The 72,089-nt window shown below is 37.3% G+C and overlaps 1 pseudogene; it reads right to left on the bottom strand.

Annotated features, from left to right (window-relative positions):
- Positions 1–33,634: 33,634 nt before the first annotated feature.
- Positions 33,635–33,751, bottom strand: LOC121150983 (annotated as a pseudogene).
- Positions 33,752–72,089: the final 38,338 nt, after the last annotated feature.

The raw sequence follows: 72,089 nt of genomic DNA, 5'->3' as shown, positions 1-72,089 counted from the left end.
GAAGGTTAAGTATAAATTAGTCATAAAGTGAAAAGAAGAGACAGGAAATGATTAGACTGTGTGATTATTCTTACATTTATAGTGTTTTAACACTACTAGTGTTTAATTAAGAGAAGGAGCCAATTTTATTTTAAGTGATTATTCGAGACCTCAAAAATTAATGTTCTCCTTATTCTGTAATGCTCTAGTTCTGAAGCAATGTTGAAGACAACAAAGTCCTATTTGATAGTCTAGCCTTTCAGAGAACAGCTCTTCTTCCTGTCTTTGATGTACGAATGGTTTATTTAATCAATTATTAATCAAAGTGATGGCATTCTTCTTATATATTTAGGTAAAACTAAAAGATGACTTTCTGGGTCTTATTGCTTAAATAAAAGTTTAAATAGACTGCGAAAACACTTGACTTTGACATTGCGCACATTGGGATGATTTAAATTTTCGAGAGGCACAAGCCATAACTAGGCTTTTAGATGCAAAGTGGTGTGTGTGTGAGTGTGTCTGTCTGCGGGTGTGCATATGCGTGTGAGAGAGAGACAGAGAAAGAGAGAGAGATGCTATTTTCTAGTGGATAAGGAGAATGGACCAAAGTATCCAAAGTATTTTTGATAACCTTCCTTCTGATAACAATGACCAGTACAGGTAATTGGATTAGTGTTTTCTTTGTACAGGTGTTAAAGTTGACAGGAAACAGCTGAAAGATACAGCATAGTGGTGCAAGCCGGGCAGGGCAGCTGGACACTTTGTGCATGGAGAATCTTGAGCAGTTGGTAACATTTGGCAGCTTAACATAGAAAAAAAAAAATGACTGCTAGCAAAATCTCAACTGCTGCTAATTAGCAGCAATGAACTGTGGGTAGGACAGTGCGTTTTAATGTGAGATGATTTTTACAGTAACCACCACACCAAGAAAAGGGGGGTGGATGGAAAGAAACGCTCCCTAGCTGACCCTTGTGGCAATCCAAGCTGCATATAGCACCAATCCTGTGAATTACTACGCTTTCCTATACAGCAACTTGGAGTTAATTAGTAATTTAACATTCCTCTACACTATTAAATGTCTTTCTAGCATTATATTATGTTGTTTCATGAGCTTACCTTAACACTAATGGGGTTTTGTTATATTTTCTCAAAACAGTAACAGTGAAATAAAACTGAGCTAGAAAATTAATTAGTTATCTTTTACTTTTTATTTACCTGTTATTAACGATTAAGTGGTGGTATACATTTTGAAAGTGGTTTTGGAGGTTACGTTAAGATGAATATACTTCTAGAAGTATTACAAAGGTGATGTGAATAAAAATGAGTAGTGTACATTCTTCTAGCAACTATGCCATAGCTTCAATGAGTGCATATTTCAATTTCTTACTGTAACAGAGGGAAGTAATTTGTAGATGGGATAATGAGAAGAATAGAGGTAGAGAAGGAAACCCTAACTATTCTCACTAATTCTTAAAAGAATCCTTTGCACAAAATATTCATATGATTCTTGTGTTTATGTCAATCAATATTTTGAATGAGGTAATTAATCTTGCTATATAGGGAAATCATGCACATTTGTGTAGCTTTATAGTTTGTAAATGCCAGAGGATTTGCGAAATGTGATATGGAGAAATTTGGATAACATAAATTAATGTTTCAATAACCACATTCAGATAGAAGATGATTTTCTGGTTTGCAAGTCACAATAAATATGTTTTTCTGGTAATTTGAAGCAAATAAAAGCGTCAAAAACTGTGATCTTTCTGATTCCTTAAGTAGCCACCCTTCTATTTTTTACTAAATTATCCAGACAGATAAAGCAAATATTACATTCATGTACTTAAAAACCTTCTGTTAGGTGTTGGACATTGAAATTCTACTGTATTTTGTATGTTAAATGTAAAGGAAGCATTTTTATTTGGCATCTCAATGATCAATGTGAACTTGATAGTGGAACAATTTAGTAAAAGCAGCTCTTCAGAAGAAAAGATACGAGTGTGTGCATAGAAAGGAATGCATTCAGTGCAAAACACAGCCAAAAGATTTCATCTCTTGGGGTTCCTTCTAAAAGAGTGTCTGCTACCATTTAAAACTCCATCCTTTGCAGCTGGATTTGAACATTCCATAAAAAATTCATCCACGCTTTAAGAGATTTTTGCTTTTCTGTCCTCTCTATTGTTAGACAAATTGAAGTGTGCACTCGGAAGGAGAGTGGCAGTGAACTGCGAATTTATTTACTCATTCGATTCTAATATTGAGAGAATCTACTCGCTCTGTTCAAAGGGTAGAGCAACAATGCGAGTGACATCAGGTCAGCAGCACTTCATAGCTACCTGTGAGATAGAATTGTTCTCCTTCCAGATAGGAAGTGACTGAAACCTCTTTTTCTCATCAATGTCTATTATGATTGATGGCTCTATGGTCACATTGAATATGCCCTTTTTAAATAATTCACAATGTCATCACCATAGTACTAGTTTATAACTAGCCTGTTATTTTTACCTTTGTTCATTCACTATCAGAAGGTTAGATAAATTAAGTATTGCAGATTTTGGGGTGCATTATAACCAACCAATGTAGGTTTGTAGCACAACAGCAACAAAGCAATGGCTTTATTTATTTATTTATTTAATTTGCACACTGGATGTCTATTTCTCAATAAATTTGAAAAGAAAATTCTGAAAAAAAGTAGAAGCATCTGTCTCATATTTTAGCCAGAAATCATACTTCACTATCAAGTTGTCATAAGATTTTCAGCATTAAAAAACACTGATGCTGCATTAGAAAGATGGGATTTTATATTACTTGCATATCTATTTCAAAATAAAATGTTTATTTAATACCTCTATAACACATTTTACATTTCATTTTTAAAATATGTAATGTATAGATTGATAATCCAGTAGCCATAAAAGTGTGTATTTTAAAATTCAGTTTTTAACATTGAGAGTATAATATGTGAGAAATAAATTTTCAAGTAATTCTAAGATGGCTAGAAGTCATATTCTAATATTTAACTTTTGAATATGAATGCTGACCTTCAAAATTCTCTTCAAAATATCTTCAAAATGATTATTTCCCTGCACTAGTTACAAAATGTGTCACATTCATAAGGCAAATTTTGTTGTTACAAAATTTGTCTAGAGGTGAATTATACAATCAAAATATCAATCAAAGCAGTTCATATTACCGTAAATAGATCACTAGTAATTGAAAGATTTTGCTTGTGTAACTTTTCTAACATAGTACATTAGCATCAAAAAGTAAGAACATTTATATTCTTAAACTTCATGCATTTCAGTACATATTGAAATATATTATTTTGTGATTAACTGAGTGCCTTGTTAGACTTATAATCTCATAAGCTTAGTGCATTAGTTTAATTGTCTAAGCCTCCACTTTCAAATGCTGACATCCCATATGGGTGCCGGTTTATGTAGCGTCTGCCCCACTTCCCATCCAGATCCCTGCTCGTGGCCCAGGAAAGCAGTAGAGGATGGCCCAAAGCCCTGGTACCTTGTGCTTACATCGGAGACCCAGAAGAGGCTCCTGGCTTCAGATCAGCTCATCTCCCGCCAGTGTGGCCACTTGGGGAGTGACTCAGCAGATGGAAGATTGTTTTGTTTCTCCTTCTCTCAGTATATTTGATTTTCCAATAAAAACCAACACATTTTTTAAAAATTTCTTTTTATTTTCTCTCTCTGTCTCCTTATCTCTATAAATTCACCTTTCCAATAAAAATAAATAAATCTTTAAAAATAACACACTTTTATTTATTTTTATTGGAAAGGTGAATTTTACAGAGAGAAAGAGACACACAGAGAAAAAGATCTGCTTGTTTCATGCTTATGGCTGTTTAGTGGATGGACACACATGGAGCAATACAGCATAAGGTAATGTGTCAAAGACTTAATGAAGAGGGGATATGAAACTTTAAATGCACTTTGTTTTTGCTTTAGAATGGAACAAAATGTACAGAAAACTTACATAATAACGGTGGCATGATTTCATCACAAGCAGTAGACTGTACTTATTGAAAAGAACTCTTTAAAATGAACTTGAACTGTCCTTAATTCTATGTACAATTTCCATGGATTTTTACAAGAATAGCCTTCCTACAGTGTGTGGTTTTTCTAGTATTTGCCTAACTTTCAATCATTCACTGGATCAATTATCAATGATAATTGCCCCTTATATTTTAATTATGTAATAATAATTAATGATAACTAGCCAGCCTTGCATAGAAAAATTAACCATTTATAATGCCTAGTCTCAAGGAATTATATTTGACTGGGACATACAGGGGAAGTTAGGTTAGCTTCACTTAGAATATGCAGAAATACACACTGATACTTGAATTATTGAGTTGTTCAGTTGACACAGCTGGTGCCAGTAATCTCACTGTAGTGAGATTGGGAGTATAGTAAGATTAAAGTTATAAGTGCCATGGGAAAAAATCTCAGGAATGGCTTTTTCTCAATAGCAATAATAATAATAATAACTCCTTGTAACTTCTTCCATTAATATGAATTTATATTATATACTAAATCTGTAAAGATTTCACATTTCCAAGTTGACATTTGGCATGGATGTTAAAGCATTGTTTGATATGCCTGCATTTCACACCAGGATGCCTGTTACAAGTCCTAGCTTCCCTTTCTCTGACCCAGCTTTCTGGTAATGTGTATCTTAAAAGGCAGCAGCTGATTTCAGTATTTGAGTCCCTGAATTTATGGGAGATTTGGCTTGAGGTCTAGGTTTTGGCTTAACCAGGCACAGACCTGTCTATTTCAAGCATTTTGGGAGTGAGCCATCATGTGGATGAAACCCCTCATTCTCTCTCCATCACCTCTGCCTTAAAATAGAATGAAAACAGCTTTGATTTTTTAGAGACCTCACATTTCCAAGATGACTCATGGAATATTAATTTAGCATGATTGAAAATGACATCAATGTCTTATTTAATGTTTATATTTTTCTCTAATAGAAATATGCCTCTCACACATTAATAATAACTTTACTTTTTTCTTGTGAAGGAAGCAAAAAACATGAAATTTGAAAAGTACTTTATGCTCTACTTACGTCCCACAGAACAATCAAAGATGTTATTCCAATTGTCAGGACATGTGCAGAGTAATTGAATTAAATTGGTTTATGAAAGCCTTCCCAATAAAACCTCCAATTAACACTTAAAAAAAAAAACAAATTGTCTCATCATACTGTAATCTACTTTTCTTAAACTTTAAAACTGAGAGCAAATGAGGTATGGTAAAATTAGAATTCAAATGTTGTAAGTTAATATCTACTTTTAACTAACATTGGATGTCCAGTCCTCTAAAAATGAATATCTCCAAAATATTTCTGTTACCCTTATTTCCTGGCAAGTTAACTACAAGTCTCACTTCATCTGTTGAGCACCACGTTGCCTTGAGATGCTCATCCAGACGTGACAATTCTCTTTAGGCAGTTGCTTCTATTCTATCAAGTCTTGAAATGATCACCCATGTTTCAGCAACAAGCTCTATAAAATCCTAATGTTATTCAAGTTTCTTGCTGAGTGCCACATTCATTCCTACTGCTTCTTCGGTAAAGCTGCCCCCTATTGTTGAATGTACTGTTATCTCAAAAAGTAAAAGATGATTTTTAAAAAATTATGAATATAGTTATCTGAAAGGGAGGGCTGAAGAGACAGAAAGACACACAGATGATAACCAAATAGCTTGCTTCATTGAAAATGTTAGTGGCTCAGTTTCCCAAATGTTTACACTAACAGAGACAAGGTCAGGCCAAAGCCTAGAAACAAGAAAACTCAGTTGAGGTTCCCAACTTGGGTGGCAGAGACTCAGTCACTGGAGCTGTTACTTGCCACTTTCCAGAGACAGACTGCCAGGAAGCCAGAATGGAGAATGGAGCCGGGACTTGAATCAGGCACTCTGATACACAATAGGAGCATCTGAACTGGCACATTAAATGCTGTGCACAAAATCTTCACCACAGGTGATTTTTCTACACTTAAGATGTTATGCCCTTTCAGGAGAATTCCTAAGTAGCATTGATTGAACTGCAAAGTTACAGGGATAAAGCTCTCACTTTTCTTACAAAACTCTGCAATGTAACTGGTCATATCTTAATCAGATAATATGAACATTATATCATAGATGTATTATTTCCTCTTGAAACTCTAGGAAACTAAGTCAAATCATACTTAGTTTTGGGTCAATATGCTTCTATTAAACTCAAGTTAAGATTTTACAGACTCTGGGCCTGGCGTGGTGGCCCAGCAGCTTAAGTCCTTGCCTTGAAAACACCAGGATCCCATAAGGGCTTTGGTTCTAATCCTGGCAGCTCCACTTCCCAATCAGCTCCCTACTTGTGGTCTGGGAAAGCAGTCAAGGATGATCCAAAGCCTTGGGACCCTGGACCCGCAAGGGAGACCTAGAGGAGGTTCCTGGCTCCTGGGTTTGAATCAGTGCAGCACCAGCCATTGCAGTCACTTGAGGATGGAAGATCTTCTCTGTCTCTCCTCCTCTCTGTATATCTGACTTTGCAATAAAAGTAAATAAATGTTAAAAAAAAAAAGTATCTTACAGGCTGAAAAACTGCAATGATAACAAAAAGATAATACTTTTAAACAAAAAAAAATTGATGACTGAGTACCATTGACAATTCATTAAAATTTGTTTAAAGTAACAAGAGTAGAAGGTGAGTACTTGCGTACACATTCTGAAAGTTATTTATTCAGATAGCGCGAGTTACTGTTTAGTGACTTACAGATGGAAACCTATTAGTGAGATATTTAGCTATTAAATGACATTTATTTGCCAGAATTTCAGGTTTCTTATACAAAATCTTGTGTCCTCTTGAGTTATTTTTACTATCCGAAAGAAACAAGGAGAAAGTCATTACTCATTTTATCCTTCCTCCTTCTGCTTTTAATGGACAGTGCACATATTTTTTTTTTGCTTTTATCTAAGGTAGAAAAGATTTTAAGACAAAATGCTTGGAATATCTCAAGCACTACTATTAACTCAAATAGACAACAACAACAACAACCAAAAAAAAAAGCCAAAAATATAAACAACAAAAAAGAAAACGAACTTGATTGTCAATGTTTTTGTTAGCCTTTTCTGATCAAAATGCAAGAAGCTTTGACCTAAGGACTGAATAGGACTATCGAGGAGTTTTCTGGATGTGACTGAAATATGAGAATCCTACATTGATCATACATATGTTTTAAGGGATTGATCTTCCTCCAAAACAAACTAGAAATAAATTACCATTATCCATACAGAATACATTATGAGCAAGATTGGTTTTCTAAAATCCATGTTAGGTGGGATTGCAGTTTCTGAATGGAAGTCTTTACTTTATGAAAATTATAATTATTTTGATTTTTGTCCACAATCAGCTTGAAATGTTGCAAAACTCTGCAGGTGCTCGCTGTTATAACAAAACCACGGGAACAGATGGTGCAAGGTACCAGGCCAGCTCAAGGGATTAAATGTGAGGCTTTTGAAATTTAAAATTAAAGCTGGGTGATCTTGGGAAAACCTGCCTGCCAAATATGCTTACTTAAAAAAATAAAAATAAAAATAAAGTTATCCAAATTCTCTTGACAAGCTTATTTACATTCAAATAAATTGGAAATATTAAGTAGTTACAAAGTACTCTTGGCAGGGCACAGCTCACCTGACCAAATTAGAATATGAAATGCTCACTTCCATTATGGTGCTAACGGCTTTGCATGCAGTGACTCCCCTCTTGTGTTCAGTCCCCTACAAGAGCCAATTTCTTTGGGCAAGGTGGCGCATTTCTAGATGCTAAAATAAAGTTATCCTGTATGCTGACTCTTCTGAAAGAACAGAGGGAAGTGTTTCGGTGTTGTTACTGGTGATGAATTCAGACAATTTACATCAATTGTTATAGGTAAAGGAAACAGAAAAAGTGTTGAAAGTTATCATGGTTAATGGGATTTGGTTAACTAAATTCATGTTAAACTATAGTAAAAGACATTTGAAGCATAAGTTGCATTGGGTTTTGTATTCCTATTGTATTCTTTATATGAAAAAGTCATCTTTCCAACTATGTTTTAACAACTAATGTGCTACATAATGCTTAAAGCACATTAACTTTAATGTAGCGATCCTAATACCTTCAAGGTAGATCTTACTATCTGCATTTATGGTTACAGAAATAGACTATTTTTCATAGTCTAACATGAAGACAAAACTGAATATGTCTGGCTGCAAGAGTATTATCATGTTTAAAGATTTATGTATCTGGGAGGCAGACTCAGAGGTGGAAGCTCAGAGAGAGAATATCATTATTCTGCCACGGCTTATTCTCCAAATTCCTGCAAAAGCCAGGACTGGGCCCAGGTAAAACCAAGACCAAGAACTTCATCCAGTATATACAATTACAAGAATGAGATTAGATCTATATATCTCACTAAACACAAAAATCAACTCAAGACGGACTTAAGACCTAATTTAAGACCTGAGACTATAAAATTGCTGGAAGAAAATGTGGGTGAAACACTCCAAGAAATCAATGTAGGAGATGATTTCTTTAAAAAGTCCCACATAGCACAGGCAACTAAAGCAAAATTAAACAATTGGGACTCAGTAGGTTTTACACAGCAAAGGAAATGATAAATAAAATGAAGATACCTCCACCAGAATGTTAAAAAAAATGCAAATATCTACTTTAAAAAAGATGAATAGATTTAATAAATCAGCAGCTTAGAAGCCCAACAATGAAAAATCAAGTTTGGAAATCAGCAAAAGGCTTAAATAGATAGTTTTCAAAAGAACAAATACAAATGGCCTACAAATATATGAAAATATGTTCAGCAGCACTAGCCATCAAGGAAATGCAAATCAAACCACAATGAGCTAACACCAGAACCTTGGCAGGATGGGTAAAATCCAAAATACAGAGAGTAACAAATGTTGGAGAGGGAAGAAAGGGAACACTTAGCACGCTGCTGGTGGGATGTAAATCAGCAGCTAGTGTGAAAAAGAATTGAGAACAAACTAGCCATAGACTTGCCCTAAGATCCAGCAGTTCAGGACTGGGAATGCACCAAAAGAGTTGAGTGCAATGAATCAGAGTTACCTGCACCTCTGTGTTGCTAACAGCACTGTTTACAGTAGCCAGAATCTGGAATCAATCAAGGTGTTAATTGACCAAGGAATGGATAAGGAAATTGTGGTATGTGTACACAAAGGAATGCTATAACCATAGAAAAAAGAATTAAATTCTACTATTTGAAGCAAAATGGCCTCAACTAGAGGAAATCATGTTGAGTGATAAGCCACAGAAAGAAAAATACCAAGTATTCCCCCTGTTGGTGAGAGAATGTGAAAAACAAGTAAAAAGAAAATAAGTCTGTGTTCATCAGGATACAGTAAATATAGTTTTGCACGAGTTTGTTTTATATCTTTGTCAAACCAATGCTACATTGTTAAAGTTTTAATGATCTTAAATTACTTTAAAAATTGTATATGAAATGAATACTTTTGTATTGTTATTGTTGGTAGTTTTTGTATTCCAACTAAAATGCTGTCTTTTTACTTTTTACTTGTTGAACTTCTTAACTAATTAAGTATTAAATCTTTTTTTCTGTAATGAAAACTTAAGATATGTTATCTCAAAAACTAAAATGAAAAAAATGGGATAAGAAAGGAGTGTGGAAGTGTGGAAAGCGGGAGAAAATAAAGGAGGTAGAGAATATTATTATGCTGCTAGAATTGTATCTCCAAACCACATGGAATCTGTCTAAAAAAAGACTAATAAAAATTAAAATAAAGAAACAAAAGTAATTTGATTGAAGTTTATCACATGCATGAGAGGGACCAGGTAATTTCACTGCTTTTCCATGTGCATTAGCAGGAAACTAGATAGGAAGAAAAGTAGCTGATATTTAAGCCTGCACTTAAATAAGAAATGCTAGAAGGAGCCGTTTAACCTCTTGTGCTACTACTGTTTTCAAAGTTTCTACAAGGCCAGTTTGTGAAAAACATTTGTAATGATCATCTGATTCAATCTCATGAATAATGTCCTATTCATATGTGATACTAGTTATCTTAAGGAGGAAAACAGAAATTCTAGAGGGCCTGACAATTGCGGCATATTACATAATCATGAGATCACGGAATCAGGGAGAATATACACTGAGTATAATTTGATTTGATTTGATTTGATTTAGTTATGTAACCTATAATAGAAAGGTATTTGGAAATGTTACCTTACACAGCTATTTCATTAAAAAAAAATTAATAGCTTAATTACCTTGTTTCTTCTTCTCTGGGATATGTTATTCATGATGATGAAGAATTCTTTATAAAATCTTTGGCAGATTTTCAGGCCTATAAGGAAGTGAGTCAAAAACTTGAGTTTTTGGAGAGTATTATTCTGGGCATGTATGACATAGGGTTAATAAACCATTGACTCTAACTTTAGGCACATCATAATCTATGTTTAATTTTTCAGAGGACATATTAAATTTTTTTTATATTTGAGATCTTAAAAAATACTTATTTTATTTGTTTGAAACACAGAATGACAGAAAAAAATGAAGAGACAAAGAAAAACTAGATCTTTTCATGCACTGGTTCCCTCCTATAATGATCACAAGGATAGGTCTTGACCAGGCTGAAGGCTGGAGAACAGAACTTCATGCAAGTCTTCCACACAGTGGTCAAGAGCCAAATAACTGAGACATTTTCCACTGTTCTCCCAGAAATATTAGTTGAGATCATTAGTGGAACAGCCAGGATGTGAATATTTGATTTCATACAACATCCTAAACTTGTGTTGGGTATATGCTTTTATAGCTAATGGTAAATATGAAGAAACAGCTAATGTGAAATTCTAAGCTTTTGAAATTCTAGTGGAAAGAAATGATAAGAAGACACTACATAGGACAAACTTGAGGTTGGAGATTTTTGTGGTCATCAATCTATCTTGGATGTGAAAAGACAGGTGCAATTATTTAGCTAAGTGATGTTAACAGAGCCACCAGAGTGGTGAACTGATTCTGACCATAAGGAGTTTTCAAAAAGCTCCTGGAAATGCGTATTATAAAAAAAAAAAAAAGCATTTCAAAATGTTCGCACAAAAATAAATTTAACTTATTATTTTACTTTTCCACAATTAAAAAATATCTCCATACATTTCTCTTAAACACTCAGTACTGTATTTCTAAAGTTAAACCTTTAATTATATAAAAATGATTAGATGTATCTAGAAAAAATATCTGTTCGATCATTATATATTATTTCATTTTAAATTCCTGTGTTTTTCTTTGCTGCTGCCTTCTCTGATTCATTTCCAGTGAAAACAGCAATTCTTGGTCATGAAGAACAATCTTTACTAAAAGACTAATGCTCTCGCACGAAATACTAGTTGTTGGTTGGGCAGAGAATTAATTATAAAGGAAACTCACATTGTGTCATTTTTAGATTTTTTTGTAAGGGTTTGTTTATTAGAGTAAGATATGAATTCCTTGTAATTATTAGTAGTAAAGTTTTCTATTGTTCTGGGTATCAATAACGATTCTTAATTAATACTGACATGTAAAAACATGCAATCAAAATATTGCATTTTTCAACACCTGCTCAGTTTTGTGTGCATATTTCTTTTGCCTCTGATACACATACAGAAATGTTTCAAGTATTTCTGAAAATTGTGGCCGTACCATCAAGTGTGATACATAGTGATTCTTTTTACATTATGTGGTTTACCATACATTTAAAAATGACAATAGCAATGGAAAAAATTCTTACAACACAAAAAAAGAACATTACAAATCTATCACTTTCAATATTCCTAAAGAAATATTTTTGCCATTGACAGATCAAATATAAAATTTTCAATTTATGAATCAGAATTTTAACAACTTCAATTCTTCACAGATCTGTTTTTTTCAATAGGTATTCTTTTTAAAATTTTGTTATTTTATTATTTTATTTTATTTTATTTTATTTTTTATTTTTTTTTTCTATTTTTTTTTAAAAGATTTATTTTTATTATTTTTTCATTGGAAAGGCGGATATACAGAGAGGAGAGACAGAGAGGAAGATCTTCCGTCCGATGATTCACTCCCCAAGTGAGCGCAACGGGCCGATACTATGCCCATCCGAAGCCAGGAGCCTCTTCCGGGTCTCCCACGCGGGTGCAGGGTCCCAAAGCTTTGGGCCGTCCTCGACTGCTTTCCCGGGCCACAGGCAGGGAGCTGGAAGGGAAGCGGGGCTGCCGGGATTAGAACCGGCGCCCATATGGGATCCCGGGCGTGCAAGGCGAGGACCTTTAACCACTTGCGCCACCGCAGGGCCCTATTTTATTATTTTATGATGAAGTTCCATAGACTCTGGGACCTCCCTTTCTGCCCAAAATCTCACCCTCATTGATTTCCTCCATATTATTACACTAGTATAGTCCTGCGCAAACAGTCCCAAGCCCATCATTCTGCTATTTAAGTGTATCCTGAATTTGCACGCATGACAATGGCAGAGAGTCCAGCTTCCTATTGTCAAGATATATTTAACAGTTTTGTTGGGAGTCCGTAGATCTCATAAGAAGAAATCACTCAGATCTTTATTCATTGCAAGTCCACAGAGCAGCATTTGAAGAGCACTTAGAGAAGACACTGAATGTGGACAAAGCAAAAATTGGGAAAATGTTGCTTCAGGAATCCTCATATCAGCCATTCTGTTGTGTGTTTTTAAAATGATGCATTTACAGGCTTTCTGCATGGTAATAAAAAAGCACAGCTAATTATAGCTATTTAAACACATTAAGCACAAAGAAGATGATGACCTTTGCCCAACATGAGAGCTAAGCCTGAGACCACAACAATTCAAGCCTAAACTGACCACAACAACTTTCAAAACTAATGCATCTTGCACATTAAGTACTACTGGGCTAGGTTTTTTCCCCTTTGCTAATACGCTAGGTAACCTATTAATCATGATTTTATTATTCATATGTAAAAAATGCCCACCAAACAGTTTAATCATTTATTTAGAAATTTGATTTACTGCCTTGTTTTCCTTTTCTAAGAGTTTATGTTTATTGACTAAGTATCTTATACTGAAAAGACTATGGGAGGCCTGGTAAATTTATTGTAAAATTGAACTTCAAGACCTTGGAAAGAGATGTGTCTGAGCTCATATAAGCCAGCAGGTGAAATGATGCCACCAGGTGCCAAAGGCCTAAGAGGACCTGACAGTGGCAGAGAAGCAGGTTGATGAGGCTTTGTGCCACTGAAAGCCAATTTGATTATGATAATTGACTGACTCTCTTTTCTTTCTCCATTCACATACCTGACCTAGCATGACTTTGTAAAGGTTTTACAGACTTTAATTAGGGTTATGGCTATGGGGATGGAACAGAACAAGCTACCAGGATCAGACCAAACCTTTTTGCTTTGTATGTTAGACATTTGATTAGTATGCCTTATTTGGCAGGCACAGGCTGGCAAGCTGAACTGATTTAAATTAACAAGAAGGGATAAAAGTGGGTTCAGGATGCAATCTAAATTACAAAAAAAGGAAGAAGAAATTCATAGCAAAGGCCTTTGTTTGTCTTTTTGTGCTATGTCACTGGAGCACATATGGCCCTGTAACAAAGCCAGTATTTATTCGGGCCACTACTTAGAAATGAAATGAGCTGAAATTAAAGTGTCAGGGATCGACACATGACAATAAGGTGTCAATGATAAATGCATGATGTTTAGAATATGCCTTCTTTAAAACTTCATCCTTTAGGAGGATTTTCTACTTATACAAAGAATTTCTTACCGAAGATCCTTTATTTTTTTTACAAAGAAGGTGACTTCACTAAAGTATATACTGAAAAAACATCCCATTAATACTATAACCAGGTAAAATATTATCCAGCATGGGAACATCATAGTGCATCAAAATTATAGGTTCTAGCATTTTGATACATGATAATGATTTTGGTGTGAAAGGATATATTACTCTATGAAAGGAAATATATTACTTTGATTGCATCCAAACTTTAAGGTGTTGCTTATTTTAAATTATCCATCTTATTTCATTTTAGAAAGAGTTTGGTTCAGTTGCATCCATTTTGTTTTTGCAATATCTTAGGATCTTAAAATATCACCATGCTTTGAAATGTAAATCCGCACTTATTGATGGGAAAGGAATGGATTATGTGTTCTCTATGGTACAAAACTCTAATATTCAAACTATATGATTATAATCTAAATAATTATTTCTAGTGGAGATATTTGGATTTATTCACAATCATTGAGGCATATTAATGTAAAGTTTTCAGGGAATTTACTAAATATCCCAATCTAGATAAGGAAATACTTGTTAAATCATTTGTCTCATGCCCAAAGTTAATCAAGAAATACACATTCTATTACAAAAAAAGAAAAGTGGAAATAAAGCACACATCCCTACCCAAAAAGTTACATAGAATATACAGCTTGATACAGCATAGTAGCAAAAACTAAGAAAAATAAGTTACATTTCAAAAGTGAATTATTTTTTCCTGCAATTAAATCTAGAACAAACAACCATTTAGCTCACAGAGTATAAGAAATTATTTCCAAATTTTCTTGGATTCATGAATATGACATATAACTCAGCTTATTTTTTTGCTAGGCAACTAAATATTCATTTTGAAATAAGCTAGGATTAAGAGTTAAAGAATGCCTATAAACATTTATGTTTTGATGTAGTGGCTATTTGTTATTACAGAATTTGTATTCTTCATAGCATGTTCCATAAGTTTGTGGTACTAGTAAAGAATAGTCATCATTATAAAAATTATTAGAATTAGGTAATAGTGATGAACCTTATAATATTTAGTCATTCCATTATAATATGTAGTCACTACATTATAATATGTAGTCATTCCATCCTCAAGCCAGCCTGAACATCCAGACCACATCCATGAATCTCAAGATACAGTGCTATAAATATATTATGGTTGTTCATTTATTATACATTAAATATATGCATTATCCAAGCATTTCAAACTGAAATAAAAGGAATTTATTTTTTTTGAAAAATTGGAAAATAAAACTTTCTTCTGAAAATAATTACACAATAATCAAGCGAACAAGAAACAGAAACAGATATTCTTTCTTAATTAAACCAGATCACTACAACTCAAAATTGCAAATTTTGTAGAACTGCTGGCAAATAAAAGCAACATCAGAGACAGGTGAAGGTGTTGACAGAGGAAGCTTGTTATTGCTAATCACAGTGTCTGAGCCCAGCAAGGGCTCAGAAGCATTTTCAGAAGCATTATGACAGCAAAGCATGTTTAGAGAGAAACCCATCATAGTGGAGATTACAACTGATGCTATGCATGGCTATGCAGAGATAAAAGAAGAAACTTGTGTATTATGGGAAAAGTCCCATTGTATTGGCACATGTATCTTATCCCATGCACTTAAGAACTTTCTGTAAATAACTTGAGAAGGCATTCATCAAAATTTGAGAAACAGGAAAAAAAAGGAAGAAAATAAATGTGCACAGGGTTTGTAAAATAATAAAATAAATAATAAATAAAAAATGAATGAGCATAGGGTTTACAGAGTGGAAAAAAAAATAGGCGTAAGAATAATGGATGAATGAACCCAACAGGTTTGTTGAGCCCAAAAATATCATTATCAGTTCAGTCAGTAAATACAGACCTAGTGAATCTCTGTCCTTGAAAAACAGAAATCTAAGCAGAGGTATAAAAGTCTGACAAAGGCACATCTTAAAATGAAAGATACTCTTAAACACTTAGAAATCAGGAAAAATGTCAAAAACAAATTAAAGTATAATGTAATAGGCCTATGATAAAATAAATTCAAAGCAGATTTTGATTTCTCAAAATAGAAAAGCACAAATTAAAAAAAAAGATAATGCAGAAAATAGAAGTGAAAAATTAATTGGAATAAATTGCAAATTAAGATTTTAAATGATTACAGAAAATGACCATCAGATATGTGTCAGAAAAATTTGTTAACTCATACTATGTATTGATGAGAATGAGAAACAGAAACAGAAAATTACAAATGCTTTCAGGAAATCTAGAAAATCTACATCCATGAATTTAAGTGACAAAAGAAGGATAAAACAGAATGAGAGTTATCAGTTGACTCACTCGCAATGATTCAAGGGTGTGACCAGAACAGGCCAAAGCCAGGAGCCGAGAACAACATCTCTATATCCCACGTAGGCGAATGAGATCCTTGAACCCAGCCATTTTGTACCAATTTCCCAGGTGCACTAGCAGGGAATAGGATACAGGTGGAGGAGTCAGCATGGAGGTACTCAAATGGAACTTCCATACAGGATCTTAAATCAGCAGCTTAATCTGTTGCATTGTAGAAGAATCCACCAAACAGTAATTTTAAATATCTAGAAAATCTAAACATTAGCTTACACATTATAAGTCTGTGATCAATAAAAAAAAAAGCTTAACAAATTACTTCTTAATCACTTATTTTAATGTCAATTTCACAATAAAAAAACTTAAGTCTGAAGTAAAGCTAGAGAAATTAATCTAAAATAAACCTTGAATGAGAAGAAAATAATTAATGTTAGAAAAAAAAATAATTAGCAGCATTATAACTCTAACAGAACCAGGTGTTTTGGCACAGCAACTGAAGTTCCCACTTGTGATCCCAGCATTTCCACTCCAAGTTCCTAGAATTTAGTCTCCCTGTTCCATGTTCCGTCCAACTTCCTGTTAATGCACACCCTGGACCAAGCACTTGGGTCTATTCTAACTATTTGGAAGACAGTTGGAGTTCCTGGCTCTTGAACTCTACTCAGATGCTGTAATAGGGAGTGAAGCAGTAAATGGATGAAATTTTCCTTCCTCCCTTTGTCTCTCTTTATGTGACACTCTGCCTTCCAAATAAACTAAAATAATCTAAAAATAAATAAACTTTTCTTTCAATAAGACCAAATAGAGTAAAAATATTTGGCCAATCTAAAAATAAACAGAGAAGAGACACAATGATAGAGAATATAAATACAAACAAGTAATATTCAAGTATGAGATCAAAAGATTAAAAAAATTATATAGACAACTAACAATATCAGAAATATATAATCAGATGTTATAGTCAAAGTGCTATAAACAAATGAATGGAAAGCCAACAAAAAAAGGCACTAAAAACCTTTAAAAGTAAAAATTAATATGAAACAAACAAGAAAAATGTTCATGTTGTCATGAGTGAAATCACATTGTTAAAACTGTCATGTATACACAAAAGAATATATAAATAGCTTACTTGTACATATTTGTTTGAAAAACAAAAGCATAACAATAATAATTCAGTAATACAACCACTACCTCAAAATATACCTCAGAGTGTTCCACATTTTATCCAAAAATAAAATTTATGATTATCATAAGAAGATATTCTACTGGTCCAGTGCAATTGCTTAATGGCTAAATCATCACCTTGCAAATGCCAGGATCTTTTATGACACCAGTTCACATCCCAGATGCTCTAATTCCCTTCCTGCTCCCTGCTTCTGGCCTGGGAAAGCAGTAGAGGATATGGTCCAAAGTCTTGGAAACCTGGAAGAAGTTCTGGCTCCAGGCTCAAGTCTCCTGCTTTCAGAGTGGTTCAGTTCCAGTCATTGAGCTATTTGGGATGTGAACCAATGGATGAAAGATGTTTCTCTCATGCCCGGCACCATAGCATAGTGGCAAAATTAACCTTGCATCCACTGAGATCCCATTTGGGCACCGGTTCTCATCCGGGCTGCTTTACTTCCCATCCAGCTTCCTGTTTGTGGCCTTAGAAAGTAGTAGATTATGACCCAAAACCTTGGGAGCCTGAACCTGTGTGTGAGACCTGGAAGAAGTTCCTGTTTCAGTTCTGGTCATTGCAACCATTTGGGAAGTGAACCAGTAGATGCAAGATCCTTCGCTCTGTCTCTCCTCTCTGTATATCTGCCTGTCTTTTCAATAAAAAGAAATAAAATACATATTTTTAAGAAAATCTGTTCTGCTCTCAATCTGATCTGCCTTCTCAATAAAAATAAATAAGTTTTTATATAAAAAGAGGATATTCTACAAGTTAAATATAGTTTCTAATGATAAAAATCTTCTGTTAAATTCTAAAGACAATGAATAAAATGGAGAACCATAAACACATAAATAAGATATTCTGCATGGAAAGATAAGCTCTAAATAAATTAACTGCAGCTTAAGTATTTAAATACTACTGATACATGAAAGTCCATAACATTGACTAAAGACGCATTACCCATAGAACTACCTGTGCATACACAGGCTATTGATTTTTATTTGATTTTATATGTTGCAACTTTTCCAGACTCTCATATAAGTTTCTTAGTAGAGTGTTTTTCCCTACACAGAGCAAAATGTCATCTGCAAGCAGAAGTAACTTGACTTCTGAACTGTGAAAACTTCAGAGCTGTAAGAATAACAGTGGTGAAAATGGGCATCCTTGTTTGGTTCTAGACATTACTGGAAATGCCTCCAACTTTTCATCATTATATGATGGTGGCTAAGCGTTAATTATATTTTGCCTTGACATTGTTCAGGAACAAAGCTTCTACATCCAGTTTGCTTAAGGTTTTTATTTTGAAAGGATACTGTATTTCAACGAATGCTTTGCCTACATCTATTGAGATACTCAGATGATTTTGTTCGGGTTATTAATGTGATGCATCAGCTTTATTGATAACAGTACAATTTTGTGATTCTTCCATTTCTTTGAGTGGTAAACTCTACTAAGCACAAAATAAACTTGCTTATGTAATGACATTGTAGCACCTACAAGCAATTAAGAGATTATGTTTTAACATATATCTCCTATATGTATGCTTAGCTCAACTACTCCATTCTTCTGACATCCTAAGTTATCAGGATAAATAAATGAAAATGTGCATCTATACTTTCTAATGTGTGAAATGTTGGTTATAAAACTGTCATCAAGTTGAAAAAATTTAGTTTTTGCTTTTTCTGTAAACATACATGTTTTTACCCAAGCCCCAGTAAAAAAAATCTGTGATAACGTAAGCATGTATTTAAATATATTAGCAGTCTCTATATCTTACTTGAATCTATTGGAGTTAACACATTTTCTAAACCTTCATTATTCATCCAACATGGAGTAGTTAACATTTAAGTTTTAACAATGATGTCTAGGTTGCTTGTAGATGTTTTATTCAATAATAACAATTGGATTGTGTATAATCCTATGAAAAGATACTGTAATTAATTGGCAAATTGCTATGGCATTGGTAAGTATCTTAAACCTTAATTATTTCTTTTACTTTCTGCTTCAGATCATCAGTTGGGAAAGGCTGGTACACATACTGCAATAATAAAAAAAGAGAGAGAGCATTAAGTTGAAGAACCAAAATGCTAATACTAAAGCATGTTTATTTTACAGATATGCAAAATCTAAGTTTTCTTGTCCTTTGTAAAGTTTTTAAATTAATGGCTTGGACCAAAAAAAGGCTTAATTTATGGCAAAGAAATCTCAAATGCAAGGAACTTATTCTTTTAGCTCTAGAGAAATGTAGTGCATTTATCAGCTTTGAGTGGATATCATTGTGTTCATAACAGAGTGGAGGCACCATGCAATTTTGCTTCTGAAATTGGTTTATATAGATGACTGGTTGCTGTGAAGTGTGTGTCAGAGTTCCATGCAGCTGTTATGAAGTAGTACAATTGTCATCGCTTCTTACATGGTTGTTGAGAAGAGCTTGAGAGCCCAGCTCAGTCAGCTGTTGAATAGATAACCCAACACAGTTAACGTGGCATACATTGTAAAGAATTACATGCCTGCTACAATGAGCTTTGGGCCTCTGGTCTAGATAATAATCCTGGTGGGTGTACCACGTGTAGTGGCTGTCTGATCACTCAGATATAACTGACGAAACATAAAGAAAAATGTCAGTCGGCGGAAAGAAAAATGCAGCTGCAAGTTTGTTTAAGGTTCATGTAAATGGATGTGTGTATTTTTTAACCCTAAGTCTCCCAAGAACATGACTGCTGTACTCAAAGTCTAACAATAAATGCAAGAACTGGAGATGATAACCTATTTAGGGCTCACTTTAAATACAGCAGCACGCATGAAAACACCCCCATTGTCTTTGCTTTGATTACAGAGAACTAGATTTTTGTTTCTAGAAAATTAGGCTTATTTCAAAATTAGCTTATATACATAATGTGAAACAGTGCTTGAAATATAATTATTGAAAGATTTTGTACATTAACGGCATTTTATTTGAGTAGCAAAAGCTATAGGAATAGAAATGTTGATCATTAATAATACAATGAACCTCTAAAAGGGAAAAAGAGTTGCCTCTGCTTGCGGAGATGAAAGATGAAAACCACGCACATCTTAGGATTTCTAACTTAAAGGTGAAGGTGTTTATTTTTTCCCCCTTCCTTCCCTAGCATGTGCTTCTGGTTGATTCTCATACTCTATATGGCATTTCCCAAACACGGCCTGAAACTAGGACTTCTCTGATTCCTACACTCAATGCTTACATTTAGAACAGGTTTATGATTTCTTGACTGGTTGTTTCTGGAGCCCACATTGGAGATGCAGGAGGTTGAACCACCACGTGTGATGCCATCAGTCCAAACAGGAGTGTGTTCAAGCTGTGGCTACTCTGCTTCTCATCAACAGATCCCAGGTACTATGCCCTATTCATAGCAAGTATTTTGTTTCCTGTCACCCACGTGGGAAAATCAGATGAAGTTTCAATCTCCTGGCTTCAGCTTGGCCCCGTTCCTGTATTAGAAACCATCTGGAGAGCAAACCAGCAGATTGACAGTTTCTATTTCTCCCTTTCTCTGTCAGCCTCTCTTTTTAATAGATAAAACGAATCCCTTAATAAACATCATTTCTCTCTTTACCTGTTGTAAAGAAAAGTGCATTTGTTAGAAATATAACTTTTGTTTATAAAAAATAATGAAAATAATTCATTTTAAGTGATCAGCTTAATAATATAATAGAAAATCATATTCATAACTAGAACTAATTTTGGTATTACTATTTGTAATTGGATTTTACAAATATTTACTTAGCACTCACCTTCAAAAGTATTTAATTAGGGATATTTAAATGTTAATAGCATATTCTGGAAAAAATAAAGTCCTTTTAGTAGTTTCCCAAATTCTCACATTATTGAAGTTGGCAAGAGTTTTGTCTAGTTTTTAATTCACTGCTTACAAAAAAGAATCACATTTAAATTCACCTTACTTTATTTTAGATAATAACAGGAATAGATCCAACTGTGTGAAAAAAAACTTTTTTCAACAAAATATCATCTACCAGTCAAAACATTCTTGCTTTGTATCTTTTAGTTTTATTATTTATGTTTCTGGGATTTTTCTTCTGATGGACAGATTTTGCCAATCACTGTTTCATGAAAGACAAGCCAGACACCAACTGCACCAGTACCCCAATAGAAGATTTCAGAGTTAACTACAATTAGTTGCATTAAATGAAGAACTTCCTATGCATATGAAATCATTTTTTTTCTTGCTCTCACATTTAAAACACATTGTAAACTTGCAAAAAAATATTTACAGATTTTTGAAACTATGTTTTATCTGATGATCATTTTTGGAAAATTAATGTTTTGTCATTAAAGTTATCTAAAAATGATCAAATCATGTACAATTATAGTCAAATATATATTTTCCCATATATTTTCCCTTAATATTTTTCTCTCAAGCACTATCCTTGTTTATTCTTGAAAGACCCCATAAAACAAAAAGGAAAGTGGATACGTGCAATTAAAAATAGCATTATTCTCTGTTACTTTTTCAATGATACAGTGCAAAATTTTTGAAATAACATGTTTAAACATTTTATATTGACATGAAGTGGGCATTAGGCATGTTTAACACAGCCCCTTTTCCATTCTTGCTACGGAGAAGTCAATCTGTTTCCCAAATCTTTGAGTCTAGGCTGGATTTGTACATAGCTTTGACTAATGGAATGAGAAACGGTGACTGCATGTGTCTCCGAACCTAAGCATTTGAAATCACTAAAGTTTCTGTATTTCAACTCATGTGTCTTTGGGAATCCTACCTAAATAACAAAACTGTGTTGAAACTATATTTTAAGAGTTTTCATTTGAAAGAGTGACAGAGAGGCCAAGATAGAGAGATCTTTCATCTGCTTGTCCACTCTCCAAGTAACTACAGCAACTGGAGTTAACCCAGACCAGTGTCAAGGGTCTGCAACCCCATTAACATGACCCCCAAAGATACAGAGTCCCAGAATCTCTGGTCATCTTTCATTGTCCTTCCAGGTACATCAATATGGAAGTGTGTTGTTACTGGATTTGCCAATATTCAAGCCAGTGCTCATACAATGTTCCTGGCATTGAAGGCAGCAGCTTAATTTAGAAAAATGTGTTGCTTGGTCCAGGTCCCTGGGCCAGCTGGATGGCTGGGGCCAGGTCCATGAGCCCCAGTAGTAGGGGTTCAGGTGGTGCCAGGGTAGCTTGGCCCGGGTCCTTATGCCCAACTTTATGGCATGCTGGATCCATGAGCCCTGGTGGCTGTGGTCCAGTGGAGCCTGGGTCCTTAGGCTTGCCTGCGTTGTGCCAGTTCTGTGAGTTACTGGGACTCAGGGGCCTGGCATTGCCCAGATCTTCTGGCCAAGGTCCTTGTGCCCATTTGTGAGAACTGGCCCTCCTCAGTGGAAATGACAGAGTAGTGGAAGGCTGGTCCAGAACACATGTAGGCTATGGCATCCCATTGAGGTTGCAGAGGAATCCGCATGACCAGAGGAAGGTTGGCAGAATAAATTGAACAACTACCCCAGCCAAATAATGACAGCAAATATCTGGGTGAATGGAGACTCTAAATTGACTATGTTAACCAGTGGATATTGAAAGGCTTCGTCCATCCTTGGATCAGAGAAATCGACAACATTTCAGAACTTGGAGCAGCGACTACATTGGGACTCTAGCTTGATATTAGGTGGCCATTCCTCATCCCTGGGTATTGGGGCGATTAGCAGGCTCGGTATGATTTATCCATTTATCCAATCCCATTCCTTCAGAAAAGAAGCAACAGAAAATTTGGAAATAATGGTTACATGTCCTCTTTCCTAACCTTTGATCCTTCCTATCGTTTTAAACTATGTTAGCATTATCTTAAATTAAAATAATAATAATAAAATATACTTTAAAAACACACAAATTTTCTGTCTGGGTTGTTGATGTAATTGTAGAACTTGCTAATTTTGAATCTTTAATAATTTTTCAATTCAGGAATATAAAATCTTAAATAATTTTTCAATTCTGGAATATAAAATCTTTTGTATAGCACAGGCAAAATATACCAGTTTCTGAGGGAGAAATCTAGAAAACTGTGTGGTCAGCCTAGTTTTATACTATTGAAGCTGTTGTATGTTTTCCAGAGTATGTATTAAAAAGATGCTAAATAAGAATAAATCACAAGTTAGATATAGACTATTACCTATCAGATGGATTTCCAAACACCAGTTAATCACAGCACTTAGTCCTGTTGGTATTAGATTTTCATGTCCTTTATAGGAGAGGGCACTTGCTGTGCTCCCCTCAGGAGGCCAAGTTCAACCACAGAGAAGACTATAATTCTTAAGCCTAGGAGTGGCTAACGGTTGTTCAAATATGAAATTCTTGTTCTGAAAGGGTTTCTTAAATACATGTACATGTTATCTATGATTCAGCTTTCCATATACTATTATCACATAATACTCAGTGAAATCTTCCTTCGTGCAGCTTTGCAGGGACCCAAGTTTTGCCTTAGTTAATAAAAGAAAATAATGTGAATAACACTATTATTTAGAAACAACTATACAACCATTATTTTTTCAATTAAAAATGCTTAAATATTTATTTATTTGTTGAAAGGGCAGAGTTACAGAAGAGAGAGAGAAAGAGGAGTTGAGAGACAGAGACCTTCCATCTGCTGGATCAATCCCAAAGTGGCTACAATGGTTAAGGACCAAGACAAAACCTGGAATTTCAGCTCAGATTCCCAGGTGGGTATCTGGACCTGAGTAATTGAACCATCTTCCTCTGCCTTCACAGGTATGTTAATAGGGAGCTGGTTTGGAAATGGAGTAGGTGGCACTTAAACCAGTAACTATATGGAAGCTAAAGTTGGCAGGCAACAGCTTAACCCAGTGTTCCAAAATGCTAGTCCTATATTTTAATTAAAATTTGTTCTCCAATTAAGAACATACTTAAAAATTTTAGCTTCTTTCACAACTCTTAATTAATTTATATTATTACTATTCGATGGGTGTTAAACTATAGATGCATTCACTTATTCACTTGCCAATGACTTAATAAACTACTAAGCACCAAATATGTTTTGAAGCTGAGTGATACTAGGAAAAAAGGACACAGGGTAAATTGTCAATGAACAATAAGCAAGAATAGCTATATATGCTCATTATTGATCAGTGAATATACATCTGAGGGTATGATACTTTATCATAGACAATCATTACATGAAGAGATGTAACAACTAATATCAGACCTGATTCCTACATGTACTGGCCAGTGCAAGGTCTGGCTCAGTCCATCATCCACATCAGCGCCCCGCCCCCCACACACACTGGCAGTTGCAGTCACCCAGTCAGTTCCATCTCCAGTCACATCCCTTATGCAAATCAATGAATGTTGTGGGCCTCCCTCACCCTACTCACCCACCCTCAGCCCTCGCGCACATTAGCAGGAACTGCAGTTTAGTTGGAGTTACCCCAAATAACCTCCATTAGGGCTGCCCCATCCCTGGTTCCTGTGCATGACAGTATGTGTAGCAGACTGGTATGGACTTTCCTGCATCCCATTTGGCTTTTGTACCCCCCAATTGGATGCTGCAGCCTCGCTCAGTCCAACCAGCTCACTCTCTAACCCAACTTATGCTGGCTGGTACTACTCCCTGTCCAGCCAGGTCTATCCCTCGCCTGGGTTCTCATGCTCACTGGTAGGATCTGCAGCCCTTCAGAGACAGGCTCACAATTTCCCTACTAGGCCCCCTCCCAGACATAGGTTTTGCATTTCCAGGTGACTCTGCATTCTAGTTTGACAAGATTTGTCCCCAGTCCCAGGATTTGCTGGCTGATTCTGCAGCGAAGTCTGACCAGCCGACTGTTATTCTGGCTCATTCATGCACCAGTGGATATGAAAGTTTATCCCAGCTTGGCTCTCCCCAAAACTCAGCTCATATATAAGCCAACAGGATTGTCACTCCCTCCACCCCTGGGTCTCACGTGTATTGGCGGGAGCTGTGGCCCAGACTTCTATGGCTTGCCTCACCTTGGCATTTGCTGGCAGGTGCTGTAGCATGGCCCAGCCTGGCCCAGCCTGGCCCAGCCTGGCCTCATCCCAGTTCCAGCTCATGTTGAGAGGTGTTACAGCCTATCCCAGTCTAGACTGTCCCCAGACCTGGCCCTAATATTAATCTGCTGGTGTGGTGGCCCAAACCTGCCAGTGGTTACTATGAACTGGAACAGCCTGGCTCATCCCTAGACTTACCCAAATGTACATCTGGCCTGGTCTCGGCTATTCCCAGACGTGGTTCTTGCACTCATCTGCAAGGACTAAATCCTGGCAGAGGAGTTCCCCAAGCTCCTCTATCAGGTCACCTCCCAATGGCAGATCTCACATACACCAGTGGGTTCTTGACCCGGGTTGACTTGGCCTACCTTCTGTCCTGGTAGGAACAATGCCCTTGCCCAACTGGTCCACACTCATTCCAGCTCACTGGGGTGCATAGCCCCAGACAAAGCTTTCACACAGTTCAATCGGTGCTGAGACCTAGGCAAGACCTACACTCACCCTGGCTCCTGTGAGAACTAGCAAGTGCTAGAGTCTAGCCCAGTCTGGCACACCCTTGACCCAGACCATGCTCATGCCAAGGTATACTGCAGCCATGTCCAGCCCAGCTCACCACCCCATTCTGGATTTTATGCTCAACAGTGGAACTGCAGCACAGCCAGGGCATGTTGTTAGCTCCCCAAGCAGGTGTGCTTCTAGCCACAGACCTTGTGCCATCCCGGTGGTTGTTCTGACCCAGTCCAGCATAATCCATAACCCATCTTGGCCTTTGCCATTGGATGCTGAGGCCTGGCTATCCCAGCCCACTCCCAGTCCCAACTTTTGCTACAGCCTAGCATTGTCCAGCCTGCCTCCATCCCTGGCTCATGCAAACTGGCAGGTATGTTAGCCTAGCCCAGCATGGCTTGCACTCCATCCTGGCTCCTGTTTATGCCAGTGTGTTAGTGTTTAGCCTGACCCTACCCAGTCTGCCCCCTCCTAGAACCAACTCACACACTTGTTGACAAGTGGAGCTGCCTTGCTAACCAATACTAATGCCTGAGCAATATGTTCACCAGTGGAAGCTATAGACCACTAGGGGAGTTTCTCAAGTTCTACCACAAGGCCCAATACCAGCCCTAGATCTCACATGTGTCAGTAGGTGCTAGGCCCTTACCTGGCATAAGCTGTCCCTTCAGTCTTGGCCTTTGTGTGAGCTGGTGGACGTTGCAGCCCAACCCATCCCACACCTTATTCCTGGATGTACCTAGGGGTAATGCAGTCTGGACAAGCCTGGTCTGTTCCCAATTCCAGTACCCATGAATGTTTTAGGGTGCCGTGGCCATGCTTAGTTCAGCCTGTCATTACCCCCAGATCTGATCACATTCATAGTTCCCTAAACCCAATCCACCAGCACACCACATCAGCATGCTCCGCCTGCCTGGGTAGAGACCCCAATTCCCCAGCCCTCCCCTTGCCTTCTTCCTCTGGACCATTCCTCAGGCACCCTGCAAGCCTATTCCCCCCAGACTCCCATGAGCCTGCCTGTGCTGGAAGAAGCCAGATATCCACAATCAGTCTCTTAGTTTAGAAGTATATTTATTTGTTTTCCTTAAAGGCAGATATACAGGTAAGGCAAAAATGTCTGGTTTTCTTTTTGAGTCACCAAATACCACCAACAGCGCCCTAATCCAGGCACCAGCAGCTAGGAAGTTAGAGCAGAGTGGGTTGCCCCAAACCAAGAGCAATGGATTTGAAACTCAGTCTGCATCTCCTGCACTCAGACAAATGATGTATGAGTGATGTCTTAAGCATTATAATAAATGCTCACCCTGCAATTTCACTTAAATCAGTGTTGTGGAATATAATATCATCTTGTCATTCCTTCCTAAATCTTCCACATACTTCTACAGGTATGAATTTCAAGATTGACTGTTGGTCCTCAATCGTCTGCCCTCTGAAGAGAAAAACCATTTGGTTGCTTCATCTGGACATGTATACATGAACTCTGCTGGCTACACCTGCCATCCACAGTGTGCTTTAGACATAATCACCCACCACAGCCTTCAGCTCTTATTCTGCCATATCTGTTCCTCTACTTCAATTTCTGGATTTTATCTTTCCCCTTTGGATGCATTTCTGCAGAAATGCTGTGTTGATCTCTCTTTGGTCACTCTCTATTGATTCCTCCTGTGAGTAAGTGACAGTTTGAATTTTAGCTGTGGTTCCTAAAGGATCTGGATCCTTGCTCTGTAAACCCTTATTATCAGGCAGCTTTTGTCATACAAGTGTTGACAAAAAATATTACCTCTGTTGGATCCCAGAGCAACAGTTTTTTCTTTCCTCTCACCCCCAAACCAATCCACTGAAGTCACTGACATCAGATTTCTCTTCCATCGATTAAAATCTTGCAAATTCAACTGTGATAAGCAGATCTCTACCCCCTGTAGATGTGGAGTCACCTGGGATCCTCTTAGAAGTGCAAGCAATGCCATGGCCTCACGCCAGTCTTAACTCCATTGGATTGTGCAGTTTTTACATGGTTTCTGGGGGATCCATATGTACATTCTGTTCACAAAGCACTATACCAATTACTTCAAAATAGAATTTATGCTGATTACACAATTCTTTAAAAATTTCCCCCGAGTTATAATACAAATGGTTCTTCTCAGAAGAAGATCAGTGTGGTATAAGACAATGCCACACTAAATTTGATTATTGCTGCTATACATGCAAATTGTCAAATCACGCATTTTCACAAAATTGGCAGAGCTTATCCTTTCCAATGCATAGTTAGTTAAAAGGATCAGTTTTGTGTTTTTTTGTTTTGTTTTGTTTTTTTGCTGTGTGCCTGTGCTGAAGCATTACATTGTACTCCATAATGATGAATACTCATTACATAGAAAGTGCCAATAAAAAAACAAAAACATACTATGTCAATTAATTCCATAATGTTGTATATTGATGCTGATGTTTTGTTGGGGATTTTAACTGACCGAAACTTTACTCTGTTAGCTCTACCTTCAGACCAGAGAAGGTCTCCCCAAGAGGCCACTGAACTTATCTGGACAATAAGATGCTGGACTTTATGCTAGGTATATGCTTGCAATGAAGGAATCTCAACTGAACTTGAACTGAGGCTATGCAGCAAGGTGGAGGAATCCACTATGGGGGGAGGGATGTGGGAGGGGTGGGGAGAATCCCTAGTGCCTATAAAACTGTATCACATAATACAATGTTAATAACAATTAAAAAAAAAAACAGGGGGCCAGAGTTGAGGCACAATGGGTTAAGATGCTACCTCTGGCAGCCCATATAAGCTCCAGTTCAAGTTCCAGCGGCTCAGTTCTTGACCAGCTCCTCAACAATGTGCCTGGGAAAGCAGTGGCAGGTCATCCCATTACTTGGGCCCTTCTCTCTAGGTGGGATGCCAGGAATACAGCCCAGACTCCTGGTTTTTGTCTGGTCTAGGAGAATGAATCAATAGAAGATATATACATTTATATACATACATACATAAACTACACATTACTAAATGCAGTTTCTATAACCTGGATAGCAAATGGGTATCAATATGTCAAGAGACTCTTAGAAATAAATGTTTATCTTCAAATTCTCTATACTGGCATATTTTCTTAAGTTGTAACTTAATTTTGGACTCTGTTCTAGAAGCACTCCTTACCATAATTATAGCAGATATTTTGTTAAGAATACTTTGAAACATGGGCGATAGCAGAATCTCTTTTTTAAAAGATCTGTGTGTTTTTTATTTGAATGACAGATTTTTCAGAGAGACAGGGAGAGAGAAATTCACTCCCCAAATGGTCTCAATGGCTATAGCTGACCTATCTGTAGCTAAAAGCCAAGACATTCTTCTGGGTCTTCTACATTGGTACAGAAGCACAAGGACTTGATCCAACATGCACCACTTCTCCAAGCCACAAACATGGGGCTGGATCCAAAGTGGAACACCCAGGACATAGACTAATGCCTGAATGAGATGCTGGCATCATAGCTGAAGACTGAGTCTGCCATACCACTATGCAAGGCCCAGCAGGATCTTTGTACTCCATGATGAGTTCAAAGTACTCAGCTGTGAATGTGAAAGCTCTAATGCAGAGAAGTTCCAGATAATGTTTCAAATTAAACAACATAGTTTTCCTGTGTAATTTGTCACCTTGGAGAAAAATGTAGATTAGAAAATATTATGCACACAATTTCCATATTACTAATACCTTATGTTGTATGATATTTTTAAAATTAATAAATCGATTTTGCTACAGCGTTATTAAAGCTGAAGTTTATTCAGATTTGTCTTCTTCTGTTCTAGACTTCCTAGCAGGATAACACACTGCAATCTCTCCTAACCCCTTGATCCTTGCTCTCTTGTTGACTATGACAGCAACAGTTTCTCGGTCGTTCTCTGTATTTAATAATCTTGAAGAGTTTTGAATTTTGTCCCTTTTGTGGAACGACTCTGTACAAGAATTTGAGTGTTTAACAGTAAGAGAGAGAGATCTTTGTTTCAGTGTTTCACTCCCAAAATGAGTCCAGATAGCTTTGGCTGGACCAATTCTAAAACAGCAACCAGGAAATCTGTGAGTTCTCCCTTGTGGGAGAAGAGGCAAACATATTTGAGCTGTCTTTTGCTGCTTTCCCAGGCAGAAAGCTGAACTTTTCAAAATATCAAACATTATTCAATGTCTAAGGACTAACAGAGATGATTTTATTGTTAGCAAACACTAAATGTTAAAAGAGGCTAGATGGCTAAGAAGGTTAAGATGCTGTTTGGGATGCCTGCATCCTATATTGGAATGCCTTGGTTGGAAGCCCAGCTTCCTCCTAACATGGATTCTGGGATGCTGTAGTGATGGTTCAAGCTGTTGAGTTCCTGCCATCTGCATTGAAGACCCTTATTGAATTCTCATATCTGCTATGAGCTGCAATGAGCCCATAACTGGGTGGGTTTGGGGAGTGATCCAAGGCAAGGAGGTCTCAATACATGTGTCTCTGTTACTCTTTCTGGTCTTCTGTATCTCAAATGAATTTTCAAAAATAAATAATATTATGTAATAATATTACATCTGCAGTGTAACAGCAACCAATTAACTTATATGACAATAATTTATGTTGTCAAAAAAGGCTATAACTTTTACATTGATCAAGTTTACAGTTATGTTAGTATTTTAAGGACAATCTCAGTGAGAAGCTGTTGATATACTTTCATTGCATTTTTCTTAGCAATGATCACTAATTAAAATTAGTTGCCCCACATGTGGCATTGTGTGCTATCAGTGATCATTGATTTCTTCATGCATACACAATGTAGGTCAATATTGCCACCCCCATTATACAAAGAGAAGTGTTTCTCTTCAGTGAGTTAGAAAATTCTGTATATTCTTACAAAAAGCTACTTCAATGGCATGAGTGAGAGAAAAAAATTTAGGGTTGATTTACATTTTGGCAGTGACTTTACAAAACTACACACTTACTAAAATAATTTAAATTATTCATGTTACCTGTGGTTTATTTATTAAGAAGATCACACATAGAGAAGAACTAAGATAAGAGCTGAGTAAGATTATCTGGTGACCACCTCCCCACAAAAACCTCATTTTGAATAGTTATCTACACATTCAGTGTCAACTTCCCAAGAACAACTTTAGCCAAGTGAGAGACCTTATGATGGTGTAATGACACAAAGCACTTGGAGAAAACAAGAAGGAAAGTGCTTTCTAAACCACACTGCCCCCCCAGCTCAGGGAGTACAATATAGAGAAACCCTCCCATTTGAGTGGATTGGAGGGAAATGAAGGCCAGAGCAGGTACACTGGGGAAAAGTACAGTTAGACTGAGTGTCCACGCCCTTGCTTTCAGGCCTGTACAAATGGACTGAGTATTCAGTTTGATCAGCAAGTCAGTCTTTGTCACTCTTCTCTCAGTCGTTATCATCTGGCAAAACAAGACTCCAGCCACCGCAGAGTCCAGGAAATGGCGTTAAGTTTGATACATTGGAGTTGAGAGCCTAAATCATCTTGCTAAGAGGCAGCATCACAAAAAACCCTGACTTTTCCTTCCAGGAGCACACTAAAATGCTGAGCTTCTAGATTTGTCCAGCATCAGGTAGAGACCTGTACTTTAGTGGGTTGTATTTGTTTTAAGTGCATATTATGCCAATCATAGTAGCCTAGACAATAAAACATGATGATAATAAAGCTAGATTTCTTGAAACATTTCTGGTACATGTTCATAATCTGACCTTTGCTATAACCTCGGGTTCTCAGAAAGTCTCAAAAGGGGAGTGAAAGTGCTTATTGCAAGAAAATAGCTTATTTTGGGATGAGATTTTGCTTTTCTTTTACAACTTACATGGTAAGCTGATTGCCTCAAATTGACTTTTGCACATGGGATTGGAAGGACTTGTTTATCTGGTTCTGCTTGCTACTAGGTGGGATTCAGCTCTATCTGATTGGGTAGTTCAAGGTGCATTGATTACACTGATTGAGTATCTGTGTTCCTCACCACTACAGCTGATTGGATAATTTGTATTGTGAACTGATATAAGCTTAGTTGATTGAATAATTCGCACCATGTGCTCTCTTAGTTGATTAGATGATTGTTGCTTAAAAAACCCTGGACATAGCTGGTTGGGGCTGCTTCCCTCTTTGTATAGTAGAAGGCGACAGTTGGCTGGCTATTGAATTAAGACCTCTGAGCTTCCAAGAGTCTTCCTCAAACTCATTTCTGGGACAGATTGGATCAACTTGTAACGCATTCTTTGGTAAGCTTAGGCATCAACAGGACTTAATGAGGCTTCACTGGTTGTGTGATCCTTGTGTGACTTAGTCTTGGTGCCAGTCTGGTGGCCAGGAGATGACACTCACCACTTCTATCTAACCCTGGGACATCCACAAGGAGTCCAAAGTGCTGGAATAAGAGTCAACATTTAGCAGATACCAGCAGCTTCTGTCTGGAGGCAAGTTCTGCTGGATACTCTCCAGATATCCGTAGCATCAGAGAATGTTTGCACTATCAAACATTGCATAGAACCTCGGTTGCGTGAGACCCAAGTGTGATCTGTGTTTTACATGTTTGTGTAGCTGAGAACATGCTCTACCACATCTACTCTATCCTTGAGGAGACAAAAGAAGAAATCAGAGAACTGCTTTTGGACTCAGTGCCATGCTGGTAACACCCAGCATTGAACAGAAGTTCACAGTTTTAAACACCAGAGCAGCGCTTTCAGCCAAAGATTCTGGACCTGCTTCTTTGACAAGCGGATCTTTGTGCTCCTTGGTAATTATTGTTATTACTCATTGAGCACCTTGCAGCTGCTAAGGCCAGCATTGGGTGGTTACTACACCTTGAGGCTCACAAAGTCTTGTGTTGTGGGCTTTCTTCCTGCCCTCGCAGTTGCACTGGGCTCCAAGAATGATGCAACATCATGGTATTGATAGACATAGTACAAAGAGTGTGAGTCTGCCGAAGACCCAGGAGAGGCTAATGGGGACAGGGTATCTTTTTATAGGTACATCCACAGTCCATTATGAACAATTCCACTAAAGATTTTGATCAAATTTGAAATGAGGGTGAGATTCTAAGACTTAATTGGGAAAAAGAAAAAAGTAATAGCTTTCAATATACCTATCATGCTATCTGGCACTTAAATAACAGAATAGAACAACCCAGAGCAAATAGATGCCTGCTTAGGATTTTCTGAAAGGATGAACATAAATGAATCAAATTAAATAACTAAGCTTTTAGTGCACACATGATTATATATGCTAACAAACAAGAAACAGTGGCCACACCTAAAAGGCACACTGAGGTTCTAGAAACCAGTCACCTAGGAATTCAAATTTTCAAATACCCAGACACAGATTTCAAATTGCTTAAAAGCAGATTCAATGAACTCCAAGAGTGCAATTTAATATTCTTACAGAAACAATGAATATGAAGATGGAAGTAATTAAAATCAAACAAATCCTTCAACTGAAAATTAGACCAAGTAAAATTAAAAACATGTTAGAAAGCATCAATTGTGGAAGAGATCAAACAGAAGAAAGAATCATTGATTTCGAGGACAGTGTGTCTGAAAACATAAAGTTTGGGGGAAATTCAAGAGGAATGAATAAAGTTTACCAGAACTTTAGAACAACACAGAAAAGCCAAATATTCAAGCTATAGGGATTCAAGAAAGATGTAGGAATGACAAAGATCTGGAAAGCATATTCAGAGACAATGAAACACCATGAAATCTAGTGGTAGATGCACCTATCCAGCTACAAGAAGGTCAAACTCATAATAAATGGAACCAAATGTACCTCCAAGACATCAAAATCAAGTTCTCCAAAGTTAACAATAATAATTTTAAAAAAGGATTCCCATGTCTAAATGTTTCCAAAATCACTTGTAGACTTCTACACTTGATCTTAGCCAAAAGGCCGAGAAGCGATTGTAGACTTCTTAGCACAAATTGTGGAAGCCTGGAAGTAGTGGGGTAACACTTCTATAGCTGGGAAGGAAAAAACTTTCCAAACAGGAACACAATTCATTAGCACTATCCTTCAAAAATGAGGATGGGAGAGATATTACAAGTCAAACAAAGGTTAAAAGAATTTATCACTGCTACAATTATGCTGCTAAAAATTATAAGGAGATTTGTACAAACTAAAAGAGATGCTGCTGAGAAGAAAATTTTAGAAAGTAGAAAATTCACCAATGGGAGTAACTATGCAAATTCAGGATGCTGAAATATTGTAAGCATGGTGCACAAACCACTGACACCTTTAATTCAATGAATAAAACTATAATTGTTACATTAAATGTTATTAAATAGGCACATTAGGAAGAGACTGAATGGATGAAAACTCAAAGTGTGGGACTAGTGTTTGTGATCTAGTGTGCTCAGCTGCCGTTGCAATGCTGACATCCTATGTGGGTGATGGTTATTGTCCTGGCTGCTTCCCTTTTGGGTACCTATTTGAATCCTGGTTGCTCCACTTCTAATCCAGCTCCCTGACAATGTATCTAGGGAAGCATCAGAGGATGAGTCAAATAATTGGTCTCCTGCAATCCCATGGGAAACCCAGGTAGTGGCACCATGGCTCAATTAGCTAATCCTCCAACTTCCAAGTGTCAGGATCCCATATTGGTGCCAGTTGGCATCCCAGCTGCTCAGCTTCCCATCTGGCTCCCTGCTGGTGGCCTGGGAAAGCAGCAGAGGGCAGGTTAAAGTCTTGGAATTCTGAACCAGTGTGGGAGACCTGGTGGGGCTGACTTCGGGTCAGCTCAGCACAGGACAGTGCAGCACTTTGGGAAGTGAACCAGCAGAGGGAAGATGTTTTTCTCTCCTTCTCTCTGCAAAATCTGCCTTTCCAAATAAATAAATAAATCTTTTAAAAATTACCATTTCTGGGAAGTAAATTTGTTTTATAATAAAATTTGATGAGTAGCCTGTTTTGAACTATTGTACCTTCTTCAAAGTTTTGAATGATTCCCCCAAACAGCCCACATGTACTCAGTTAATCTAGGTACACTGAGTGTTATTTTTTGTGACAAAAAATATGGAAAATTATTGGATTCATATCCTAGCTTTGAAATATTCCTCCTTGAGACCTGAATCATTCTAATCTTTGAATCCCTTTTGATTCTGAATCTATGTAATCATCACGCCTCTGCCATTGTCTTCCCTTACGAAGGTCCATGTCAACCTCGTGAACTGAGAAATCCCTTATGCTGCTTGATACTGTGTTGAAGCTGAAAAAGGAAGATGACACAAAATCATCCTGGGTAGATTTTGTCAGAAAATATTAATGATTCTTTGTGGAGAGCCAGGAGAGAGAAGGACTCAAATTATCAGAATTCAGTTTATATAAATATATTTTATCTGTCTGCCAAGTAATGATTGCCTAGCACTTTTTTCACTAAAAGAATATATAAGAAAATCATTCATTTTTAGAATCGCATCTATGGGGCCCAGCGCGATGGCACAGTGGTTAAGGTCCTCGCCTTGAATGCCCGGGATCCCATATGGGTGTCAGTTCTAATCCCAGTGGCTCCACTTCCCTTCCAGCTCCCTGCCTGTGGCCCGGGAAAGCAGTCGAGGACGACCCAAAGCTTTGGGACCCTGCACCCGCGTGGGAGACCCAGAAGAGGCTCCTGGCTTCGGACCAGCATAGCATCGGCCGTTGCGCTCTGTATATCCGCCTTTCCAATAAAAATAAAATAAATCTTTAAAAAAACAAGAATTGCATCTATGAACTATATTGAATGTGGTAAAAGCTAAAACACTAAAATAAAATGAATAACTGCCTTTTAAAACAAACTTGCAGAGTACTGAAGAGCCTAGATTTATAAACACATCAAAGGTGAAAGCGGCCCTATGCAGTGAGCACAGTTATTGTCATTCATACATCACTTAGAAAACTGAAGCTAATTAATTTGTCCAGGTGATGAGCTGGGACTTGAAATCAGCTCTTGGATGTTATGTCGCCTTTCTACCTCTCTTCTCAAGTGTATTCTTTAAAACATTGCAAGCACTACGACTTATGAGGACGTATTTTTCACCACCCAAACCACTTTCCCATTAGTGCAGCACGTTCCAGCTAGGAGGTAGAAGAAAATAGCCCAATTGAACCTATTCACATTAAGGTAGAAAATACTATTCATTAAGCTCTCCCAAAAGTATTTTTATTTTTAAAGAGGATTCTTGTTAAAACAAATTCTCCTCTCATTGATAAAACACTCAATTGTGCAAAATCATAAAAATAAATAATTTAGGAATGTGAAAGAATATATTTCAAGGAGCTGTTGGCACTTGTTAAATGAATTTCCTGCTTTTCTCCTAAATTATTCCTGTTTGATACAGGAACTTTATGCATGTTACACCCTAATATGTGTGTGTGTGTGTGCGTGGTGTTCAGGTTTGTTGCTTTTCATTGCTCTTCTCAATTGGTTTAAAAGTAAGGGTCCCGGACAAAAAACTGGATTAAAAAAAAAGGCAATGTAAAGAAAAATAGCAGAAGGAAAGATAAAAATCATTTTGTGAAGATTGAATCCACACACTCAGGAAGATTTGGAAAAATTACTCACATGTGGAAAATTGTTAATTTAATATCAATAATTAATTAGTTTTTATAAGAGCATCATAAGGTGCTTCAGCACATAGGAAAAGCTACTATAGTGATTATGCATGCCTACTGCCAGTGGAGTCATTATAAAAACTGAAATAAAATATATCAATCCATGATTTTGACAACTGTAGATGGTCAAAATGAACTACTCAATTAAGCCAATTAGCATCCTCCAGAATAAATTATAACTTTAACCCTGAAATATTTTAGATCTCAATCAATTTCAAATTGGTATTGCTGCATATTTTTCTCTACCTGCATATTTAAATGAAATGTACTTCTATTTGTAACCAGAGTAGATTAAAAAGATCACAACATTGACAACATTTTAAAGAATAATTTTCTACAGAAAAAAATGGGTAATCGATTTTATGAGAAATGCTACTTCCATTATCTTTTTATTTTTCCCGTTTTCATCAAAATTTTAGGCAAAAGCTTGCAAATCGATAGAAAGCTTTTAGTAACGTTAACTTGATTGAAATTTCTCCAACATAAAACATAAGTATACCTTCCTGATTAATGGAGGACAGATAAATACATGTGCTTAATTCTGGGGAATAAAGACCATCTTTTCATCTCTTCTGCATCTTTGTAGAGCAGGTCTAGGCTCAGAGTGTCCTTCAGAGTGTGAAATTGCCCCATGGTGTTGTCTAACAACTCAAGGATATTTTATAGATGTGGTCATCTATCCTGACTGTTCACTTTCTCTGATAAGCTCAGTTGGGGAAAAAAAATCATCACCGTTATTTTAAGAGACTATATTTGACCACGGAGTTTTAAAATGTACAAGCCACTCTATTTTTTCTCTTTAAGCAACAATGTAAATTTCAAAGTTAAAGTGGAAATGCAAACTTAATTTCAAGATGCAGTTATCTTACTATTAGAAAACAATGTATTATCAAATTTTTGATCTGAGAGAGGCCAGTTACATGGATACAATATCCCTTTCATGAAAGAAACAATGACACTTCCAAATTATTCTTTTGTTTCTGTTTCAGAAATTACAAACACAACATTGATTTAAGTGTCTTTCCAAATGTGTACTTGCAAAAGCACTCTGAATACTAAAAATGTTTATGTTTTTACTCATCCATTACTACTGAGGTGTGTTAGTTGGTTGGAAATGTGTGGTTCTGGTGATTGGTAGGATGATTATTTGTAGGGGAAAGGGTTGGGGTGTTGTGTTTTTAAGGTTTAGGTTGATATGTGGTAGTGTGTTGTAATGGTAGTGTGTTGTGGATTGTTTTTTGGTGGGGTGGATATGGTTTTGAGAAGGATTGATTGAGGGGGGTTATAGGAGTTAGATTTTAATGGTGAGGGGTTGGGTGTTTGTTGGTTATTTGTAGAGTTGGTTAATGTGTTTACTGAATGGTGGTTGGAGTAGGGAGATGAGGAGGGAAAGTGTGTTAGTTGGTGAAAGTTATAAATCGGTGGGTATTGGTGGTTTTGTAATTGTGAGGAATGGGTCTGTGGGGTTTGGGGTTTTGGGTGGTGAAATATTGGAGGATATTATATATTATGTTTAGAGGAGGTGTGGGGATTTGTATTTGGAGGGGGGATTGTTAAGGTGGAGATGGGTATGTGTTAGGAGAGTTGTTATTTAAGGTGGTGGGGATAATGTAATGGGATGGTTTGTTATGGATTGGTTGTTTTGGTTGTATGTGGGTTGGGGGGAGTTTTTCGGTAAAGAGGGTATATTAGTGGGGTTGGTGTATTTTGAGGGATTGTGGTTTGGTAGGTTGATGGGGGGGTGGGTGGTTTGTGTATAAGTAGGGTAAGTATATGTTAGAATTGGAGTTGGGAAGGGGAGGGGTTATTTTTGGGGAGGGGTGAATGGGAATTGGTTTTAAGGTTTGGTTTTGTGGATTTGGGGGTGTTGTGGGGGGTAGTGGGGGGAGTATGGGTGTAGTGGTGAGGAGGTTGGATATGTTATTAGAGTGTGTTGTGTGTTGTTCTAGTATATATATGAAGCCGACATTGTTAAGCTCTGTTCTGGATAAACTTTCAAATTTAAGGGAGTTTATTATGTAGATCAAAAGGCATAAAAAACATGCATTTTTGTTTTGCTGTGGATAAAATTGGTTCCCAAGGAAAAAAAAAAAGCACAACTTTAAAATTTTTTCCTTTTACAGCACCTACTTGAGAAGTATCCTGAAGGTCCCTTTACATAAAGCTATCCTCTCTCATGCACGGATTTTTGTAGCGTCAACTGTGCCACACATACAAGAAAAGTCAGAAGTAGAGTAATTTAAAAACACATGCAAAATCACATAACAAGTTTACAGGTAAGTGAGAAGAACTAAAATCCCAGCTGTTGTTTTTTTATTTTTGTTTTTTTTTCAGAACCCATATGCCTCTAGAGCACACCGTATTAATAAGATATTACAATCTGTAAAGAAAGGAATCAAATCAAGCCTAATAAAATCACACACATGCACAATTATTATTTCTTCACTTGTAACTAAAGAATTCTTTTCTTCTTGTTCTTTCTTGTTCTTCTTTTCTCTCTTTCTCTCTCTCTTAATCACATTGTTGTGTAAGTTTAGAAACTGTCCAATTCTATCAAGGTGAAACAAAAGAAGCCCAGAGAAATTAAGGAAATCCCCATTGTTGGAGACATCATTAATGGTACAGCTAATTAAAGCCACGTTTTCTATTGACAGGAGGTTTTCTCTCCAGCATACCATGCTTCTGCACCCTGGATCACTGGCATATTTTTTTTCTAGGAAGAAAATATAGGTACTGCTTATAGCAAATAATTACAAGTGAAATGTATTTTAGTATATCACTGAATTTCGTGTTAATGTAAATGGAACTATATTATTGATCCATAAGGTCAGATGTTTTTTTCTCAGTTAAAATCTGTGGGGCCCAGTGCGGTCCTCGCCTTGCACGCCCCGGAATCCCATATGGGCGCCGGTTCTAATCCCAGCGGCCTGGCTTCTCATCCAGCTCCCTGCCTGTGGCCCGGGAAAGCAGTCGAGGACGGCCCAAAGCTTTGGGATCCTGCACCTGCGTGGGAGACCCGGAAGAGGCTCCTGGCTTCGGATCGGCATAGCACCGCCCTTTGCGCTCACTTGGGAGTGAATCATCGGATGTAAGATCTTCCTCTCTGTCTCTCCTCTCTGTATATCCACCTTTCCAATAAAAATAAAATAAATCTTAAAAAAAATTGTGGACAAAAACATAGCTGCACGCTTATTCAAAAGTTGTTCCTTTTCCAGATGGTGTCATAATTTCAAATGGACTCATCAGATAACAGAAGTTTACACAAGTTGTTGAAGTTTGAAAAATATAATCCTCATTCCCTATGGAAAAATAGCCATTCTTTATGTGAAAAAGAGTATGATGAGTCTCAACATTACAAGACAATCTTTTCACTTCTATACAAGAATCAAAATAAATTTCTTTTTTATTTTAGCCATAGCATTACACACAATGATTAGATAGTGGTCAAAACTCATTGTTTGGCAGTATTGCCTAATTTGCTATGAGGAGACAACTAATAAAATAGTATGTGGAAGGTGGGTACCTCACTTCAGCTTCAGATGCAAGGCAGTATTAACAAGAGTTATTTAAAGAAGAGGCTGTGCTATAATAAATGCACTTTAAATGTTATTCATGTCTATTTGCAATTGTTGAATTCTGGAATAATAGATATTAGGTACTTTCAAGTCTTTAGCATTTTAGCAATCCAGGAACAAGTATCATGCTCACACGTGAACAAGTCATAATTCTTTTCCCTATTGGAATACATTGCATATTCAAGCTGACAGTTTCTAAGACAAAGTACACCAAAAGTACCATGTTCAAAAGACTGTGCTGCAGGATGTGAAATAATTCCTCCAGGATTAAAGTTACACACATACTTTCAAGTGAAATGTAGTGCTAGTCTCAGTCTTTGGCAGTCACACTTTGTATTTTGAAGGCTAAAGTGTCAAAATAGACTGGATGTTTTCATTTTTGAGCCCTTCTTTTAGCAGAATTTACATGTTCATTCATAGAGTATTAGTGAAACATTTGTATCAAGTGCTTTTACTTTGTATAACACAGTTTTCAAAACTCTTCATCATATCTAGGCAATTTTCAGTATTTTAAAGTAATTTACATTCCCATTCAAACTACATTCTCTGTACTGCAAAGGCAATATTTGTTACTAAGTTAAACAATTCCGTTGGCTTTCTTGCTGTCTTCTATAGCCATCATTTGACTATGCTATGGAAAGTAACCTTTCTGCATTCTTTATCACAATGCCTAGTTTCCCTCTTACTGTTTATTAAATTTGTAAAGTTATTTTTCATATATCTATTGTTATCTCTTCTTAAACTGTAACACTAAGGGAGTGGGAAAACCTAACTTGCCACCCATGAAGTCATGAATAGCATCACAATGGCTGTCATCATCTAAGTCACTCAGTGAATTTTTATAGAAAGAATGAGTTAAGGGCCCGGCGCGGTGGCGCAGTGATTAAGGGTCCTCACCTTACACACCCGGGATCCCATATGGGCGCCGGTTCTATCCCAGCTGCCCTGCTTCCCTTCCAGCTCCCTGCCTGTGGCCTGGGAAAGCAGTCGAGGACAGCCCAAAGCTTTGGGAACCTGCACCCGTATGGGAGACCCGGAAGAGGCTCCTGGCTTCGGATCGGCATAGCATCGACCGTTGTGCTCACTTGGGGAGCGAATCATCGGACGGAAGATCTTCCTCTCTGTATATCCGCCTTTCCAATAAAAAAAAATAATAAAAATAAATCTTTAAAAAAAGAAAGAATGAGTTAATAAATGAAAAATGCTCAAACTATATGTAGTCACTACTTTTTCTCTATAATGCTTGTTTCTCACTTGTTACAGGAAAGTTCTTACTTGTTTAGTAAGAGACTTGACTTGTTAGTCCAATACACCACTCCTCTACCCAAAGCACAGCAAACCATTTCAAAGCATTCACATTTGAAAATCTGAGATTGCGAATCACAGATCAGCATTTGCTGTTTGATGGACAACCATCCAGTTCTGTTACCAGAGGGGAGAGGATGTTGTGGGTAACAGAAGCTGCTGTGATAGAGCACCGATGTTCTCATATTTATTTTGCATTCCAAGTAGTCAGACATATTAATCTTTCATTACTATAACAGAATACAAGAGATAGAAAACTACGATGAAGGGAGACTTATTGTAGTCCATGATTCTAGAGGTGAAAGCTGTGGGAAACTTAGCACGCGATGGCCTTTTTACTGGCGGCATCCTCACCTCGTGAAGGACATCACAAGACAGGGAGCAGCAAGGCGTGTCTTCTCATTTTTCTCTTCCTGTTTAAGTCAAATACAGTCGAGTATGAGTTCAGTCTTGGATGCTCAGTCATCATGACTTTATGCAATCCTATTCACTTCCCAACAGCTCTTCTCTCCAAATACCAGAAACACATCAGGTATTCATTTACTTAATACCTTACTTCTAAGGATTAAATTTTCACATGAAACCTTGTACCGTGTGTTTTGGGAAGTATCATTTCAGCCTTTCCAAAATCAGAACTTAACAGAACTATGGTAAAGAATCAATCAGAATTATATATTATACATATTATATCTGAAAGCAGTTAAGATACATAAGTTTAAATATAATTAAAAATTAACAACTCATAAGTGCAAATATAACTTTTTAATTAAATACAATAAAATTATAACAACCAATTAAAAATGCTATCCAACATTTTTCAGACCACAAGGCATCCTGTTCTGATTTGTGTTTTAGATTTTCCCATTTTCATCTACAGTAATTTAAGTTTTCTCACTAAATCCAAGCAGTTCTATCATTTTATAGAATCAGTCATGGTAATATACAGTGATATTTACAGCTTATTCCTCCTAGCATCAGTTAAATATTTTATTTTCTTGTTGGTCTTCCTATATTTCCATTCTCTTAGATCGTCCTAAAAGTTGAATGGATTCTGAGAAATCGAAGCATTTCTGTCTCACGTATTCTTACTATATCCTCCCCATGTTTTAAATGAACATAAGCTGTAAAAGAAGCTGAGCAAATTTCAACCCCTTGGATAGTAACCTTTCTTTGCTCACAACCCATCACCTAACATGTAACGGTTACAGAATGCAGTTGAATGGTTAAGGCTGAACTTCACATCCCCAACATTTAGAGAAGCGATTCACAGCAGAGAGTGAGCAATTCAGTCAGGGCATATTTACCCTAGTCATTTATTTTCAAATCCTAACACTAAAACCAGACCATTTTAAATGGTAGATAAAGGCAGTGAAACTGATGAATGCCTTTTGGCAAGTACAGTTGAGTTTCCATGGGGTTTTATACATTACTGACACTGTCAGTTATTTCGGTGATTGTGGCTACAGCTGGGATGTTATTATTACCATGTTGCAGTACTTCTGTTGGGAGGCTATTCCGTGGTCACAGCTGGAAGTGTCAGTGGTATTTGATGTTCATGACCTGCAGTAATTGTACCATTTTATAAGAGGAGTTCACGAAATCCATAGTCAAGAATTAAGCTGTGCCCGACCAAGTGACTTATGCTAGCACGCAGGAGAATGAACAGGAGTGGCCTCAGTCAGAATTCAATAGTTGCCACGAGAGACCTAGCAGGTAGTTGTGAGGGTAATGTTACCGTACAATGGTGCCAATTGACACACAAATCTCGGGTTGCTGTGTTGGCACTGATACACTTTCTCCAAGGCTGTACTTGGGGTGAGAATTTTATAAGCCTTTAAGGGCAACTGAATTCTATTCCACAAATGTATTATGTTATGAATAACCCTTTTCCTTTCTCTAAATTTGTCTTTTTTTCAGATTACAAAAGCAATACATGTTTATTATAGATAATTTGAACAATAGTGCAAAGAATAAGGAATATATTTGAAATCGTATTTAATCTTACTGCTCAGTGGTAACTAATTTTAATATTTTCTTAGGCTATCTTTCCAAATACACAATATACATGTATATTTGCAAAAGTAAAATAATTTTGCATGTGCAATATTTTCAAATTTTTGCCCTTCTGTTCCTCAGATTTGGACGTGAGTAATTAAATGATTCAAATAAAAAACAGGAATCAATTAAATTTTTTAAGTTTCTGAGATTAGGAACAGGTTGATATAGTATAAAATATAAATTGGGCTTTTAAGAAAAGTATTCATAAACTGTACAGTCTTTATTTGTATCTTACTGTCAATGTTATCATGAAAACAATAACCCAGGTAAATAAAATAATATCTTTTCATCTGTAGCGCAATAGACACTGAGGGCCAGCATTAATATTCTTTGCCCACATATGCTTTTATTGCTGATAAATTCTCGTTATCTAAATCTGGTTAATCCTAGCAGATCAACTTACAGCACAGTATCAATGACTACAGAAACTCGCGATGGCAAAGCAATCATTTTTGGTGGAGTAGACAAGCATATTATCAGTTAATGACAAAGCATACTTTGTCAATGTTTCCTGAACATTCAGAGAGAAGAGAGTTTAAGAAAATCAGAGGGAAATCAGGAAAAATGTGTGATGCAGAAATTCTAATTCATAGCACTTATGAAGAGGTTACCAAGGTCACAACAATATCAGGATTACCACCCAAGTTATGGATTTCATGTATATCTGTGTACACTAACAGCTTGACAAAGAAAAAACAGTCCATATTAAATTTTACATTTCACTATAATTCAACAAGTACATGTGCTGGTTACCTTGTTCCAGGGTAAGAGTTCTGTCCTGGAAACTTAAGACTTGTATTTGATTCTGGCTTCCATCCCTATTACCTAAAATATATTTTTATGACATGTTCATTTCATCTCAGCAATGTCCATCCTTATACATCCTGGCAACTTTGAAAGCACTTACTATTCCCCACCAATGTATTGCAATAGCCTTTTAGTTAGTCTACCTACATTCAATATTCACTCTATCAAATAGTTCTGCAGATAATGCGTTAGTATTTCTGATACATTATTTAATCTTCTCCAATCGGATCAAAATTGTGAATAGTTCTTCACCATTAACAAGAATGCTAATATAAAACTACACATTTAACTGAATTACTAAGATTTTCCATAATTTAATCCAAAAGTTTCTTCCTTCCTTTTATCCCCCTATTCTTTCTTTTTAAAATGATTTTAAATTTTTTTATTGGAAAGCAGATTTACAGAGAGAGGAGAGACGAAGAAAGAGATCTTTTGTCCATTAGTTCACTCTCTTAGTGTCTGCAAAGGCCAGAGATGAGCTGAGATGAAGATAGGAGCCAGGAGTTTCTTCTGAGCCTCCCACTCAGGTACAGGGTCTCAGGGTTTTAGACCATCCTCTACTGCCTTGCCAGCTACAAGGAGGAAGCTGGATAGGAAGTAGAGCAGCCGGGATAGGAACTGGTGCCTATAGGGGATCCTGGTAGAGTTTGCAAGGCGAGGATTTTATGTGCTAGGTTAACACATTGGGTCCTTACCCCTGTGTTCTTGATCGACCTACACTCTTAAGTCTAATGGATCTAATTTGTACTCTTTACAAACCTGTCTAATAGTTTCCTGTGTCACTTGGCATACATTGATCTTATTTTTATGTGTTTCCTTTTACCATTATTGTTTGTTAAGATAGGTTTAGGTTGTTTATTTGTTTGTTTTTACAGGAAAAACTCATTGGGTTCTTCCCTCAGCTTAGCTGGAAAAGAGTTGAAGAGATGTTTTATTTGCAAAGTGAACAAGGGAACATGAAATGAAAAGGGAAAGACCTCCCAGGAGGAATCGGAGATGGCGAGCTTCTGGAAAGTAGAGTGGGGAGACAACACAGTTTTTTTTGTTTTTGTTTTTAAAGAGTCTTGGATTTTAAATGTTCTATGACTCCTCTTTGTGCGAAAACCTACAGGGGAAATATCCCCCACTAGTTTTCTCTCAACCAGTTAGGAAATGGCTGGGCAATTCTTGTGCCACCCACTTGAAGGTGTGGCCAAACTTTTAGCAAGCTTAGACTGATTTAGTTTCCAGCAATTCTTACTTAAGACAACGTTGAATCCTTCATAATTGTGTTCTCAAAATTCAAATGAAGACTTCACAGTGCAGGCTTTCAGTTAATGCTGATGGAATACCTGTATGCAGAAATCAATCCGTGTCCTCGGAGTCTACAAACATTTCAGGACAGAAATGGAGATCAGCAATGACAATGGTAAATTTAATGTGTAAATTGAGTTTGGCCCTTAGGATGACCAGATATTTTCATTACATTTTTAAACTTCCTTAATCAATGTCTTTCCATTTTTAGTGTTCAGTCTCCATAATTCTGTTGTACCTCCATTTTTAAGAATTTGTTTTTCATGCTGTTGTAAATAGAATTGTTCACTTAATTTCATTTTGAAATTCCTGCTAGTGAAACAAATGAATTGTTGCTCTTATAATCAGTATCTCTTTTAAAAAAAGATTTATTTTTCTTTTTATTGGAAAATCTGATGTACAAAGAGGAGGGGAGACAGAGAGGAAATCACCCATCTGTTGGTTCATTCCGCAAGTGGCCGCAACGGCCAGAATTAAGCCAATCCAAAGGCAGGAGCAAGGAGCTTCTTCAGGGTCTCCCATGCAGGTGCAAGTTCTAAGGCTTTGGACTGTCCTCCACTGCTTTCCCAAGCCACAAACATGGAGCTGGATGGGAAGCAGGGCTTCCGGGATTAGCATCAGCACCCATATGGGATCCCGGAATGTGCACAGCAAGGACTTCAACTGCTAGGCTACCATGCTGGGCCCAATCATTATCATTTTTTTTTTTTTTACAGATTAACTCCAGAACTATTTGCATTATGTATATGTGAATGTGTATATGTATTCCATAAGATCATTTATATGTGAAGACGCTTAATGAAGTTTCTTCCTTCTCCATAACTATGTGTTTCACTTATTGTTCTGGCTTGGATGCTCACCGGGACATCTAGTAGAGTGCTTATTATAAGCTCTATACTAGCATTCACTCTCTGTGTCTGATGTTACATGGAAAGCTTTCCACCTTTCAGTGTTCGACATGTTAGACAAAGACCTGCATGTGCTCTTTTTTGTGTTTACGGAATTCCTATCTCTTGCTACGTTCCCCCCCACCCCTCTTTTTTGAGTGATTTACAATGAATATAAAAATGCTTTATATTTTCACCCTCCCCACGGGATGTTCCAACGATGTGTCGTCAAGTAGGCAGCTTCTTAATTTTGCCTAGAAAAAATATTTTGTTACACTGTGTTGTGATTTCAATTCTATTAAAAAAATGATAGCAGAAATAAAATTTCATTTGAAGCTAAGATGTATGTCTGGGAAGCTGGACTATAAATGATTAGACTTCAGAAAATACAAAAAAAATGCTTCGTATTTAGGAATCTTTTTTTTTCAAAGATTTATGTATTTTTATTTGAAAGTCATATGTACAAAGAGGAGGAGCTACAGAAAGGAAGATCTTCCTTCTGTTGATTCACTCCCCAAGCGGCCTCAATGGCCAGAGCTGTGCCGATCCGAAGCCAGGAGCCAGGAGTCTCTTTCAAGTCTCCCAAGTGGGTGCAGGGTCCCTTGGCTTTGGGCCATCTTTGACCATTTTCCCAGGCCACAAACAGGGAGCTGGATGGGAAGCAGGACTGTTGTGATTAGTACTGGAGCCTATATAGGATCCTGGCGCATATATGGTGAGGACTTTAGCCACTAGGCTACTGTGTTGGACCCTTGGGAAACTTTTTGACATGAGTATGTAAATTTTATATAAATATTTATGCAATTGAATGTTTCTGAGTAAAGCATTTAACAGCATTTAAAACTGACAGAGATACTGATGGTTTTCCATTTCCATGCCAAATAAGAATTCAAATAGTAACACTGTTACAGTTGTGATATGAAGTTGGATATTGAAATGTTAAGTATATTTTAGAGGATGAACATTTACTCCAGTTTGGGTGTTTGAAGGTAAAAAAGCACTTGGGAAGTGCCTGGGTTTGATGGATTCATTAGGGATCCCTGATAATCAAATCATGCTGGTGATACAAGAGTAGCACTTCAGTACAGACAGATACCTACTCCTTTCTTCTGTATGATGTTCCACACAGAGAAGTCCATCACCAATGGCTGAGCACGTGGGAGCATCTGATTGTGGATTGTACATCTTCAAAACTGTAAGGGGGACTGGGAAATCCCTGAGCCCGAGGGATTGTATCATGAACCAAAAACAAACAAAAAAGGTAGTGAATCAAGCCCAAGTCCACGGAGCAGGGAAATCGAGCAAAGCAAGCCTCCTTTCTTCCTAAATAACTTCCTCAAGTACTCGGTTATGACAATTGGCTAATACAAGTAAAAATCATAAATATATGAATTTTATAAAATCAAGGGAACTTTCTAATTTGATGGGACTAAACGATTTCTTTTAAACAAGTATTTTAAGAGTAATTTGAATTTTTATAAATAATTGTGTATATTCCCTTTCAAAAATGTGAACTTTAGTGTAGATTTCAGACAGTATTATACTGATTGGTGTAATTAATTAAGGGAAATGTATCTGCAGCTGTATGTCCTCTTAAATCTGGTATTACACCATTCAGTAAGTTTTCTTCATGTAATTTCTGTCTGGAGTGATAATACAAGAATATCTCTCAATGCGCTGACTTCCATAAATTTAGGAAGTTGATAATCCAAATAACAACTCTGTAGGAGATGAGCGACACAAAATTACTTCCTAATAGAGAGGCAGATCACCAGCATGTTTTGAGTGTCCATTACATAACAAAACTGCACTTTTCCTGCTTCGAAGTATTAAAGTCATCAAGACGCTCCATCGTGCACTTGTTTGTATACTCTCAGGTCTGAAGGTTTCACTTTTCACTCACTTCATTTTACCTCTGCCTGTGAGATCCAAAGAAAGGATATCTTCTAGGGCCCGGCGCCGTGGCGCAAGTGGTTAAAGGTCCTCGCCATGCACGCCCGGGATCCCATATGGGCACCGGTTCTAATCCCAGCAGCCCCGCTTCCCTTCCAGCTCCCTGCTTGTGGCCTGGGAAAGCAGTCGAGGACAGCCCAAAGCTTTGGGAACCTGCACCCGCGTGGGAGACCCGGAAGAGGCTCCTGGCTTCGGATCGGCATAGTATCGGCCCATTGCACTCACTTGGGGAGTGAATCATCGGACGGAAGATCTTCCTCTCTGTCTCTCCTCTCTGTATATCCGCCTTTCCAATAAAAAAATAATAAAAATTAAAAAAATAAATAAAAAAAAGAAAGGATGTGTTCTAACTTCTTTAGCCGGTACTGTCAATCTGGTATTTGTTGCTTCAGGTAACAAACACAGATTGTAAAGAGCACAGCTATTGAGACAAATGTGGAATCAATTTGGTTATTTTATGTTCTCTTCTGCTAATTCCTTGTTAAACTTCTCTGTTTCTTTTTTGTCTTGTTTTCCTTTTCCTATTCTTTCCCTTTTAAATACATCTGTGTATTAATATTCTCTCCCAATTTTACCTTTCTGTGTTCTTAGACAACCCAGTGAGTTATTGGAGAGGTGTACTCCCTGCATTATTATCAGTAAGTGCAAACACGGGGAGCAATCGAAGAGCGCCTCTAGAAATTCCTCAGACAGTCTTTAGAGGGCTTGTCTCCTGGAGTTCACATGAGTGGATGAATGTTAAGGGAGGCAGGTTACTCTCTCTTTTTCCACATGAAACCTTGGTCAGCCTTAAACACACAGAGAGCTTAAGTTGAAAAGCCTAGCATCTACAGCCAATTAGTATTTATGTGAGAGAGCTTGGCAGGATGCCTCAAAGTCCCTTCATGATGATCTTAGGGTTATCTGAAAATCCTAAAGATTCTGAAGCTATAGTCTTTCAGGAACTAATGAAAAGTGTCTTTGTGCTGACTGGGATGTGTGCACAGAAAGGAGAGAGGGTTAACCACTCTGAGGGCAGTAGACGATGAGCTTGCCTGAACCCTGCCTCTCTTGAGTGACGACAGGGGCAGTCATTCTCTACAGAGCTCACAAAATAGATTGAAGAGTAAGAACATAACTTCAAAAATTATTGTGGAAGTCCATACAAATCCCACAGTGCTCTGTGTGCTTGAGCTACTTTTACTTTGATCTTTAGAACAGAAGATGCTCTTAATGTTTGAATGGAAAATAAAGCATGTTCTTATTGCATTAGGATAGCATGAATAGCTGCGTGAAACATAAGCTGTGTTGATTAAGCCTCATTGGCTATTCCTAACTTGTATTTTAACTTTGTAAGAATTATTTGATTTTAAGCATCCTTCAAAATTTGAAGATAGCAAACCAAAGCATTTAGCTAACCAATTAAAAATAAATTACGTATTATATACTTTATTCCAAACTTGCATCACGTATATTGTTAAATTGAACAATGCCTTCCATTTGTATAAAGAAGACAAAGAAAAGAAATATAAAAAACAAAGCTACAAATGACCTCACTTCCCCTGCAGTTACGATTCCTTCAAAGACTGGATAAACAATATAAAAGATTTTTCTATGAGTCTCAATACATTTCTTCACACAAATATAAAGTGTTTTTAATAATATAGAACTATACACATTTTTAACTATAATTTCCTGGCATTGTGATATATAAATACACATATGTACGTATGATTAAAATGTAGACATATTTATATGAACAAGACATAGTGTAGTTGTGATATTTATCTCTAGCTCTGAAAAACTTATTTTTCTTTTGCTTTTGCTTCTATTTTCTTCCTTTCTTTTTTCACATTTTTACCCTTCCTGCCCATACAGATACAGAACAATCAAGTTAGTGTAACCCTTGAATGTCACCAAGTGAATTAGCTGACCATACCATTGAAGGAGCTAGAAAAAAGTAACAAAGCAATTCCAAGAGTAACAGGAAAAAAGAAATAACCAAAAGGTTGGAAATACACCAGAGATAAAAAGGACAATACATAAGATTAATGAGTCAAAGAGCTGGTTCTTTAAGAAAATCAACAAAATGGATTACTCACAAGCCCTCTGAATTGAAAATAAAAAAAAGAAGCAAAAGATACAAATAAATAAGATCAGAGACAAAAAAAGGACATATGGCAGCAGACACCGAGATCATACATACAATTATTAGGAATTATTACAAGCTACTATGCGCCAACAAATCAGAAGACCTAGAAGAAATGGATAGAGTTTTGGACAAATACAATCTAACAAAATTGAGTCATGAGACAAATAGTAATGCAGACATAAAACAAGACCTGAGATTGAATCAGTAATTAAATCTCTGAATACCAAGAAAACCTCTGGGTCAGAGAGCTTCACTAAAGAATTCTACCAAATGTTTCAAGAACTTACCCCATTCTCCACAAGCTATTCCAAACAACAGAAAAGGAAGTGATCCTTCCAAACTTTTTCTATGAAGCAAGTATCACCTTAATACCCAAACCAGATAGAGATAGAACAGAAAAAGAGCTACATGCTAATATCCTTGATGAACATAAACACAACGACCTTAGCAAAATACTAGTCAACAGAGTCCAACAGTACATAAGGCAGATCATTCACCCAGACCAGGTGGATTCATTCCTGGCATGCAGGGATGGTTTAATATTGACAAATAAAGAAACATGATTCACCACATCAACAAATTGAAAAATAAAATCCATATGATCATCTCAATAGATGGAAAAAGAAATTTCACAAAATCCACCACAATTTCATCTTAAAAACCTCAAACAAGAAAGGCATGAAGAAACATTTTATAACATATTCAAAACAATATATGAAAAAACCAATATCAGCATCATTATAAATGAGGAAAGACTGGAATCTTTTCCACTAGGATATGGAACTAGACTAGGATGTCCACTTTCAAAACTGCTATTCAATATAGTATTGGAAGTCCTTGCCACAGCTATTAGACAAGGAAAAAGAATTAAATTGCAACTGAGGAATTAAAATAATCCCTATTTGCAGATGACACAGTTCTCTACATAGGAAAACCAAAAGATTCAATTAAGAGACTACCGGAACTCATAAGAGAATTCCATAGTGTAAGCAGGGTACATGATTAATGAACATAAATTGATGGCACTAGTATACACAAATAACTCCGCAACTGAGAAATTAATTGTAAGAGCAAACCTCATTAAAATAGTGGAAAGAAAAGTCAAATACCTTGAAATTAACCCTAACCAAAATGTGAAAGACCTACATAATGAAAATGACAAATCATAAAATAAAAATAGAAAAAGACTGTGTAATGGGGACTAGCATTTTGGAAAGTGAAGATACATCTCAGTATGTATTTCTACCAAATAAAATAGGACTCCAAATAAAATTTTTTAAATATATCTTGACAATGGGATACTAGGCTAGCCACCATTGTCTACACATGCAATGCCATGATATATTTAAATAGCAGAATGTTGGACTTACATCTGTTATAACACTGAGGGAAATTATTGGGGATAAATGGGTGGTATGGGAGGGGGAATCGTTGAGTTTATGGAATCGTATCATTAAAATTTTCTTTCAAAAATACAATCACTGATCACTTTGTTTTATAAACACCAATAGATTCACCTGTTTGTGTTTCAATTCATTTTGTATTCAAAGAAAACATATAAGATGCTAATAATGGTGATAGCCTTCCCCCTTATTTTCATAGATAATGTGCAACTTTTTACAATGTGATTTCAGTATATGTGAAGAAGTAGAAGAATGAAATGGAGGGAGCTAAAGAAGAGGAGGATAACAAAAAGGAAGAAAAAGATTAGCAGCATTAATTCAAGTTTTAATTGTGACATCATTTAAAAGAATGCAGCTTAATTTTAGAAATAATGTTGTTAATGTTAATGGTGACTTATCTGGGAGAATTGTACAAAGGCTATTTTGATGAATTTTGTCACTGTTTTAATGTAAATATTTTCTCTCTTGAATATGAATAACAGATGTTCTTTCCTACTCTTACATCCTTTCAGTCTTGCATCTGTTCTGCTGCAAGATAGATATCAATTTACACTTCATGCAAATTATCACTCAATGTCAATTTTTGTTCTTTGAATTGATTACAATGTAGTCATCCTTAAAGAAATTGGCACAAGGTTTCTAACATAAAAGATTTGTAAATTGCTCTATTCCCATTGACTATCAGGCCTTTTTTAATTTACATCCAAATTCTTTAAACACTACTACTTACTAAAATTTTCACACAGAATAAATAGAAGTATATTGAATGGGAAATCAGGACAATGTAATCAAGATTGTTCAAGTTGGGGAAGGCTGTGTGTGTCAAATTTATCTCACAAAACATCTTTCCTTATCAAATATCATCTTTGTGATATTTTTAATCTGATTCTATTCAGAATTTCATAAGAGAGGATGAGAATTGTACTTAGATTGGATATAAAAATGTGATAAGTGGAAGTGAAAACAGTGAGATACTCTGAGAGTAGATAACATTATTTATTATGAGAAATGTTAAATGAGTAAAACCTACTGGAACAAACATTCAGGAATAGTGGGTAAAGGCACCTCGTTACATATCTGGATCCCAATTTGCTGCCAGTTCAGCTTCTGGCAGTCCTGTTTCTGATCCAGCTCTTTGCTAATGGCCTAGAACTGTAGGAGAGAATGACTCAAGTGTTTGTGTCCAACCACAGATGTGGGAAACCCAGACATCCTAATTATGTACTGACCCAATCTTGCACCTTGTGGCCATTTCAGGAGCAAACAAGTGGATGGAGATCTGTGTCTTTCCCTATGTATCTGTAACTCTGACTTCCAAGTAAATATATACATTTTCTGAAAAAAAGAAATGGACTTCATATGGATTTAAATGGACTTAAAACTCAGTCTAGTTTTTTCTTTTCTCCATTATTAGGACTTGGATATGGTTTGAGTGTGTCCCCAAAGGTTTCATATGTTAGAAGCTTGGTCCCCAGGCATGGAAGCTTAAAAGCATACAACATAGTAATAAGCAATTGAGTACTCATGACAAAGTAAGGTTTCTTTTGTGACCCTGAGCAGGTTCACATGACAGAGTATCTCTACCTAAAAGTCTCTCTAACTTCCTGTTGTCATGTGATCTCTGTCTTGTACCAGATCGTGTTATGATGGGAAGTAGAGAGCCTTGTCGAAGGCAGCACCATGCTTCTTAGACTGTCAGAACCATAAACCAAATCCACTTTCCTTCTGTAACAGTTATACAGACCAACAGAAGATGGACTAATACAGCCATGTCAAGAAGTTCTAAAAAATAATCAGTGGCAATACTTTTGAAGAATGGCTATTCTTGTAATTATGTAAAACATGTGTCCACATCTCTCCCCATTTTAATCATCAATTATGAAGAAAATGTATTTATATGCATTGCATGGAAGACCTAGCATACTGTTGATTCTTGGTGCCTGATATTCTGTTTACAATAACCATTTGTGTAGGTATTTTGTGGCATAAATATTCCAGAGTCTGTCATGCAAATTTCAAGAAAGAAATTTTTTTCTTTGATTTGGGAGATGAAAAAGAGATTATTTTGGCATACACCTTAACTGTTACCTGTAAGTGAAGAATCAGAAGGGCATGGCTTACGGATAAATCAAGACATTGCATTTGTAAATGCTGGTAGCCCCTGCTTGTCCTAACATCCTGCTGTAGAACTGACAATGATCTTACATATCAACGCCAGAACAAATGATTGTAGGAATTCAGTAGGGATCAGGAACCAAGGTCCAACATGATAGCTCAGTTGGCTAAGCTACCTGCAGGTGTGAGGACCAAATGTCTTGGCTGCTCCATTTTTCTTTTACATTATTTTTATTAATCTTACTTAGTTGCTTAGGGTAAAAAGGGTGAAGTGTTACAGGAAAGTAAGACCACTGTTTCTGCACTAATAGCATCATTTTTTTCCCTGTATCTGGGATCAGGAGAGAAACAAAGGGAAAAGCCCCACGCAGCCTCCCTCCCATGCTAGGTCCCCATTGCAAGTCGCTCTCCAAGAGTCCTGCTCAAGCAGTTTTGATAGTTCAACAGTTATAAATTGCTGCCAATCTCACCATTCCAATCGTGATGAAATCTATTCAGAATCTACTGGCTGACATAGTTGCTTCATGGTTGAGGTTCTGAGATCAACAGTTCAGTTGGAGGGATCTTCAAAGAAATTTCATCTGAAGTGATCCCAGACCCGATTCTTGTGTGAGCTTGCCAATACAGGGTTCAGCACAGTCCTTCCTCCCAATTAGCTTATGCATATGCTGGTGGTTGCAATTGCTGGGTCTCAGTTCAGTTTCCAGCCCTGTCTTCCACGTGAACCGATGGGCGTTGTAGTCCAGCCCGATACTGTCCAAGTCATAGTCTGCCCTTGTGCAAACCAGTGGGAGCTGCATCCTACTTGGGCTACTCCCATAACCCCCACCAGGCCTGACCCTTACCCTGGTTCCCATGCTTGCCAGTATGTACTGCAGACTTGTTCAGTCTGTCCTATATCCCATTTAGCTCTCATACATGTCAATAGGCATTGAAGCCTGGTTCAAACCAACCAACCCTACTATCCATCCCACAGATATACTGGCAGATGCCTTTCATTCTAGCCACCCTTGCCCCTGTCCTGGTTTTGGTGCTCTCCATTGGGAGTGGTAACCCAAGAGGGAGGTGCCCACTATTTCCCTACTAGGCCATTCTCATTCCCAAATTATGCACTTTCCAGGTGGTTCTGGAGTTAAATTTGACAGATTAAGCTCCCAATGCCAGCCTCTGCTAGCTGGTGCTGCGGCTAAGTCCACCCAACACTCATCCACTCTAATTTTTGCTTGCACCAGTTGGAACAGTCAGCCCAACCTGGCCCTTCCCTGATCTAGCTCACATGAGGCCCACACGTGTTGTAACTATGCCTGGTCTGGTTTTCCCCCATCCCAGCTCACACTCCACTGGGAGTGGCTGTCCAGCAGAGGAGCCCACATTCCCCTTGCCACTTGGCCCCCTTCCTCCCTGGATCTTGTGTGTGCTGTTAGGCACTGTGACCACTTCTGGTATGACTCATCTCTCCTTGACATTCTGTGATGTGCACTGGTTTGTGTCATGACCGAACCCGGCCTGACACACACTCCATTCTGGTGCTCAGATTTGCCAGCAGGTGATGTGAACAGGTTTAGTCTGGTCTGTGCCTGACCTATGCCAAGTATATGTCTGTGGGTATATTCTTCTGGCTTGGTTTGGATTGCTTCCTGTCGTGATTTTGCACTCACGTGTAGGGACTGTGTTCAGACAGAGGAGTTTCCCAAACTTCTCCATCAGAACCACTCCCTATGCCAGATCTTGCGCATACTGGTGGTTCCATGCGTCAGCCCTCATTGCTGGCCTTCAATCCATTCCAGTTCTTAATGTTGGATGTTTCAGCCCATCCAAGGCTTATTCATACCCAGACACTGCTCATACATGGCTCATTAGGGACAGAGACCCAACCTAGTCCGTCCTATATCTACCCAGGTTCTCCAGAGCACCAGATGGTGCTGGCATCTAGCCCGGCTCAGTGTGCCCAGCTCCAGTTCACACTTGTGCCAAGGGAGATTGCAGCCATATGCAGACCAGAATGCAGCCTCCATTCCGGCCCCTGCACTCTCCCGTGGAAACCTCAACCCAGCAAGGGTGTATTCTCACAGCTCCCCAACCAAGTCCATTCCCAGCCCTAGATTAGGCACGTGCCCATGGTTATTCTGACCCAATTGGCTAAGAACCCCACCTGTCTCAACCTTTACCTTCGATGCTGTAGCCTAGCATCCCTGGATTTTGCAGACCAGTAGGAGTAAGAGCTTAGTTCAGCATGACATGTGCTCCATTCTGGTTTCTACTGTTTCTTGTGAGTTAGGGTTTGCTTGGCCCTGACCGGTCCACCCCCTTCCATTTACAGCCCGGCCCACCCCACATCCTATTTTAGGATGCATCTTGGGATGCTGCTGCCTTGACCTGCCCAGACTGCTATCAGTTCCTTAACCCATAAGTGATGGCAGGTGCCATGGTCACACCTAGCTCAGCCCATCGCCACCCCAGTTTGCGAGCTAACCAGCAGGACTTGTATTTCCACAGGGTTGCGCCCACACTTCCCCCACAGTTTATCCCAGGTCCGAGTTCTCTCGCGTGCTGGTTAGTGTCTTGACCTGCCAAGTGTGACCAGTCCACTATTTCACTACCCAGTCAGATATTGGTACCTAACCATCCCAGACAGGCCCCCAGTCATAACTTTGGTTTGGACTGGTGTGCGGCAGTGATGCTCTATACTAACAACCCATCTTAGGACTACCAATTGGGCTAGTATATCAGTCTGGCCCTAATAGATCTTATGGACACTCCCCTTCAAACCATCAGGTCTCAATCCCCACGCATGCACGAAAGTTTCATGACCCGGTTACCAGGAATCACCTAGAATTCATCTCTCACCTACACTTACACTGTCCTTATTCATCGGTGTCCCTAGGCAGCGATTACATATCCTACAAACCCCAAAGTTTGCTGTCAGGCGGCCAGCAGGCAGAGCCTGGCACTGCTTGGTGCACTGAGATTGCATCTGTGTCATCTGTAATAACTGTATATAAAGACCCATTTCTTTAAAGATTTATTTATTTTTATTGGAAAGGCGGATACACAGAGAGGAGGAGAGACAGAGAGAAAGATCTTCTGTCCAATGATTCACTCCCCAAGTTACTGCAATGGCCAGTGCTGTGCCAATCCGAAGCCAGGAGCCAGGAGTCAGGAGATCTTCCAGGTCTCCCACGCGGGTGCCTGGTCCCAAGGCTTTGGGCCGTCCTCGACTTCTTTTCCAGGCCACAAGCAGGGAGCTGGATTGGAAGCGGGACTGCTGGGACTAAAACCAGGGACTATATGGATCCTGACACATGCAAGGTGAGGACTTTAACCACTACGCTATCGCGCTGGGCCCCAAGACCCATTTTTTAACACTGATATTATCTGGTAGTGTCAGGGTCCCTTGGCCAGCAAGTCAAACCCGGACACTTGTTGTCTTTGCGGAGCCTTTATTGTGGAGAAGACACAGCAAAACTGGCACGCGGCAGGCATGCGGCAGCCGCTGTGCAGCCGCGCAGCAGCCACACCATCGCGAGGCGCGCACGCTCTCTCTCCAAGGCGTGCTTTCTCCGAGGCGCGCGCTCTCTCCCCGAGGTGCGCTCTCTCTCCCCCCGCGGGGTGCGCTCTCTCTCTCCGCGGGCTGCGCTCTCTCTCTCCGCGGGGTGCGCTCTCTCTCTCCGAGGGGTGCGCTCTCTCTCGCTCTCTCCGCTCTCTCCGAGGCACGCTCTCTCCCCCCCCTCCCCCCCCCACGCCCCAGTTCTCTGGCTCCCTTATATGCTGGGTAACCCGGCCAATCGAAGTAAAGGTCACCTGTGCACGCAGTGGGCAGGCCAATCATCACACAGATCACGCGCTGTCCACGCGCCATCCACACACCCCTGGGCCAATCACAGCAGACTTCCTGTAGCTTGTTTTTTCTAGCACAGGAGGAAGCGGCAGTCTGGCGCCGTCTGTCTAGGGTGTAGGATGCAGGCTCCCTACAGCTCCCCACATGGTAGGTCTTTCTTATCCAGTACAATCATGAATATGTACACTGACTGGACAATCTAAGAGTAACAAAAATGGTGTTAAATAATAGTTGACATGTAATTTATGCATGAACTAGGTAAACTGAAAATCAAAATATTTAAATTTTATGTGAAAATATGTGCAAAAGGAATTGCAGTTTTCAGTAAAGCTTTTTAAGTTCAATTCCTTTTATAGTAGTGTCACCTTAAATTTCAGTTTTCAATTATTTTGAATTTTGAAAGAAATGAAACACAAGATTTATCAAACAGAGTTGACAAAATGTTGAAATAGCTTTAAAAAGTCAAGTGTGAAAAAGGTCAACTGAAAACTGTGTATTTTATATATATGAAAATTTTTCAAAAATTCATAATTTATAAAATCAAAAACTTAATCTCTCTCCACAATAATGTTGTTGTTTACTAAATCACCAGTTTTAAAATCTTTTTACACTAAAAAATATCTCTTTTCATTTAATTGTTTTGCAAACTTCAAAAAATATTCTTGTATACCTAAAATTGTGTGTATTTTACATATAAAAACTTTCACACAAAATACAGGATCAATAGATATAAAGGTTATCAATGCATATAAAGGTTAATTTTTCTGCCAGTTTAGGCTATGGGAGGCAACAGGTGATCCCACAAGTAGATACAGTTTCACATCCACATGGGAAACCTTGACTGAATCACTGGCTCCTGGTTTCACACTGTCCATCTGCCACTCACTGCAGGGGTTTTGGGAGTAAAGCATTGGATAGGTGCTTTCTGTCTGTGTCTTTCCCTTTCTGCCTGATGAGTAAATTTTTAAAAACTGTTCCCGAAAAGGGATCATCAACATTCTCAAGTTTTTTTTTTCTCCTGAATTATTGATTAAAAGTATTCTAAAACTTACTACATGAAAACATGGTGTATCTGGGTAGATGTTTTCCACTCAATCTTTTTTCCTTGCCAAAGAGCTACTGACAGTTTTCAGAACACAAACAGCGAATAAAGCTCAGTTTATCGATATCTGCAATGTGGGACATTACTAGCTATTTAATGATATTGTTTCATATTTCTCATCTATTTGTGAAAAAAATTATAAAATTATTGTATAGAACTTTGAAAAAGTGGTATGAGTAACTCCAAAATATTGGTGGTTTGTTTTAATCTGTGAAATCATTCTCAAAAATGGTTGCCATATTTGGAGCTTAGACAGAGAGACAACTGTCATTTGTTTAGCTTTTCATGTTACTATTTATTAAATCCCCCAAAATATATGCTTACATGTTTTCAAAAACTGAGCTCAAAATTTCCTTTTTTGTTTTTTTAACCTACTAAGCATTTGTATTAATTCATGGATTTCTAAGTATTGTAACCTCCTTTTCCTGATTTGAGGGACTATGAAGTATTTATTTTAATTAGGAGGAAAAAGAAAAAAAAAAACCTACATGGATTATGTTAGAAAACCAGATTAATATATAGCAGGCAGTAGGAATAAGCTTTTGCATCTTCAAAAACAAATTGCAGAAAAATGTTTCCATTTTTTGCATCTCCACATGGAACACTGGCACACACTCATTCATGTGTTTGGGCCAGAAAACCACACCAGGTATATGACATCAGACCCTACAGGGCATTGCAGTGACTATATTATGATATTTGTTAGAAATCAATGATAGTGTTATATCTGCAGCTTTGTTAAAAAACGTATAATTTACTTAATGTTTTGAAAATCAGACTGACAGAAAGACAAGGAAAGATGGAATTTTCCATGCACTGGTTTACCTCCTAAATATTCCCGAAGGCCAGGGAATGGGTGAGTTCATAGTCAGTAGCCTATAGCTCCATCTTGGTATTACTTAGACCATCATCTGCAGCTTCCCCGATGCCTTCGCAGGGTGCTGGATTAGAAGCAGAGTACATGGACTCTGAGGCAGACACTGACATCTTAGCATACGGTAAGTCAACAAACTACACCACAATATATCTAAATAATATTAAATACAGAATACCAAAATTTTTGTGCAGTATCAGAACAATGACAACAGTTAAAGATTTAATCAGATATTACAAGGTGTGTACAATACAAAATTTTCAAATCTGACGTAACACAAGTCAGAGCGCTTACTGAACATGAAAATCTTCACAGATTTTCGAAGATACAGTAATCTTCCATCACAGTAACAAATATTTTGTTTATTAGTTCAACGACAAACACTCTCTTTTTGCTCACATAAGCTATCCTAAATTATACCTTTTTTTTTTTCTTACTAATTAGCTCCCAATGTTCAACATTCACCCTGATTTTTTGTCAGCTTTGGCTTTGGATGTCTAAAATCATTGTTCTGGAAAATCCGGTGTCTGAGGAGGGCCAGTTTCCTGGTTTGCAGATAGCACTTTCTCACTCTGTCCTCACATCTAGAAGATACAGGCCAGACGCCATCATTGCCATTTAGTCAGTTAAGCCTCTGCCTGCAATGCTGACAACCCACATGGGCACTGGTTCAGTCTCAGCTGCTCCATTTCTGACCTAGATCCCTGTTGATGTGCCTGGAAAAACAGTAGCGCACAACCAGAATGATTGGGTGCCTGCGCCAATATGGGAGACCAGGAAGAAGTCTACCCTACAGTGGAAGTGAACATCTTTGTCTGACTCCACCTCTTAGCAGAAATGCTTGTAATGTTTCCACATCCAATGTGATTTTGGCTCTGGAGTATTCAAATATTGCCTTGATTATACTAAGAAATGCTCTTTCATTAACCAAATTTCTTACGTTTTTTTTTCCATGAAAAGATAACAAAGCATTCATCATACACAAATGCTTTATCTGCATCTTTGAGATAATCATGTATTCAGTCTTTGATTTGTCAATGTGATAGATCATTTATTGATTTGTGTATGTTAAGCCACCTCTGCATGCCAGGAATATATTTCTCTTGGTGTGAAAGTGTCTACTAATGTAGTTGGTTTGGATTAGCTAGCATTTTGTTCAGGATTTTTGCAATTGCATTAATCATGGATATTGGTCTATAATTTTCTTTATTGTATATTTTGCTGCTTTGGGGATTAAGGTGAAGCTCTCCTCATAGAAGGAGTTTAGGAGGTTTTAAGTATTTTATTTTTCCATAAGAGTAAATAGCACAGCAAAGCTTTCATTCTATCCCATATGTATTTTGGTTGAAATGTGATCTGTCTTTCCTTGATACATTAATACCCCTGTAAAAACAAAATCTGTTTTCACAACATTACATTTTTTCCACTCTTTCCATTCAGTTTGTTTTTGTATCACTATGACTGCTCTTAACAATGTTGTGAATAACTCCATTTAATAAACCTAACAGACACATTTCAGGTTTCAACTTCCTTATTTTCTGAGAAACATTGACTGTCTTCAAAATATTTATTAGGAAGCATTTTTTGCTTTGCAGTCTGTATCTTAACATTTTTATAGTCTTCTAACATCTGTAATAACTTCTTCTTGTCAGATTTTGCTGGTAGCTGCTTCCTTCTCTGCATTCTTATCTGATGGCTTGCTTTGAGCCACTGTCTGAGTTCTACTTTCTTTTTGTACCAACGAATCATTAGGAAAACATGTGCATTTTGAATTATTAATTAATCTCATTGTTTTAATTTGCAAAGCAATGTTTTGAATTCTAGGTCCAATAACCTTTGGTGTATCCTAATGGCTCATAGTTTCCCAAGCTCAATAGTACAAAACTGGATTTCTTCATTTCCTCATTTTATTATGCTACCATTTTTTTCTGGCCTTTTCATAAAACTGAGTATAATCATACATGTTTTTTCCATTTAATATATTCATTTTTCTTTGTAATATAATCTTCAGATCAAAGACAATATAATTGTCAAAGAGCAACTCCAATCATATTCTTTCTTTTACATTTCTTGTCACCATTTATATACAGAAACAATATTTGAGTGATATTTGAGACATTCTTATTTTAATGATAAAAAAATACATTTTTTGTAATAGATTTCCTGCCAGACACCAGTGGTGTTACAAAATCCAGCACTAAAACAAAGCTCAATGGAAAAAGAAAAGCTTCTATCAACACCGTTGCTACTGGACACATAAATCTGGGCAAATCCACTACTATAAGTCATCTGATATACAAAATTGGGATGAACAGAAGAACCTTTGAAAAAATTAACTGAGAGATCCTGAGATGGGAAAGGGTTCCCTGAAGATGTGTGGATCTTAGATGAACTGAAAACTAAGCACTACTCTTACATCACCATGAGCATTTCCACAAGAAAATTTTAAAATCAATAAATATTGTGTGGCTGTATTGATGTATCAGGACACAGGGGCTTTATAAAAAAGCAAGATTACAAGCGTATCGTGGTCTAACTCTGACGTCTTTGTATCAGTAAACCTGGGTCTGGTATATACACCAATGAGAAAATACATGGGTATGCCCTTACACATTGAGTGTGAAACAATTGCTGCTATTGACAAAATGAATTCTACTGAGCCACCCCACAGCCAAAAGAGTCATGAGGAATCATTGAAGAAGTCGGGTTTTTTTTATTAATAAAATTGGCTACCACCATGACATGGTAGCATCTGTGCCAATATCTGTTTGGAAAGGCAAACACATGCTCCTGCCAAATGTTAATGGCTCAGTTCAAGGGTTTAAAAGTCACCCATAAAGATGGCAGCAGCAGCAGTGGAACCACACTGCTTGGAGCCCTGGACTGAATCCTAACACCAGCTCATCCAACTAATGAGGTTTCATCTACCCCATGATATGTCTACAAAATTTATGTATTGGCATTGTCGTTGTGGGCCAACTAGAGACTGATATTCTCCAACCAGGTGTGGTGATATTTTCCAGTCAACATGACAGCATAATTAAAATGTGTTGAAATATACGTGAAGGTTTGGGTGATGTTCTTCCTGAGGACAATGTGGACATCAATGTCAAAAAGTCATTATCAAAGATGTGTGCTGTAGCTACATTGCTTGAGACTACACAAATTATGCACTAGTGGAAGAATACTGAACTCGCACACAGCTCACATTGCTTGAAAATTTGCAAAGCTGAAAGGAGTGATGGATTGCAATTTTGGTGAGAATTTGAAAGACGACTGTACATTTTGTGATATGGTGCTGTTACCACCATGAATATGGGCCCTGAAAAACTTGGTATGATGAAAACGTTTCTGACTATCCTCCTTGGGGTCATTTTGCTATTCCTGATGTACTGGCCCTTATCCAAAAAACTGGATATGAAGTCTGCTTGGGCTGACAAAGTCGCCAAGTCTGTCCAGAAAACAAAGAAGGCTAAATAAACTTTAGCCCTGTTAAGTACCAATCCATTGTTCATCATGGATAGAAGAGCAATCTCAACATTGTTTATCTCAATTGGTCATTTACATTTAAAGTAAAAAATTAGTTAATGATAATAATTCATTAGGAAACTTTCAGAAATAAAGAATCATTTTCTGTGGACTGTGTGTGTGTATATGTATAACAGAATTATAATATTATAATATGATATAATTATCATAGAGTGAATTCTTATTTGGTTGATATTTTGTATTGGTTTTTTGTTTTATGTTTTGTCCATAACTAATGATGCTTTAATTACTTATTTCCGCTTGTTTGGGGTTTGTTTTCCACTTTTTAAATGATAGGATATTTTGTCATTTAAAATCCTTTTGTTACAGATAATATTTCATTTTATATATAAATGATAAAATCAAATTTCATATATAATAAAAATAATATATTGTATGATATCTTAGAATATTTTAACTGATTGCATGTCGTGTTGTTGGTTATTTATCTTTCCATTTCTTTTGGACCCTCCTTTTTGTGTTATTGAGAAGTTTTATTATCATGTGTATTTTTTATTAATTACACCTTTTTATACATCTTTGATTAATCTGAATTAAATAATTAACTACTAAAATAAATAATAAAATACTATCTATTAAACTAATCAATACATACATTAAAGTAAAACAAATATCAATATAATCTATTAACATAAATTAAGATACACATTTTGTTAAACAAATGACTTTCAAATGAGATAGCTTTATTTGTATGCTATGAACATTATAAAATACGTACCAAATATTATTATTTATGATCGACTATTTTATCATGCATTTAGCTTAATACATTGCTAATACATTTACTTTAGAAATTTTGCTTTTCTGAAGGTCATTTATTTGAATGTCAGAGTTACAGAGAAAGAGAAACAGAAAAAAAAAAGTCTTCTATTCACTTCTTCATTCCCCAGGTGACAGAAATGTACAGGTCTGGAAAGGCTCAATTCAGGAGACAGAACTTTCTCCAGGTCTCCAGCATGAAAGCCAGTAGCCCAAGTATTTGGACCACTTGATGCTTCCTTCGAGGTACATTAACAAGAAGCTGGATCGGAAGGGGAGTGGCTGATAGTCATCGGCTCCCACATGGGATGCCTGCATTGTAGGCTGAGGTTTTACCTGTTAGGTTTCAATTCTCGCTCAAGACTGCTGCTCTTCTTTAGAAAAACTAGCAATGACAAAAATGTCTTGTATATTTACTTATACTTTCCAGAAATCTTCATTTCTTTCTGTGGATCCATGTTTCTGTTTAGCAGTATAATTCTGTCTAAAACATTTCTCTTCCATTTCTTGTAACACAGATGTAGTTTGTCAACATGTTATTTCTCCTTTATTGAAAAATGTTTCTACTGCGTTTAGAATTCTGTGTTGACAGATATGCTTCCTTTCAGCACTTTAAATTGCCCACTTCATTCTTGTGACTTGCATAATTTCTGGTGAAATTCTACTCCTATTTTCACATTGTTTCATGTTTATATAGGAATATTTTCTCCTTGGTAAATTGAATATTAGCTCTACAGTTTAGAATTTGACAATTTTTACACCATGTGTTGAGCTATTTATCCTATTTTGATCTTTTTGACATTTTTGGATATAAAGTTTAATGTCTTTCATTATTAAGGAAACATTCTCAGCTGTTAGCTCTTCTGGTATTTCTTTCTCGCTGCTTGTTCTGTTCCCTTTCTTAGATTCCAGTTGTGTATATCTATTAGAACATCAGATCTTGTCTAAAAATTTTTCAATATCATTCCATGTTTATTTTCATTTATTTTTGCTCATTTTTTTTTCAAGCTCGGATAACTCCTATTGATCTGTCTTCAAACTTTGATTAATATGTTTAAAATGTTTATGCTCTCTGAGATTTTATTTATTATCTCTTATTTTTTTATTTGGCACTATTATATGACTCTATCATAAAATTATTTATCTGCACATGTGTGCTATTCCCTGGAGCTTTGAGTATTAATACTACTCTAATTTATTTCTGTAATGTTCTGAGCATCTGGTCATTTCAGAAATGTCCTTGCCAGATAAAAAATGAAGCTTCTGCTCTTGCTTTTTTCCCCTGACTCAGTGTCTTGCTCCCTGTTATCTACATGGTAACAGAGGCATATCAGCTTACAACCATGTTACTCTACCAGGAGCTGCATTGGTTTTGCTTTTCTTGGATCCCTGCTTACAGCATGACTTTGTTTTCTGTTGTTATGGTCGTGTGAGTCTGGACTTTCTGCATGAGGATTTCTCTGCATGGTCCTCCATCCTCCAGAGGAACTCTGAAGCCTGTGTTCTGTGTCTACATCACAGAATAGGCCTTTGTTGGTGTCATTACCTTCCTCCTGAAGAGACTACAGAAGCTGGGAACTAAGCGTTTCCTAACCTACAGCTGGAGTTTTCTGCTGGACTGACTCAGTCTGTTGCATAGTACAAGGGTACTTCCTTTCCACTACCCAACCCCTGGCCTACCAACTAGTGTTAACACTGCCTTGGGACTGACAGTTTGTTGCTCATTGTTCATCCCAAATTGGTTTGGATGCCTAGAAATGAATAGCTTTGCCCTTGTTCTTTTAGGGTCATACCCTCTACCCCTACAGACCTGTAGTTATCAGGTATTTGTCTCTACTTTCGAATCCTAACCCTAACACTAACCCTGCCTTGATCTTCCTCTTATGCACTGCAAAGATCTAGGGGAAAGACCTAACAGAGGTTAGAAACTCTAGTCATATCTGCAACTCCCACAGATTTTGTGATTCAATGCAATCTGCCTTAGGTCTGTATACCACATGAGAAATTCTAGCCAAATTACTTTTAGCCACTTTAAGGAAGCCCTATCTCATTATTACTGCCACAGTGTGATGTCGAGGCTGTGTTCAACCTCTCCTTGGAGGTCGTTCTCTTTCACTGGGTTTCAGACTCTGAAACCTCTATTCCCTAGTAAGGTTCAAGGAAAGTTGTAGAGAAGAAATTAGAACTGTTTCTGTTGTTTCAGTTGATATATTAACAGTGATATTTTATACCTTTTTGTTTTCCCTCATTTCTTCTTTCATTCCTTATTTTAGATTTTCCTTTGTCAAAAATACAAAATATCCTTGTTTTTAATACATTTCATACAATTGTTCAATCTTTCAGTATTCTTGCATAATGCTGTGGTTTACATAGTCTGATAGTTTCTTCCTCCAAAATCATAAATGCATTTAATCCCACCGATCATATTGATGGCTTTAGGAGAACGGAAACTTAATCTCACCATAGTGTTTAGAGTTAGGCTTTGGGCGATTGATTCAATGGAATGAGTTTACTAAGATGCAGGTGCTTTTTGTAATATCCAGATGACCTTATAAAGAGGAAGGCATACACACATATGCACAGGCTTTCCTGCTCCTTGCCCTGTGAATCTCCGTTCCACCTCTGGACTACATCAGTCAAAAGGCATCAGAGGGGCCCGGCGCGGTGGCGCTGTGGTTAAGGTCCTTGCCTTGCACGCCCCGGAATCCCATATGGACGCCGGTTCTAATCCCAGTAGCCCGGCTTCCCATCCAGCTCCCTGCCTGTGGCCTGGGAAAGCAGTCCAGGACAGCCCAAAGCTTTGGGACCCTGCACCTGCGTGGGAGACCCGGAAGAGGCTCCTGGCTTCGGACCGGCATAGTATCGGCCGTTGCGCTCACTTGGGGAGTGAATCATCAGACGGAAGATCTTCCTCTCTGTCTCTCCTCTCTGTATATCCGCCTTTCCAATAAAAAAAAAAAAGAATAAAAATAAACCTTTTAAAAAAAAAGGCATCAGAGGAAGAGAACCCTGGACTTGATGCCTCTCAAAATGTGGAGAGGGGAATGTCTCCTTTCTTTAGTCGACTTGGTTACTTCCAAAATGTCCAAAACATGTGAGGCTGGGCCAAACCACTGAGAAGCTGAGCCACACTGTAGGTGTTTTGTATGCATGGTCGGGACCCAAGAACCACGTGTGCTATCCCCTGCTACTTGGCAGGGTGCACACTGACCAACAGCAAAGATTGAGAGTGGAGCTGGGACCTGAATCCAGGCACTCAGATGAGAGGCAGATGTCCCAAGCAATGTCTTCACTGTTAGGTAAAATGTGTACTCCTCAAAATATTGGTTTTTGTTTGAATGCATTTTTTCTGTATTTTCACTGTGAAATCTAATACTCACTTTTCTTACTGCCTGGAGGATAACTATAATAGCTGAAATTCTCCCATTCATCATTGATAACATGATGCTCTGCTAAGTAGGACAGAGCAGAGAAACAGAATTCTGGGACCCAGAACATTGGCTCAATGGTTAAATCCTCACCTTGCCAGGGCACCAGTATGACAGTACTGTACTGTTTATGTCTATCCCTGGGAAAGATCGAAATTCCAATCTGAAGCATAATTTTCTTCTGAATGCATATCACATTCAGAAGTATCTCTCCTCTCTGTAAATCTTTCAAATTAAAACAAATATTTTAAAAAGAAAAATTATTACAAAATTATTCAATTAAATATATCTCTTTTTAAAAATAAAAATGGTAGTCTAGCATCTAAAGTCCTCACCTTGATTGTACCGGGATCCAATAGGGGTGCTGCTTTGTGTCCTGGCTGCTCCACTTCCTTTCCAGCTCCCTTCCTGTGGTCTGGGAAAGAAATGGTGCAAAGCCTTGGGATCCTGCACCTATTGGGAGAGACCAGGAGGAAGCTCCTGGCTCCTGACTGCAGGTGTCAGATCAGCTCCAGCCATTGCGGTCACTTAGGGAGTGAATCAGCAGATGGAGGATGTTTCTCCATGTCTCTCTTTCTCTCTGTAAATTGATCTGCATTTCCAATAAAAATAAATAAATATTTATAAGAGAGTCTGCTGAAAATTTCACAGAAGTGCTTATTCTTTCTTAAAAATTTGTTTCGCGATATTTTAGCAAAGATTTTTATAGATATTTGAAATTTTTCAATAAATCATGATTTTTTAATATCTCACATATTTTAGTAATTAACATTGTGGTATGGCCACAAATTTTCTACCAAATGTCCCTGGAAGGATGAATTACTTAAATGGAGTATAAGATGTACAAAATGAGGATTTTCTTTTGTCTTGCTTGAAGATAATCGTGGGCCAGGTGTTCTGCTGCTGCGTGAATCCAGTGTCACTAGCTGCCCTGGCATTAAGCTGCATATGAGATCACATATTCTTAGTTGGCCAACAGAAGGTGTCTAAAGGTCAAACAGGATTGCACTCTTGTGACCAAGTGTCCCTCTGATAGGGAAAGGTAGGATAAAGAGAATGGAGAATCCATAAATCAATACATGGACAACGTGCGCTCCTTCACAGAAGTATCTGCAGTGCACACCCAAAGCGATTTAGTTTTGTTTTAAGATTCCACACGTTCTCTCAGGGAGGATGTCTTACTATGAATCTTTTTTTAAACTAACTTGCAATTTTGCAAGTGTATTGAAAAGTGGATAAAGTAGAAGAATGAAGTCTATATAATTCATCGCCTTGTAAGTTAAAGCCTCAGTCAAGTCACACTTCCCTTTGTTCTGTCCCCCACAGTTTTTAGGTCATTCCCTTGTAAAATTGCTCTTTACTGAGAGGACATCTTACGCTCTGACCACCAAAAATAATAGTAATCAAGTAGGTTTTATTTTTTCCAGATCTTACATTTGATCCTTATCCTGTTTTCACTTTATTATGTTATTCATGAATGAATCTATATAAACTATATAAATCTTAAAATGAATTTGGTCAATCAAAGACATGCCTTTTAAAAATCAAACTAAAGGAAACGTAAGATTGAAAAGACCATTTTTATAACTTGGAAAGAGAAAGTGTTAATCCTGTGCTGGAATGGCACTTACTTAATACTGATGTGGAGACAGATACCATATTTATCTTAAAGTGCCCCAGAGCAAAGAACCTGTGAGGAAGACAGTTACCTCCGAAACCATATTTATCATGTAAATAGCTCAGAAAAGGAGACTGCCAGTTACATCCTTAAAATACAAAAATGCATGCATTTCACTATTTTGTAAATGCCAGAGAGATGCAGCATCCTTTGGAGTTAACGGTGCGGCACTTTTGTGTTCAGTAGCATGAATCATTAATCATGAGACAGGCCATATTCTTGTACTGCTTCTGCTTTCATTACTTGGCCTAATTAAACAGTTCTCTGAACTGGAATCTCAGATTCCTCTGTTACAGATTATCATTAATTATGGTGAAAGTGCTCAGAGATGTTGGACTCAATTATATTCTACTCAACTCTGGCACCGTGTGATTCATTGCGCAGCCTGCTCTGCAGATGTACTCTTTTCTTATCTCGCACTCCCACTTTTGTAAATTGGGCTCTGGCAGCCAACAAACTAAGAGTTATGTGCTGCGTTTTCATTAAAAACATGTTGGAGAAGCACAGACCAATTAAGGATTCTGTATTTTATAAGGAGTGATGAGATGAACACTGAATTCTGGGAGAATTAGCTTAGGGTAAAAGCAATCCCAGTTTCAATACAGTGTCACAGTGGATGCTAAGTTTTTTGCTTGGGATTCAACTGGTTAAATCTCTTGCTTACAACTATTTTAAATTTTAAAATAAAACAATTTGTTACTAGTGATTGTAAAGAAATTAAAATTTTGTTGGGTGCTGCTGAAAGCTACTGGAAAACATTCCTGGGGACATATGTCACATACATTATCTCTCAAAGACATTGATTTCATCAATTTACAGTCATTTTCCCTGTGATATAATGAAATCTGCTCTAGCACACTAGATCCAGGCAGACTGGACTAATATTTTGGCAGACAAGATCAGAATATCACGAGTACGCTTTGGGTAATGTTTGGGGTACACATTTGGGGTAATTTCACATATGGCAATTGGAATGAAATCATCCACAGTATTTCTGCTGCGTTCAAAATGTGTTTATACATTCTTTTCTCCCCTTCATTCCTCCTTCTCTTTTATCCCTCATCCCTTCTTGCCTTTATTCTTGTATTCCTCACTTTCTCTCTGCTTTTGTTACTTATTGAATTCTTATTTTTGTTCATATCATAAAAATTAAGTGCACTTCAAACAAGTATTTTATCAATTAAATCAGAACAGAGATTATAACAAAATAACTACTCCAATTTCTCCAACTGGCTTCAAACACACACACACACACACACACACACACACAGAGAAATATTTTTAAACAAACACTATTTCAGCATTTTATGAAAGAAATTACATTTATCTCATTTAAACTGAAGAACAATAGTAACAACAAGGATAAAATAAATGTTGTTGTACAGCTTCTCTAGTGGGAAGTTTGGTGGGTTTTAATGACTCGTGGATCATAACACTGAGAATTTACACAGCCTGAATTTTAGGGATAAATATGCAAGAGCATCTGGTAAAAGTTTTAGAAATATACCCATTTTTCTTTCTGTAGTCTATTGTTAAGTTTAAATTATTAGAAACATAATATGCACTAAACTTCTTACCCTTAAAGTAGAATCCAATTGTTATTAAATCTGCTGCACTTTAGGTTGAAAAATACAACAAATTACAGATATTTATATACGCATTTGAAAATACTTTAGTGAAGAAGTGAATATTAACAGTTTGTAAAATGTGAGAAGCTGTGCAATCACTGATAACAGCCCTAATTATGTATATTACAATATATTTTTGTTTAAAAAAAACCTTGTGGTAGAATACGAATTTATCATTTTGTTTATAGGGAGAAGGGAAATACTGAAGACACATAGTTACAAACCAATCATACATGTAAGTGTAGCAACTGGATTGAAATCAAGTCTTGTTATATTGTAAATCTCTCTTTGTTACTGATATGTGGGAAACACTTTTAAATACAATTTGCTTAAAGTCAGAATGAGGCTAAGGGTTCATTCTTTCTGTGTTAGATGCTACTTGAAAACTATGGTATATAATCAATGCACACAACTGCCACGTTTGTCTCCTTTTGCCTCTCATTTGAGAGATTAACAAAAATGGCACACACGTTACTCTGACAAGCAAGCTACTCTCAGGGGTTAAACATGGACAGCCCTGTGCTGGTTCAAGCCAAACAGCACAAATCTCACCAGTGTGAGATCCCTGTTTGTATAATCATCGCCTTGCTTTATTACACATGAAAACTCGTCCTGATCCTTATCTTAAACCTGATTTTCTACATTTTAAGATATATGCTTGATATACCTTCTCACAAGAGCAGGTGAAAAAAATAAGAGTAAATGCATGTCCTTTCTCTTATTGTTATTTTTTTCTAGAAGTTTCTACTTTGATTTTTTTTCCCTATAAGAGCATTAATTTTTGTGTATTTCCATTGGCTCTATGTCCACTTTTCACAAACTCAGGTCAGGAAGAATACGCAATTAAAACAATGTGGAGAAAAAAAAATAGTTCTAGATGTAAGCCTTTTGGCTTAACAGTTTGTAGGTTTTCATATCCTGCAGTAGTTTCAGGTTTTAATATATATGAAAATCAGTGGTCTTGTATCTATGCATATGTGTCGTCTATAATATAATTTTGACAGATGGTGAGCTGGATAAATCTAGTCCCCGACTACAGAAACCCGTGGCTTGACTGCACTCGACCAAAACTTGTTTAAAAACGCATTCACATGTATTTATTTTTGAAATAAAGATTCATTTTTGTGGCCTGCCCTTATTTCTCATTGAGATGCTAGCATCCCCATCTTTGACAGTCCCGTGTACACACTCTACCTTAGCGGTTGTGATTATTTTGCACGATTATTCCATGCATAATGTTGATGACTATACTCTCCTACATCTCCTC

Source organism: Ochotona curzoniae, unplaced genomic scaffold (genome assembly GCF_017591425.1).
Source record: "Ochotona curzoniae isolate NIBS_2020 unplaced genomic scaffold, NIBS_Ocur_1.0 contig_2210, whole genome shotgun sequence".
In the NCBI taxonomy this organism is placed as follows: Eukaryota; Metazoa; Chordata; class Mammalia; order Lagomorpha; family Ochotonidae; genus Ochotona; species Ochotona curzoniae.
The sequence above is the reverse complement of the archived record's forward strand: the minus strand, read 5'-3'. Positions and strand labels throughout refer to the sequence as shown.